Raw genomic sequence first — 72089 nt, 5'->3', positions numbered from 1 at the left:
GCACCGATAAAATAATTAAGCCTATACTCACCTCCCGTGCCGATGCCGTTCCCACGGTGTTGGCACTCGTTCTCCACGGGGCTGTGATGCGGTGTTGTGACTTGTGATGATGGTCCCCAATCAGTGCTGGTGTCACTGTCTCTGCCTTTGTACAATCTGAATGGACCACCCCGTCAGGGCAGCAGGGTACTCGGTACCGGGTCCTTCGGTTCACAGGGGGATGTCACGGTGGCTGACCCAATCCGTGGTCCTGGGATGTCTGTATTAAAGGGAAGGGTCTTTAAAGGGATAATGTTTGTGATGCCACCTGTGGTATTTGGTCAGGATGACCGACGCTGTTTTAAGGGGGTCATGTTATGGCAGCTAGATGGTATACCTTCCCACAGGTGAACTGTATCCCCAGGGCTTTCCAGTGTGTAGATGGTGGATGGTGTGAGGCGCAGTGAAGAACACAAGGTTGAAGTCTCTTTACCTTTACTGAAGGCTTCAGCATCCACAGTCCAGGGTACTAGACCGCAGGGCAGGCAGAGTCTGGCCGGTTTGGAGGCAAATCCAGAGTCCCCTTATCCAGGTGGAAATCAGTAGCCTCCCTTTGCACTGCAGTGTTGGAGTCCCTTACTGCTAAGCTTCTCATAAGGTCCTCACAGATGTTATAGATGTTATGTCTCTCTCTCTGTCCCTCAGATAGGATAGGACAAACCCGTATGACTGGTGGCTTGAGGCGGTTTATAGGGACTCTAGCATGCCCCAGCCTCTGGGAGTTGCCACTGTGCCTCCTGGGTATAGGTCGGACAGGTACCTGTTATGAACAGGTGATTCAGAACCACAATGGACCTAGTGGTTAAGAGCACACAAAGTGACCTGATAGTTACTAACATAGGACGAGCTCTGAGATGTGGGAACTCTGCTGACCGCAATCCCTAATCCTATCATACCACACTAGAGGTAGCCGTGGATTGCGCCTAACGCTCCCTATGCAACTCGGCACAGCCTGAGAAACTAGCTAGCCCTGAAGACAGAAAAATAAGCCTACCTTGCCTCAGAGAAATTCCCCAAAGGAAAGGCAGCCCCCCACATATAATGACTGTGAGTTAAGATGAAAATACAAACACAGAGATGAAATAGATTTTAGCAAAGTGAGGCCCGACTTACTGAATAGACCGAGGATAGGAAAGATAGCTTTGCGGTCAACGCAAAAACCTACAAACAACCACACAGAGGGGGCAAAAAGACCCTCCGCACCGACTAACGGTACGGAGGTGCTCCCTCTGCGTCTCAGAGCTTCCAGCAAGCAAGAAAAACCAATATAGCAAGCTGGACAGAAAATATAGGAAACAAAAGTAACACAAGCAAAACTTAGCTTATGCAGGGCAGACAGGCCACAAGAACGATCCAGGAGAAAGCAAGACCAATACTGGAACATTGACTGGAGGCCAGGAACAAAGAACTAGGTGGAGTTAAATAGAGCAGCACCTAACGACTTAACCTCGTCACCTGAGGAAGGAAACTCAGAAATCGCAGCCCCACTCACATCTACCAGAGGAAGCTCATAGACAGAACCAGCCGAAGTACCACTCAGTCATGACCACAGGAGGGAGCTTGACCACAGAATTCACAACAGTACCCCCCCTTGAGGAGGGGTCACCGAACCCTCACCAGAGCCCCCAGGCCGACCAGGATGAGCCAAATGAAAGACACGAACCAGATCGGCAGCATGAACATCAGAGGCAAAGACCCAGGAATTATCTTCCTGACCATAACCCTTCCACTTAACCAGGTACTGGAGTTTCCGTCTCGAAATACGAGAATCCAAAATCTTCTCCACTATATACTCCAACTCCCCCTCAACCAAAACCGGGGCAGGAGGATCAACGGATGGAACCACAGGTACCACGTATCTCCGCAACAATGACCTATGGAATACGTTATGGATGGAAAAAGAAGCTGGAAGGGTCAAACGAAAAGACACAGGATTAAGAACCTCAGAAATCCTATACGGACCAATGAAACGAGGCTTAAACTTAGGAGAGGAAACTTTCATAGGAATATAACGAGATGACAACCAAACCAAATTCCTCAACACGAAGTCGGGGACCCACACAGCGCCTGCGGTTAGCGAAACGTTGAGCCTTCTCCTGAGACAATGTCAAATTGTCCACCACATGAGTCCAAATCCGCTGCAACCTATCCACCACAGTATCCACACCAGGACAGTCAGAAGACTCAACCTGCCCTGAAGAGAAACGAGGATGGAAACCAGAATTGCAGAAAAACGGCGAAACCAAAGTAGCCGAGCTGGCCTGATTATTAAGGGCGAACTCAGCCAAAGGCAAAAAGGACACCCAATCATCCTGATCGGCAGAAACAAAACATCTCAGATATGTTTCCAAGGTCTGATTGGTTCGTTCAGTCTGGCCATTTGTCTGAGGATGGAAAGCCGAGGAAAAAGACAAATCAATGCCCATCCTAGCACAAAAGGCTCGCCAAAACCTCGAAACAAACTGGGAACCTCTGTCAGAAACGATGTTCTCCGGAATGCCATGTAAACGAACCACATGCTGGAAGAACAATGGCACCAAATCAGAGGAGGAAGGCAATTTAGACAAGGGTACCAAATGGACCATCTTAGAGAAGCGATCACAAACAACCCAAATGACCGACATTTTTTGAGAGACGGGGAGATCCGAAATAAAATCCATAGAGATATGTGTCCAGGGCCTCTTCGGGACTGGCAAGGGCAAAAGCAACCCACTGGCACGAGAACAGCAGGGCTTAGCCCGAGCACAAGTCCCACAGGACTGCACAAACGAACGCACATCCCGTGACAGAGACGGCCACCAAAAGGATCTAGCCACCAAATCTCTGGTACCAAAGATTCCAGGATGACCAGCCAACACCGAACAATGAATCTCGGAGATAACTCTACTCGTCCATTTATCAGGGACAAACCGTTTCTCCGCTGGGCAACGGTCAGGTCTATTAGCCTGAAATTTTTGCAGCACGCGCCGCAAATCAGGGGAGATGGCAGACAAAATTACCCCCTCTTTGAGAATACCCGCCGGCTCAGACAAACCTGGAGAGTCGGCCACAAAACTCCTAGACAGGGCATCCGCCTTCACATTTTTAGAGCCCGGAAGGTATGAAACCACAAAGTCAAAACGGGAGAAAAACAGCAACCAACGAGCCTGTCTAGGATTCAACCGTTTGGCAGACTCGAGATAAGTCAAGTTCTTGTGATCAGTCAAGACCACCACGCGATGCCTAGCTCCTTCAAGCCAATGACGCCACTCCTCGAATGCCCACTTCATGGCCAGCAACTCTCGATTGCCAACATCATAATTACGCTCAGCAGGCGAAAACTTCCTGGAAAAGAAGGCGCATGGTTTCATCACCGAGCCATCAGAACTTCTTTGTGACAAAACAGCCCCTGCTCCAATCTCAGAAGCATCAACCTCGACCTGGAACGGGAGCGAAACATCTGGTTGGCACAACACAGGGGCAGAAGAAAAACGACGCTTCATCTCTTGAAAAGCTTCCACAGCAGCAGAAGACCAATTGACCACATCAGCACCCTTCTTGGTTAACTCAGTCAACGGTTTAGCAATACTAGAAAAATTATTGATGAAGCCACGATAAAAATTAGCAAAGCCCAGGAACTTTTGCAGACTCTTCAGAGATGTCGGCTGAGTCCAATCATAAATGGCCTGAACTTTAACAGGGTCCATCTCGATAGTAGAAGGGGAAAAAATGAACCCCAAAAATGAAACCTTCTGAACACCAAAGAGACACTTTGACCCCTTCACAAACAAAGAATTCGCACGCAGAACCTGGAACACCATTCTGACCTGCTTCACGTGAGACTCCCAATCATCCGAGAAGACCAAAATATCATCCAAGTATACAATCAGGAATTTATCCAGGTACTCTCGGAAGATGTCATGCATAAAAGACTGAAACACTGATGGAGCATTAGAAAGCCCGAATGGCATAACCAGGTACTCAAAATGGCCCTCGGGCGTATTAAATGCTGTTTTCCATTCATCGCCCTGTTTAATACGCACAAGATTATACGCACCACGAAGATCTATCTTGGTGAACCAACTAGCTGTTAGGACTGGCGGAACGCACCAAGAAAGGTGATATAGATGCGTTCGCAGTCCGGGGTTCACCGTGCAGGTGAAAAACTGCTGCTAGTAAATACAGACTATATGGCGGTACACTAAAGTATATACACGTGGGTTCAACCTCACCCAGCGTGAAGGGAGCAATCCTGCTGCATCACAGGATCGCGGCACCGCACCTAAAGTGCGAGCGAGTAGTCAGCGTACTTAACCCCAACTGGGATTGAAGTCCGATTAGACCCTCGCTGGCACTACACCACAACTGGGTGTGTAAGGAAACTAAGTATTAATATATAAATGCACAGGAGTGCGAGCAATGCCGCACTGACGGACGCCACCAACCACACTGGCTTGGGTATGGAAAGCGCAAGGCAAGCGCACGGCGCCGTACAGGCGGACACAGCAAGAGGACGCTGTAATGTGTGTTTCGTGCTGTTGGATAAGTCGGGCGCTAGATAGCAAACATACACCTTCCGCGAACAGACATTCAATAGGGAGGGTTATTTAAAGAGCGACTTTCACTCACAACACACACACATATTTACAAGACAATACTAGCGCATGGCCGTGCGGTCATGCGCAGTTTATATAGTTACAGCACAGGAAGTGGCTACAGCACTTTTGCCCTTCCAAGACCTGCCAAGAGGACCAATGGAATGTGCTGCAGAGCCTGAGCACATGACCCTCGATCTCCAACAGGAGATCTTACCCTGGGCATGCTCAGTACGTGCAGACAAGGACTTAGTCCCAGAGAAGTCCGCTCGCTGCTGACCAGCACTGACTTTAATGGCAGAGACTGGAGAAGCAGCAGCAACTCTTCGCACAGAGTCAGACTGAGCGAGACGCTGGGATCGACGTCCCTGCTGAGCAGACTCCACTGCGGCTGGAGGAGAATGGGAGAACGCAGCGGAGACGGATCGAGATTCCCCCTGTGCAGCAGAGGAAACTCGACTCCTAACATTACCCCCCCTCCTAGGGCCCCCCCTCCTTGGGCCTCGCTACGTTCGAAGGCAGCAATGAGCTGCGGAGCCCGAATGTGCTCAACAGGCTCCCAGGACCTGTCCTCGGGGCCATAACCCTTCCAGTCTACCAAATAAAATTTTTTACCACGCACCACCTTGCACCCCAAAATAGCGTTCACCTCATAATCGTCCGTAGACGAACCCGATGTCCCAGCAGATGACTCGGAAAACCGGGACATATACACGGGTTTCAAGAGGGACACATGAAAGGTGTCGGTGATACCCAGGCGTGGCGGAAGGGCCAAACGATAGACCACAGGATTAACCTGCTCGAGGACCTTGAATGGGCCCAAGTAGCGAGGAGCAAATTTAGTGGACTCAACTCGCAGCCTGATGTTACGGGCGGAGTCGCCAGGAGCAAAGGTCGGAGCGGGGCGCCGATGAGCATCGGCGGAGGACCTCATTCTCTCCTTAGAGGCCCGAATGGCATCCTGAGTGCGGTCCCAAATATCCCGTGCCTCCACAGCCCAGTCTGCCACCCTGGAGTCGGCGGAAGACACGGGCATAGGCACAGGTACCCGTGGATGCTGACCATAGTTGAGGAGGAATGGGGTTTGTCCAGTGGAGTCGGCTACGGCGTTGTTCAGTGCAAACTCTGCCCATGATAGCAAGGATGCCCAGTCATCCTGCCTGGCTGAAACAAAATGTCGCAGGTATGTGACCAAGGTCTGGTTGGCCCTCTCTACCAACCCATTCGTCTCGGGATGATAAGCGGAAGAGAGATTCAACTCAATACTGAGAAGACGACAGAGCTCTCTCCAGAACCGAGATGCAAACTGGGGACCCCGGTCACTGACAATTTTGTCTGGCATACCATGCAGGCGGAAGATATGTCTAATGAACAACGCTGCCAAGGCCCGTGCAGAAGGTAACCGCGGTAGCGGCACCAAATGCACCATTTTTGAGAAATGATCGGTGATGACCCAAATGATGGTACAGCCGCGAGACTTGGGCAAACCCACAACAAAGTCCATCCCGACCATCTCCCAGGGCCTATCTGCCACTGGCAAGGGATAGAGCAAACCAGCTGGCCTTTGACGCGGAGATTTATTTTTGGCGCAGGAGACACACGCCAGAACATAATCCATGACATCCCGGACCATATGCGGCCACCAGTACGTCCTCGCCAGTAGCTCAGATGTCCTCTTTGTCCCAAAGTGTCCACCCACCCTGGACGAATGAGGCCAAGAGAGAACCTCCGGTCGCAAATTAATGGGCACAAAAGTCTTGCCCGGAGGCACAGACTCTAGCGAAACCGGCGCCACGGTTCTCAGGCTCTCGGAAGGGACAATAAGCCGAGGCTCCTCTTCCTCCTCCTCAGTCAACATAAGGGAGCGAGAGAGAGCGTCAGCACGGATATTCTTCTCCCCGGCGAGATAATGAAGGGAAAAGTGGAACCGGGAGAAGAACAGGGACCATCTGGCCTGGCGAGAATTTAGCCGCTGGGCTGTCTGCAAATAGACCAAATTTTTGTGGTCCGTGTAAACTTGGAAGGGAAACCGCTCACCTTCCAGAAGGTGTCTCCACTCCGAAAAGGCCAACTTCATTGCTAGCAACTCCCTGTCCCCGATGGAGTAGTTCCTCTCCGATGGCGTGAAGGTCTTGGAGAAGAAGAAGCATGGATGCCTCCGACCTTGAGCATCCTTTTGGTAGAGGACTGCTCCAGCACCAACGGACGAGGCATCCACCTCCAGTAGGAATGGCTTATCCACATCGGGACGATGTAAGATGGGAGCGCTAGCAAAGTGGGACTTAATAGAAGTGAAGGCCTTGGAGACCTCTTCCGACCACAATTTGGGATTCGCTCCCTTCTTGGTGAGGGCTACCAAGGGAGCTACCAGAGTTGAGAAGTGGGGAATGAACTGGCGGTAATAGTTTATGAACCCCATAAAGCGCTGCACCGCTTTAAGAGAATGGGGCTCTTGCCAGTCCATCACAGCCTGTAGTTTGGCAGGATCCATAGCCAATCCCTGGGCGGAGATGATATAGCCCAGGAAAGGTAAGGACTCCTGCTCAAACATACACTTCTCCAACTTTGCATAAAGAGAGTTTGCCCGTAGGAGGTCGAAGACTCTGCCAACATCTCTCCGGTGGGAGTCAATATCTGGAGAAAAGATGAGAATATCATCCAGATAGACTACAACCGAGGTGGAAAGCATATCCCGGAAGATGTCGTTGACAAAGTCTTGGAAAACGGCAGGTGCATTACAGAGCCCGAAGGGCATCACCAGATACTCATAGTGCCCATCTCTGGTGTTAAATGCCGTTTTCCACTCATCCCCCTCACGGATGCGAATCAGGTTATAAGCACCCCGCAGATCTAGTTTAGTAAACACTCTAGCTCCCCGAAGCCTATCGAAAAGCTCAGATATCAACGGCAAAGGGTACTTGTTCTTAACTGTGATAGCATTAAGACCCCTGTAGTCTATGCATGGACGTAGTTCTCCATTCTTCTTCTGCACGAAAAAGAACCCTGCCCCAGCAGGTGACACTGACTTCCTGATGAACCCTCTTGCCAGATTCTCTTGTATGTACTGAGACATTGCCTCCGTTTCCGGGAGAGATAATGGATAGACTCGACCCCGGGGAGGCTCAGCACCAGGCAAGAGATCAATAGGACAGTCATAGGGGCGATGGGGCGGAAGAGTCTCCGCTGCCTTTTTGGAGAATACGTCTGCATAAGACCAATATTGCTTGGGGAGAGAGGAGAGATCTGCGGGTACCTCTGTAGTAGTAACCTGAACGCACTCTCGATGACACCTGTTCCCACAAGATTCACCCCATCCCAGAATTCTGCCTGAGGACCACTCGATGTGAGGAGAGTGATACCGTAACCAAGGTATCCCCAAGAGAACCTCATCAATTCCCTCAGGAATGATGAGCAGAGATATAATCTCCTGATGAGATGGTGACATGGACAGAGTAAAAGGGATAGTTTGATGTGTAATCTGTGTGGGCAGTGTCGACCCATTCACCACTCGTACCGTTACTGGTTGAGATAGCATGACCAGAGGAATTGTGTGACGTTGGGCGAAGGCTGAAGACATAAAATTGCCCTCCGCCCCAGAATCCACGCAGAGTTCCACCGAGTGAGAGGATGAGCCCAATGTTATTGTCCCCTTAAAGGACAATTTGGAGGCAAACGTCGCCGTGTCTAGTGCACCTCCACCAACTACCACTAGACGCTGACGTTTCCTCGACCGCTGGAGACATCTAGAGGCAAGATGTACAGACTGTTGGCAAAGATGACAAATCTGGAGTGCACGAGCGGTCCGGGACTTAGATCCTGCTCGAGACTCTACCACAGGCTCATGGGGCTCAGGAGACTGGTCTGGAGATTCCAAAGGTTTGGCGAAGGTGGGAGCCAGCCGAAACCTCTGCCTACACTGGGCTCACTCTAACCTCCGCTCGTGAAAACGGAGATCAATACGAGTGGATAGAGTAATTAATTCCTCCAGTGTGGCGGGAATCTCCCTAGTGGCCAGGGCGTCCTTAACGTGGTCAGCCAGCCCCCTCCAAAATATAGGAATGAGGGCTTTATCCGACCACTCCAGCTCAGATGCTAAGGTGCGGAAGTGGACGGCAAAATGACTGACCAAGGACGAGCCCTGAGTCAATGCCAACAATTGGAGCGCCGTATCATGGGTGACACGAGGTCCTAAAAAGACCTGTTTCAGAGTGCTCAGAAACAACGGAGCACTCTGCACCACATGATCGCTACGCTCCCATAGCGGCGTAGCCCACTGCAATGCTCTGTCCGACAGAAGAGACACTATAAATCCCACCTTAGCCCGCTCTGTAGGGAAACGAGAGGCCAGAAGCTCGAGATGGATAGAGCACTGACTCACGAAACCCCTGCAAGACTTACTGTCACCAGAGAATTTTTCTGGAAGCGGGAGGCGAGTTAGAATCGGGACAGGAGCGGCAGTGGACAAGGTGGCTGCAGCAACACTAGCAGCCTGAACAGCGACAGCAGTGACATCCACAGCTGAAGTTGAACGCTCAAGAGCCGCCAACCTTCCCTCCAGCTGCTGGATGTACCGCTGTGAACGCTGATCGTCCATCATTTACTAGCCAGACCCTGGTGCTAGTATTCTGTTAGGACTGGCGGAACGCACCAAGAAAGGTGATATAGATGCGTTCGCAGTCCGGGGTCCACCGTGCAGGTGAAAACCTGCTGCTAGTAAATACAGACTATATGGCGGTACACTAAAGTATATACACGTGGGTTCAACCTCACCCAGCGTGAAGGGAGCAATCCTGCTGCGTCACAGGATCGCGGCACCGCACCTAAAGCGCGAGCGAGTAGTCAGCGTACTTAACCCCAACTGGGATTGAAGTCCGATTAGACCCTCGCTGGCACTACACCACAACTGGGTGTGTAAGGAAACTAAGTATTAATATATAAATGCACAGGAGTGCGAGCAATGCCGCACTGACGGACGCCACCAACCACACTGGCTTGGGTATGGAAAGCGCAAGGCAAGCGCACGGCGCCGTACAGGCGGACACAGCAAGAGGACGCTGTAATGTGTGTTTCGTGCTGTTGGATAAGTCGGGCGCTAGATAGCAAACATACACCTTCCGCGAACAGACATTCAATAGGGAGGGTTATTTAAAGAGCGACTTTCACTCACAACACACACACATATTTACAAGACAATACTAGCGCATGGCCGTGCGGTCATGCACAGTTTATATAGTTGCAGCACAAGAAGTGGCTACAGCACTTTTGCCCTTCCAAGACCTGCCAAGAGGACCAATGGAATGTGCTGCAGAGCCCGAGCACATGACCCTCGATCTCCAACGGGAGATCTTACCCTGGGCATGCTCAGTACGTGCAGACAAGGACTTAGTCCCAGAGAAGTCTGCTCGCTGCTGACCAGCACTGACTTTAATGGCAGAGACTGGAGAAGCAGCAGCAACTCTTCGCACAGAGTCAGACTGAGCGAGACGCTGGGATCGACGTCCCTGCTGAGCAGACTCCGCTGCGGCTGGAGGAGAATGGGAGACCGCAGCGGAGACGGATCGAGATTCCCCCTGTGCAGCAGAGGAAACTCGACTCCTAACACTAGCCCCCTTAATCCGAGCAAACAAATCAGACAGCAGCGGCAAGGGGTACTGAAATTTGACCGTGATTTTATTTAGAAGGCGGTAATCAATACAAGGTCTCAGCGAACCATCCTTCTTGGCCACAAAAAAGAACCCAGCTCCCAATGGTGACGACGACGGGCGAATATGACCCTTCTCCAAGGATTCCTTTAAGTAACTCGGCATAGCGGCGTGCTCAAGCACAGACAAATTAAACAGTCGACCCTTAGGAAACTTACTACCAGGAATCAAATCGATAGCACAATCACAATCCCTATGCGGAGGTAGGGCACTGGACTTGGGCTCATCAAATACATCCCGGTAATCTGACAAGAACTCTGGGACCTCAGAAGGGGTGGATGATGAAATAGACAGAAAAGGAACATCACCATGTACCCCCTGACAACCCCAGCTGGACACAGACATTGATTTCCAATCCAATACTGGGTTATGGACTTGTAGCCATGGCAACCCCAACACGACCACATCATGCAGATTATGCAACACCAAAAAGCGAATATCCTCCTGATGCGCAGGAGCCATGCACATGGTCAGCTGGGTACAGTACTGAGGCTTATTCTTGGCCAAAGGCGTAGCATCAATTCCTCTCAATGGAATAGGATACTGCAAGGGCTCCAAGAAAAACCCACAGCGCCTAGCATACTCCAAGTCCATCAAATTCAGGGCAGCGCCTGAATCCACAAATGCCATGACAGAATAGGATGACAAAGAGCAGACCAAAGTAACGGACAAAAGAAATTTCGACTGTACCGTACCAATGGTGGCAGACCTAGCGAACCGCTTAGTGCGCTTAGGACAATCGGAGATAGCATGAGTGGAATCACCACAGTAAAAACACAGCCCATTCTGACGTCTGTGTTCTTGCCGTTCAGCTCTGGTCAAAGTCCTATCGCACTGCATAGGCTCAGGTCCATGCTCAGATAATACCGCCAAATGGTGCACAGTTTTACGCTCACGCAAGCGTCGACCGATCTGAATGGCCAAAGACATAGACTCATTCAGACCAGCAGGCATAGGAAATCCCACCATGACATCCTTAAGGGCTTCAGAGAGACCTTTTCTGAAAATTGCTGTCAGCGCACATTCATTCCATTGAGTGAGCACAGACCACTTCCTAAACTTCTGACAATATATCTCTACCTCATCCTGACCCTGAGACAGAGCCAGCAAATTTTTCTCTGCCTGATCCACTGAATTAGGTTCATCATACAGCAATCCGAGCGCCAGAAAAAACGCATCAATATTACATAATGCAGGATCTCCTGGCGCAAGGGAAAATGCCCAGTGACAGGGAAATCAGGGACCACCTTAATGTATTCTCATAACTCATACATATGTCCAGGCAGGCCTGACTTTGCTAAGTCATGTTGTTGACTATTAGGAACTGCTGAGATAGGTAACACCTAACCTAGAAAGGAGACTTAGGACATTAGCCCCTACGTGTCTCAACTCAAGTCACCTTTTGGTATCAATCACCTGATTGATTAAGAATGATCTCATATGTAATAAACAGTTGATTTGCGCACGAACATGATGTATACGCCTACTCTAAAAGTGTATATAACTGAAGGTCCGTTCCTGTAATAAAACGCAGCTGATACAGATACCACATCTGATCTCTGTCCGTCATTTCTCTGGAGAAACTCACACATTTGGCAGCCAGCCAATATCCCTGAAGGTTTGACTTGCAGACCACCCCAACATTTTGGCGTCCCTAAGGGTGGGCGGCCACAACAGCAGATCACCAATATCTGATGCCCGGCACATCGCAGACCTGAGACCAAGGACACACAGACAATCCGCGGAAAAAGGTAAGAACCATTAGATTCTTACAAAATCTCTCTGTGTCTCCCTTTCTCTCATAATCTGCAGCCGAGCATGACAGGTATGTCCTAGTCAGATCTGTTTACAAGGCCGTCCATATTGTTTGGTAAAGAACCGTAGAATATCCATGTGATACTTTAAAGGCATATTGGATTGGTTAATTTTATGTGCTGCTATCTCTGTTAAATGTCTTGTTATATGTCTAGCACATGACTGAAGAGTGAATGAGTGTGTGAATTCACCCATGAGGAGACGTCCTCTTGGGCGGGTGAAAGAGATACGGTCTAACACGCCGGTTGAATCGGGATAGGGCCTCTGCAGTTCCCTACGGCGACCCTTAAGGGGCACCCTGGGTCAGAGGTCAGTCAGTCCGTCTGTGTTTGTCCTGCCTTGTATGTACGCACAAGCTGCCCCTCTTTAGGAGGAGAACTCTGACCATATCAAATCTGCCTGCGCTAGTTAGTTCTGTTCTCTGGTTAGCATATAACATTTCTGTGTATGCCGCAGTTAGTCTGCGATAGGAGCCCTTTAGGAGGCCTCAGTGGGATTAGTGAGTGACGCTGCGGCGGTCACAAGGGCCAAATCACTAATCATTGTCCCCCTGCACGCCTATTGGCTGAGTATTTAGCATAGGTACGGAGCAGCAGAGAGGAGAGGGGACTTAGAGGTTAGCACACCCCAGCACTGATACGTGAGTGCGGGGTTACTAAGTTGTTACGAGGAAGAGGCTGTGAGAAGTGGGCACCATAAGGGACTACACAGTGAAATATCAATCAGGAATAACCAGAGAACACAGGGACAGGAGTGGCAGATAACAGAGAAACAGTAGAAGACGCTGAGGTGATATCAGGCAGCAAGGAGAAGCAGGTCATAGTACACAGATAAGGACAGGCAGTGAGAATCAGGTAGCTGCAGAAAGGAGATTACCGTCGTCCAAGTGGAATAACTGTGTGTAAAAGAGAGTGATTGATATATGAGATTCCCTGTTTGATCTCTGCAAGACGTGTGTATGAGAAATGAGGATTTAAGCATAAAAATCCTGCCTGCATAAGGGAATCCAATTAGGTATGGTCCTTGGCCGATTGGTGCCAGGACAAAAACTGAGGAACGCTAATAGTGAAACACATAGTCACATGTGTATGAGATAAGCTGAAACCAAATATTTGTTACCTATCTAACTGATATTTGGGGAGGCTGCAAGTGAACAACTGTGCTGAATGCCTTGCAGATTGTTGTATGGGTTCTGCAGGTTTTAGGTAAAAGAACAGATAGGAATAGTGTGTTTTTGTTTTTAGGAAACAGAGAGTATTAGAATCCAGACAGCTAGGTTTTTCTTGTTCTTCTTCTATTTCACGTCAAGCGTATATGTGTTAGAAACAGAGCTCCTATTTAACACGCATACGTATATAGGTTCCGATGTTTCACCCATATGGAATATAGTGCCAAGTATTGTGAACAACCATTGAAGTACATTAACCCCTTAGCGACCGCCGATACGCCTTTTAACGGCGGCCGCTAAGGGTACTTAAACCACAGCGCCGTTAATTAATGGCGCTGTGGAAAAAGTCCATAGCGCCCCCCAAAGGCCGATTTTCTCCGGGGTCTCAGCTGCCGAGGGTAGCCGAGACCCCAGAGAACATGACTCGGGGGGTTTTTAACCCACCCCGCATTTGCGATCGCCGGTAATTAACCGTTTACCGGCGATCGCAAAAAAAAAAAAGCGATCTCTTTTTAATTTCTCTGTCCTCCGATGTGATCGCACATCGGAGGACAGAGAAAAGGGGTCCCAGGTGGCCCCCCAATACTCACCTAGCTCCCCCGATGCTCCTCGTGTCTCCCGGTGGGCGCCGCCATCTTCAAAATGGCGGGCGCATGCGCAGTGCGCCCGCTGGCCGGCACCGGGAGAATCTTTGGGGTCTCGGCTGCCGGGGGTAGGGTTAGGTTAGGGTTAGGGTTAGGGGTAGGGTTAGGTTAGGGTTAGGGGTAGGGTTAGGGGTAGGGTTAGGGTTAGGGTTAGGGGTAGGGTTAGGGTTAGGTTAGGGGTAGGGTTAGGTTAGGGTTAGGGTTAGGGGTAGGGTTAGGTTAGGGTTAGGGGTAGGGTTAGGGGTAGGGTTAGGGGTAGGGTTAGGGTTAGGGGTAGGGTTAGGGTTTGGTTAGGGTTAGGTTAGGGGTAGGGTTAGGGGTAGGGTTAGGGGTAGGGTTAGGTTAGGGTTAGGGGTAGGGGTAGGGTTAGGTTAGGGGTAGGGCTAGGGTTGGGGCTAAATTTAGGGTTAGGGTTGGGGCTAAATTTAGGGTTAGGGTTGGGGCTAAACTTAGGGTTAGGCTTCTTTCACACTTGCGTCGGTACGGGGCCGTCGCAATGCGTCGGCCCGACATACCGACGCATGTTGTGAAAATTGTGCACAACGTGGGCAGCAGCTGTAGTTTTTCAACACATCCGTTGCCCAATCTATGTCCTGGGGAGGAGGGGGCGGAGTTACGGCCACGCATGCGCGGTCAGAAATGGCGGATGCGACGTACAAAAAAACGTTTCATTGAACGTTTTTTTGTGCCGACGCTCCGCCAAAACACAACTGATACAGTGCACGACGGACGCGACGTGTGGCCATCCATCACGATCCGTCGGCAATACAAGTCTATGGGCAAAAAACGCATCCTGCGGGCACATTTGCAGGATCCGTTTCTTGTCCAAAACGACGGATTGCGACGGAATGCCAAACGACGCAAGTGTGAAAGTAACCCTAGGGCTAGGGTTAGGGTTGGGGCTAAAGTTAGGGCTAGGGTTGGGGCTAAAGTTAGGGTTAGAGCTGGGAATAGGGTTAGGGTTTGGATTAGGGTTCGTATTAGGGTTAGGGTTGGCATTAGGGTTACGCTTGGGATTAGGGTTAGGTTTGGGATTAGGGTTAAGGTTAGGGTTGTGATTAGGGGTGTATTGGGATTAGGGTTAGGTTTGAGGTTAGGGTTGAGATTAGGATTAGGGGTGTGTTGGATTTAGGGTTTTGATTAGGGTTATGGTTAGGGTTGACATTAGGGTTGTTTTGGGGTAAGGGTTGTGATTATGGTTAGGGTTAGTGATTAGGATTATGGATGAGGTTGGGATTAGGGTTTGGGGTGTGTTGGGGTTAGGGTTGGAGCTAGAATTGGGGGGTTTCCACTGTTTAGGTACATCACGGGGTCTCCAAACACGACAGCCAATTTTGCGCTCAAAAAGTCAAATGGTGCTCCCTCCCTTCTGAGCTCTGCCGTGCGCCCAAACAGTGGGTTACCCCCACATATGGAGCATCAGCGTACTCGGGATAAATTGGACAACAACTTCTGGGGTCCAATTTCTCTTGTTACCCTTGTGAAAATAAAAACTTGGGGGCTACAAAATCTTTTTTGTGAAAAAAAAAATATTTTTTATTTTCACGACTCTGCATTCTAAACTTCTGTGAAGCACTTGGGCATTCAAAGTTCTCACCACACATCTAGATAAGTTCCTTGGGGGGGTCTAGTTTCCAAAATGGGGTCACTTGTGGGGGGTTACTACAGTTTAGGTACATCAGGGGCTCTGCAATCGCAAAATAATGCCCACAGACCATTCTATCAAAGTCTGCATTCCAAAAAGGCGCTCCTTCCCTTCCGAGCTCTGCCGTGCGCCCAAACAGTGGTTTACCGCCACATATGGCACATCAGCGCACTCGGGATAAATTGTACAACAACTATTGCAGTCCAATTTCTCCTGTTACCCTTGTGAAAATAAAAACTTGGGGGCTACAATATCTTTTTTGTGGAAAAAAAAATATTTTTTATTTTCACGACTCTGCATTCTAAACTTCTGTGAAGCACTTGGGCATTCAAAGTTCTCACCACACATCTAGATAAGTTCCTTGGGGGGTCTAGTTTCCAAAATGGGGTCACTTGTGGAGGGTTTCTACTGGTTAGGTACATCAGGGGCTCTGCAAACGCAACATAATACCCGCAGACCATTCTATCAAAGTCTGCATTCCAAAACGGCGCTCCTTCCTTCCGAGCTCTGCCGTGCGCCCAAACAGTGGTTTACCCCCACATATGGGGTACCAGCATACTCAGGACAAATTGGACAACAACTTTTGGGGTCCAGTTTCTCTTGTTACCCTTGTGAAAATAAAAATTTGGTGGCTAAAAATCTTTTTTGTGGAAAAAAAATTTTTTTTTAATTTTCACGGCTCTGCATTATAAACTTCTGTGAAGCACTTGGGCATTCAAGGTTCTCACCACACATCTAGATAAGTTCCATGGGGGGTCTAGTTTTCAAAATGGGGTCACTTGTGGGGGATTTCTACTGTTTAGGCACATCAGGGGCTCTCCAAACGCGACATGGCGTCCGATCTCAATTCCAGCCAATTCTACATTGAAAAAGTAAAACGGCACTCTTTCTCTTCCAAGCTCTGCGGTGCGCCCAAACAGTGGTTTACCCCCACATATTGGGTATCAACGTACTCAGGAGAAATTGCACAACAACTTTTGTGGTCTAATTTCTCCTGTTACCCTTGTGAAAATAAAAATTTGTGGGCAAAAAGATCATTTTTGTAGAAAAAATGCAATTTTTTTTTTCACGGCTCTACGTTATAAACTTCTGTGAAGCACATGGGGGTTCAAAGTGCTCGCCACACATCTAGATAAGTTCCTTAAGGGGTCTAGTTTCCAAAATGGTGTCACTTGTTGGGGGTTTCCACTGTTTAGGCACATCAGGGGCTCTCCAAACGCGACATGGCGTCCAATCTCAATTCCAGCCAATTCTACATTGAAAAAGTAAAACGGCACTCCTTCTCTTCCAAGCTCTGCGGTGCGCCCTAACAGTTGTTTACCCCCACATATTGGGTATCAGCGTACTCAGGAGAAATTGCACAACAACTTTTGTGGTCTAATTTCTCCTGTTACCCTTGTGAAAATAAGAATTTGTGGGCAAAAAGATCATTTTTGTGTAAACAAAAGCGATTTTTTATTTTCACGGCTCTACGTTATAAACTTCTGTGAAGCACTTGGGGGTTCAAAGTGCTCACCACACATCTAGATAAGTTCCTTAAGGGGTCTAGTTTCCAAAATGGTGTCACTTGTGGGGAGTTTCCACTGTTTAGGTACATCAGTGGCTCTCTAAATGTGACATGGTGTCCGATCTCAATTCCAGCCAATTCTGCATTGAAAAAGTCAAACGGCGCTCCTTCACTTCTAAGTTCTGCGGTGCGCCCTAACAGTGGTTTACCCCCACATATGGGGTATTGGCGTATTCAGGAGAAATTGCATAACAAAATTTATGGTTACATTTCTGTTTTTACACTTGTGAAAATAAAAAAAATGGTTCTGAATTAAGATGTTTGCAAAAAAAAGTTAAATGTTCATTTTTTCCTTCCACATTGTTTCAGTTCCTGTGAAGCACGTAAAGGGTTAATAAACTTCTTGAATGTGGTTTTGAGAACCTTGAGGGGTGTAGTTTTTAGAATGGTGTCACACTTCATTATTTTCTATCATATAGACCCCTCAAAATGACTTCAAATGTGATGTGGTCCCTAAAAAAAAATGGTGTTGTAAAAATGAGAAATTGCTGGTCAACTTTTAACCCTTATAACTCCCTAACAAAAAAAATTTTTGTTTCCAAAATTGTGCTGATGTAAAGTAGACATGTGGGAAATGTTATTTATTAACTATTTTTTATGACATATCTCTCTGATTTAAGGGCATAAAAATACAAAGTTTGAAAATTGCAAAATTTTAAACATTTTCGCCATATTTCCGTTTTTTTCATAAATAATCGCAAGTAATATCGAAGAAATGTTACCACTAACATGAAGTACAATATGTCACGAAAAAACAATCTCAGAATCAGCGGGATCCGTTGAAGCGTTCCAGAGTTATAACCTCATAAAGTGACAGTGGTCAGAATTGCAAAAATTGGCCTGGTCATTAAGTACCAAATTGGCTCTGTCACTAAGGGGTTAATCTGTATTGTACTGAAGGGTTTGCTTTTGTTTTTCTGGGACTTTTTGTATTTGCATGGTTGATAGGAATTAGGATTACTTGTAACATTGTAAAAGGCCGACCCCCAGCGCAAATTTTGTAGATGTCATGCCCAGATTGCAGAGTTGGCTTGATGATGGCTATTTCACCGGAAGGATGGTGGATCGTAAAAACGGTACATCCTGGCTATAGCCAAGAGAATACTGGGTTTGGACCTCTGTCAGAAAGATTCCCTGAGTTGAAGTGTTTCCGACTTAACGTTCACGGGACCATTCTGTGGTCCCCGGGAACCTTGTTGAGTCTCATAGAGGACAATAATCTCTGGTATCCCAGTGACATACCATTCAGGTGCCCCCTGAACAGAGGGAGACCAGAAGATTACATCCAGATTGCAAAACACTTTGCTCTCCTCTGTGGATTTCAAATGTAGAACCTGTCACAGGCACAGATCGATAGCGGGCAATGTCATGTTTATTTAGAATGTATAAGCATGTTGATAAGAAGGAACTACTGCATATGTTGTAAAGAAATGTTCACTGTACACGGATAAGATAAATTGTAAAAGGGAAAGTTGTTTGAAAGAACTCGGAGAGCAATAAAAGGTGTCAGATAAGACAGCCCAGTAAATGTACGAAGAATTGGCACTCTGCCAACTGTCCAAAATTTGCACATAGGTTCTATGCCCCAAGCACGTGGTGCCCTATGAACAAAATTTTCTGCTTTTGCTTAGTTATTAAGTTGTAGAAGTTTCAAATTTTTGGCTTTGTGCCAGGAAAACTTTTTCTTCTCTTTCTTGGAAGTTTGAATCCAACCACTCTTCTGCACTAAGGTAGTGGATTCAAAAGGGGGGAGGAGTACTAGTAAATCACTGTGTTTTTGCTGTTTTGTATAGCCTTTATGGATCAAACCACTGCAGTTTTCTCTTATGTCTCTCGTGTACCTCTCATTAATCCAGATGTTGAGCTTTTTGTAGATGGTGGAAGAAGCATCGGAAAGGATGGACGGTTCTATGCTGGGTATACAGTGGTCACACAGCATGAGGTAATAGAAGCAGAACCACTCCCTTCTTACATGACCAAAAAGAAGTGGAGTTGACGGCACTCATTGAGGCGCTTAGAGGGGCAAAAGGGAAGCGATGCAACATTAATGTGACATCTGAGTATCTTTTTGGAGTGACCCACAAGTTTGGCCCCATATGGCGGGCAAGAGGTTTTCTTACAGCAACAGGCATTCCTGTTAAACACTGGTACCTCATTAAGCAGGTGATGGACGCACTACTGCTCCCGAAAGAGGTTGCCATAGTTGAGGTAAGGTCACACAGGAAACTCCCTACCAACAAGGCACGAGGCACCAACAAGGAGGACCAAGTAGCCACAGGAGCTGCTGGAATATGGCGACACGAGACCCCTGAGGCACCTCTACGGACCATGGTAAGCACTGAGTATAACCAGTTGACCTTCAGTATCTTGCAGGCTCCGACTCGGGGATCCACCGGGAAGGGGTCAAAGGTCTGGTCACAGAGTGGTACTTGGGACCATGCAGGTTTGTGGAAGGTGGGACAGCGGGCGTGTCTGCCAAGATCTGTGTACTCTGTGACGACCCAAGGGGCTCACAACCCGATACACTGGTCTAAGAACATTTGTGCCACGAAGGAGAAAAGGGTCACTCACAATTTCATAATGCTCCCTTTTGGATTCTACTCAGGCATGTACCCCATTGCACAACACAGGTAGTATAGGCAATGCACCATAGACACATGCCCAAGCCTCTCTACCCGTTTCAATGACTGTAGACTGCCATCATACAACTACCACCAGAGAAAGGTATGTGCTCGTGTGTGTTGATCTCTTCCCAGGATGACCAGAAGCCTTCCAGGTGCCAAGAAGCTACAACAACAGGGAGGTAATACGCAATGTTGTGTACCTAAGGTCACATAGGGAAAAATGTCCCCTTCCAGGCAACCATATAGCCGTGTCCAGTACCTCAGAGGGAGACTGTTGCTTATGCATGAATAAGTTTTTGATTCTGTTCTAGGAGGTTGAGTAGTAATCAAAAGACACACCAGGAGACCTCTGGAGCCAGAATCACACGGTCCTCTCGCTACAGCTACATCCGTACCGCTTGAGGGAGACCCTGCTTGGAAACATGCAAGCCAGTGTACTGTCGGGAAGTGGAACAATGATAATCTTGCTCCTGATGATGTTGACAGCCTCACAGCAAGAAGAAGAATGGACACCGACTATGCCTATGCTGACTAGGGATGCCTCGGGGATGCCAACAATTTGGTTTGATACCTCTGAGAAAATGGCTACTTTTAGAATTGACTTTTGTGAAATAGTAAAATGTCAATGGAATCTTAAATTTGGGAAAAAGAGAAGTAATCCCAGTTATAAGTTTATAACAGCGGTTGACGGGGCTGCGGTGTATATCTGTGTAACTAGACCAGGGAATGAGAACTGTGCTTCATGGTCTGATGCAGCTTGGAATACAGGAAATCCATGGGAATATAAGCTAGAGGAAGCTAAGACTCGCCTTAGTGCATCAGGGGAGCCTCTCCTTGACAGGCTGTATATTACACTATGGGGAGCCAGGTGGGATTGCAAGGAAGAGGACCCTCGCAACTTTCCATGTAACCCTCTTCTCATAACCATTAGGGAACCCTCTCGGGTGGACGAAGGTCTTTATGTACTGGGACTACATTCCCCGGGAAAAAGGGCTCAGTTAGGACAATTTTGGCTAAGGGCTATCCGTCAGCAGAATAAGACTGAAGGGAAGGAGCCTCAAGCAACAACAGTAGAAAGGCCAAAATTCAACATGTTTGGGGAAGTGAGCTACGAGGAGAAGGTGGCCATAGAAACAGGCTACACTGAAAGGAATGAATGGCTCATGTGGATGAGATTCACCGCAGGGCAGCATAATAAGTCTAACTGTATTGCATGTGCTACTGCCAGACCTCACTTGGGGACCATTCCTCTCACGTCCTCAGAACCAGACCAAACTGACTTGCAGTGCATTTTAGCCTTATATGATACCGCATATGACCCCTCTGACAATGCTTTGTGTTATGCTCTTTCAGCTTTGCATCCACATGTAAAGATGGATCAGATACCTCCTAGGGTGTTTGCATATCCGGGAAATTACACCTGTTTCCAGAGACAAGGGACGGGAACAGAAAAAAAACAATATTCGTAGGAAACCTAACGTCAGAATTCTGTAACACTGCCACTTCCATAGATCACGATACAGGGAGCTTCAAGGCTAAGTGGTTTAAGGGACAAACTGCAGCAAGGAGTGACATATGGTGGATATGTGGAGATATGCAACTTAGAGCCAGATTGCCACCAGATTGGGCTGGCACCTGTGCCCTAACACAGATCCTCATGCCATTTCAAATAATCTCATCAGAAGAAATACAAAAAGGTAAACTGAATGCTGACACTCTACGCAGAAATAAGAGATCAGCACCTGCTGGATCCTTTGACCCAAGGATCTACATAGACAGCATAGGGGTTCCTAGAGGTGTGCCAGATGAATACAAAGCTAGGAACCAGATCGCAGCAGGGTTTGAGTCAGTTTTCTTCTGGTGGGTTACCCTTAATAAAAATGTGGATTGGATAAATTATATATATTATAATCAACAAAGGTTTATAAATTATACAAGAGATGCTGTAAAGGGAATAGCAGAACAATTAGGCCCTACTTCCTTAATGACATGGCAGAATAGGATGGCTTTAGATATGTTACTAGCAGAGAAAGGAGGTGTATGTAAAATGTTTGGCACTTACTGTTGTACTTTCATCCCAAACAACACAGACCCAGACGGGAGCATCACTAAAGCACTGGAGGGTCTTACATCATTGTCTGAGGAGCTGGCAGAGAACTCGGGTATCGACAACCCCTTCACAGATTGGCTCGAGTCATGGTTCGGAAAATGGAGTCACCTGGTGTCCAGTTTCCTCATATCTCCTGTCGTCATCACTGCAATACTTATGGTTGTCGGATGCTGTTGCATATCCTGCATTAGAGGACTCGTCCAGAGACTGATCGATACTTCCATTACAAAGACTATGTACATGCAGATGAGACCCCTAAGGCTACGTTCACATTAGCGTTGCGCCGCCCTGCGTCGGCGACGCAACGCGCGACGCATGTTAAAACGCGCGCGTTTTGCGACGCGTGCGTCGTTTTTGACAAAAATCGGACGCACAGAAAATGCAACTTGTTGCATTTTCTTGCGTCCGACGCTAGCGTCGGAAACGACGCACGTGGCGAAAAACGCCACCCAAAAAACGCACGCGTCCCCTATGTTAAACATAGGGGCGCGTCGCCGCTGCGTCGCCGCTGCGTCGCCGACGCAACAGCGGCGCAACGCTAATGTGAACGTAGCCTTAATGATGATTATGAACGAATGCTATGATTGAGAATAGGATATGATCTCCCCATCCTATGGGGGATTCGGCAGAAGAATTGACAAGAAAGTCCGACATTGGCGTTAGGCCAGTGACAGCACCTATGGGTTAGGGGTAGAATCATATCTAATCTCAAAAGGGGGGACTGATAGGGAAATCAGGGACCACCTTAATGTATTCTCATAATTCATACATATGTCCAGGCAGGCCTGACTTTGCTAAGTCATGTTGTTGACTATTAGGAACTGCTGAGATAGGTAACACCTAACCTAGAAAGGAGACTTAGGACATTAGCCCCTACGTGTCTCAACTCAAGTCACCTTTTGGTATCAATCACCTGATTGATTAAGAATGATCTCATATGTAATAAACAGTTGATTTGCGCACGAACATGATGTATACGCCTACTCTAAAAGTGTATATAACTGAAGGTCCGTTCCTGTAATAAAACGCAGCTGATACAGATACCACATCTGATCTCTGTCCGTCATTTCTCTGGAGAAACTCACACATTTGGCAGCCATCCAATATCCCTGAAGGTCTGACTTGCAGACCACCCCAACACCAGTCTTGAGGGTCGCCACGTAATAAAGAAATAATGATCTTAACTTGTTGAACTGGGTCACCAGAGGAGCGGGGTTTCAAAGCCAGAAACAGTTTACAATTATTCTTAAAACTCAGAAACTTATCTCTATCTCCAGAAAACAAATCAGGAATAGGAATTCTTGGCTCTAACATAGAATTCTGAACCACAAAGTCTTGAATATTTTGTACTCTTGCAGTGATGATCCACACAAGAAGACAAATCTTTAATGTCCATCACTACACCTGTGTCCTGAACCACCCAAATGTCTAGGGGAAAAGAAAGACAAAACACAGTACAGAGAAAAAAAAATGGTCTCAGAACTTCTCTTTTCCCTCTATTGAGAAGCATTAGTAATTTGGGCCTCCAGTACTGTTATGAACAGGTGATTCAGAACCACAATGGACCTAGTGGTTAAGAGCACACAAAGTGACCTGATAGTTACTAACATAGGACGAGCTCTGAGACGTGGGAACTCTGCTGACCGCAATCCCTAATCCTATCATACCGCACTAGAGGTAGCCGTGGATTGCGCCTAACGCTCCCTATGCAACTCGGCACAGCCTGAGAAACTAGCTAGCCCTGAAGACAGAAAAATAAGCCTACCTTGCCTCAGAGAAATTCCCCAAAGGAAAAGGCAGCCCCCCACATATAATGACTGTGAGTTAAGATGAAAATACAAACACAGAGATGAAATAGATTTTAGCAAAGTGAGGCCCGACTTACTGAATAGACCGAGGATAGGAAAGATAGCTTTGCGGTCAACACAAATACCTACAAACAACCACGCAGAGGGGGCAAAAAGACCCTCCGCACCGCCTAACGGTACGGAGGTGCTCCCTCTGCGTCTCAGAGCTTCCAGCAAGCAAGAAAAACCAATATAGCAAGCTGGACAGAAAATATAGGAAACAAAAGTAACACAAGCAAAACTTAGCTTATGCAGGGCAGACAGGCCACAAGAACGATCCAGGAGAAAGCAAGACCAATACTGGAACATTGACTGGAGGCCAGGAACAAAGAACTAGGTGGAGTTAAATAGAGCAGCACCTAACGACTTAACCTCGTCACCTGAGGAAGGAAACTCAGAAACCGCAGCCCCACTCACATCTACCAGAGGAAGCTCATAGACAGAACCAGCCGAAGTACCACTCATGACCACAGGAGGGAGCTTGACCACAGAATTCACAACAGGTACCATGGAAATAGCAGTCCTGCCGGTCTCTGAAGTAAAGCATAGAGATCCTTACTCCCTCAGTATTCGGGCCACCGGATTTCTGCACCTCAGAAGGTAGAAGCCTGCTCCTGGCTGATCTCCCTCTGATATCCTCTCCTTTGCTCTGCTTTCCTTCACGCTTACTGCAATATGTTCTGCTTTCTATCCGTCTGTTTCCTAGGAGCTGCAGCACTTCAGGCCACAGGACTCCTCTGCTTCCTCTCCCTCTGTCTTCCTGACAGGAACTTAACCCTTTCCCTCCAGATCAGGATGTTCTTATATAGGGGAGTTCACCTTAAACAGGCTTAGAGCTCCCCCTTCTCGTCTGGAGAGTGAACATGTTGCATGCATTGTGTTACCTGACAAAGAGTTCTCCTTCATTGCCTCCAAACGTAACATCACTCCCCCTAGAGGAGAATGATATTATTGCAATGACCAGGACCCTGGGGCGCTACATGAACATGAAAAGGAAGTCTGCGCTGCAGCTTAACCTGGACTTCCTCTTCCTGTTCAGTTTGCCCAAAGGCGAAGACAGTGATGCCAGCGCTGATTGGGCACAGAGCATCACGTGTCATTCCTCCACATCACAGCCCCAGGACAGCGAGTGCTGACACCACTGGAACAGTGCTGCCATGGGAAGGAATATAGGTTTTATTATTTTATCAGGGTCGAACATTTAGTTTAAAAATAGGTTGTCCTAGTAGTGGACAACCCCTTTAAGATGTTTACGCCCAAATTCTGTTATAAAAAAAAGTTGACAATTTGCAATATTTTTGTGCAACTAGAAAGTTGCACATAAGTATTGCAACTTTTGGTGGCTTTGCTAGCCATTCCAAAATGGGTATAAGTATGGGCAGGCCAGGATGTAAAGTAACTATACCGACCCATCAAATTCATGAAACGTTACACCACCATAGTGGCACAACTTATTCCAGAATTGTATTCGAGTCTCTGACTGGAGTACATTGCTGCTGGAGGCATGCAGCATTTAGGAGATGATCCTAATTCATTAGGTGGAGTGCGCCACTTAATGAATTGGGTGCATCGTACTCCTGTGAGCCTGTTCATTAAGACTGGCGTGCCCAATGTTCGTCTTAAAGGGAACCTGTCACCTGGTTTGTCCCATGTGAGATAAGACTACAACCTTTCAGCTATCATATACAGAATTCTAATATTATGTACATATGCCCCCAATCCGGCAGGCAAGACAAGAAAAAGACCCTGTATAATATTCCCCTACAGGGTCGTCGGGTTCGATGAGCATCACTGTTTTGGTACCATGCCTCCCTTCTTCTTATGATGTTGTCCTCCTTTTGTACTTCACGTGGATGACGCATTCTACATAATCCACACAGGGCCCTCGGCACCGCGCTCCTGCGTAGGTGTACTTCTCTGCCTTGTTGAGGGCACAGAAAAGTACTGCAGTCTGCATGTGCCTGGAAAGGTCATAGAGCCCTGGCGCATGCACACTGCAGTACATCACTCTGTCCTAATCAGGGCAGAGAAGTACACCGGCTCAGGAGTGCGATGTCGGGGACACTGTGTGGATGTCATCGGACGTGTCATCCACACAAAATAAGGAGGACGACATCGCAAGAAGAAAGGAGGCATCGGACCAAGACCAGCGACAACCCTCGCACCCCACCGCCCCGTAGGTAAGTATAATAAAAGGTCTTTTTCTTGCTTTACAGGCTGGATTGGGGGCATATACACAGCATATTAGAATGCTGTATATCGGAGCTGAAAGGTGGTGGTCTTATCTCATATGGGACAAACCTGGATACAGGTTCCCTTTAATCAATCGGCCTCATGTTCCCAATTGTTCACTTCCAATTAGTAAATTGATTAGTTATTAATAGGAAATATTAAAGCAATAACATCACCAGGGATGGGATTAAAATTCAAGCAGAAACGTACATTTGTGCCCACGTAAGCACTTAGCGTTGCAGAGAGAAATTGACAATGCAAATGAGTACAAATGTAAAAGCTTCAGTTCTGCGCCGTAAAACAGTAAAACAGTGCTACTTGATCTGATTAAAAGGACCCGTGCCTTGTTCTTATGGATTTTGCATATGAACATTGCCTGCCCCCTTTTTTAATTGTAGATATAAAAATCCATAGCATGGTTAGAGAACAATTAAATCACCTCTCTCACAGTTTGCTGAGGAAGCAGAACCTGGTACATGGGACTAACACTGGTTTCAGCTTGTATGCTCTGCTGAATAGAATGAGATTGACACGTGCTGGCAAACACTTTACCTTCAGATAAATGTAATACAGTAAAAGGGCTCTTGTGTTCCAATAAACAGCAGCTACCGGGTCCTGCGCTGTGACATCTGACTTCCCACACTCCACTAACATAATTACTTCCAGGAATGGAGAAAGCCGCTGTTTGGATATCTCACCTAGGAGCCTGTTCTCTGTACATATTACATTGGGCTACAATCGAGCGCATGAATACATTTGCCCATTTGCCTCTAGCCCTTCCTCCATGGGCTTTATAAAGTTCTGTGCGTCTTAACACTATCTTTTAAAGTATAAATATTCCGTAAATTTGAGCTGCTGTCTGGACCGCTGTGTTTCAGAGCAGTAATGTGTATAAAGAAGATTAATCAGACGCATATAAATGTATTGACCTTCGCCATAAGTGCTTCACTGAATACTAAGACATGTTGGACACTCGGGGTGAAGATAAATGTCCTGCGAGTACTTATGGCTAAGAAAGATTTGTGCAGATTATCTGAAATCCTGAATTTTTTAGAAGTAAAATATAGATTTCTGTCCACATGAAGCTCAGCTGTTACAGAAATATGAGAAATATCCACAGGACCTCGAGGACAGTATTATTAATATTTCTAGTGTAATATGAGCACATACTAAGTAAATGTCGCAATGCTTTGCCAATGAGAGTCTTCATTTCTGTTCTGCAATATTAAAATGTGAATTATTGATGGATGATACACACTTGTTCAGCATTTAAGCATATGAGTTACCACTTACCATTGATCGTTTTTTGCATTGCCACATTACGGCAAAGCCAGTGCTAACTGTGGAGTTTGTGTGCTGTCAGCACTGGTTAGCCCATTCACTGAAATTGTACCCTGGAGTATTGTCAGCTTGGTAAACACTTTGCAGTGCTAGGGTATCATTTATCAAGCATAAAGAAGCATTGCTTTTTGAGACTGACATGCAAGGCCTTAAAATGGTTTTCCATCTTTGTAATTTAGGATACGGCTCTAGGGAACACTGATACAGACAATGATGAAGCAAACAATGGAGATGGCACCAGAGAGACTCCATTCATTGGGAAATCATCAGTCAGGGGTATGTTTTTTTAATGTTTTCAGTGAGTTTTATAACATATAAAAATTGCATTGTTGAGTTTTGTCAGTGGGTAAATGTTCTATTATGTGTTGCTGCAGATCAGTACATATATTCTCATATGTTGCACTAATTGAGTGAGTAGGAGTGCATGTATTGGTGTCATGAGGCTAAAGAGTAGGGTTAACGATATCGTTGCAACGTCACGCTTTTTGTGACGTAGCAACGATCTTGCTAACGATCTCCTTTATGTGTGACAGCGACCAACGATCGTTGGTCGTGGGGAATGATCAGGACCTTTTTTTGGTCGCTGATCACCCGCTGTCATCGCTGGATCGGTGTGTGTGACACCGATCCAGCGATGTGTTCACTTGTAACCAGGGTAAATATCGGGTTACTAAGCGCAGGGCCGCTCTTAGTAACCCGATATTTACCCTGATTACCATTGTAAAAGTAAAAAAAAAAAACAGTACATACTTACATTCCGATGTCTGTCGCGTCCCCCGCCGTCAGCTTCCCTGCACTGACTGTCAGTGGAGCCGGCCGTAAAGCAGAGCACAGTGGTGACGTAACCGCTGTGCTCTACTTTATGGCCGGCGTTGCTGACACAGTCAGTGCGGGAAGCTGACGGTGGGGGACGTGACAGACATCGGAATGTAAGTATGTACTGTTTTTTTTTTTAACTTTTACAATGGTAACCAGGATAAATATCGGGTTACTAAGAGCGGCCCTGCACTTAGTAACCCGATGTTTACCCTGGTTACCCGGGGACTTCGGCATCGTTGAAGACAGTTTCAACTATGCCGAAGTCTTCCCCCTGATTGTTGGTCGCTGTAGAGAGAGATGTCTGTGTGACAGCTCCCCAGCGACCACACAACGACTTACCAACGATCACGGCCAGGTCGTATCACTGGTCGTGATCGTTGGTAAGTCGTTTAGTGTAACGGTACCTTTAAACTAAGCACTAAGTGAGTGATTGTAGTGATGTATTAAAGGTGACACAATGACTGTCCCAAGGAAAATATAAAGCTTCTGAGGAGTTGCCAGCAGGGTGTGTATAAATATATAATATTAATATTAATAAATATATAAATTGTCGCCAGTGCAAGTCCATTGTTGTTCTAAATACCCCATTCAAGTGGAACAATCAGACTAGTAACTTCTTCATGACTAAGCTTTTTTGTACGGTCTGCTATTTATACCATCTTTCCTTCCACCATCCGAGTGTGTAAATCATTCTGCCAATAAGAGGCGCTACATCCTATATACTTACAGGGGCTCACCAATGCCGAACCACCACACAAGTTTCTCATGCAAGGTTTATAGCTTAGTAAGTTTATGTCTTTGTATTAATACACCCTAGTTTCATAATCAATTACCATATAAGCTACCTGCCCTAATATATTCAGTCATCTGACTGTTACATAATGCTGCCTGTATGCATTAGGTGAACAAATACATCCTATATACTTAAAGGGGCTCACCGACACCGAACCACCGCACAAGTTTCTCATGCAAGGTGCATAACTTAGCAAGTTTATACCTTTGTCTTAATAAACCCTAGTTTCATGATCAATTACCATATCTGCTAGCTGTCCTAATTTATTCAGTCATCTGACTGTAACATAATAGTGCATTATGCATTACGTGAACAAATAAAATGTCTAAAATTTGTTAAATGGTAAAGAAAATCCAAAATCATTCTGAATATGCAATTACAAGTTAGCCAAATGGCAGCTTTCTAGCATTGATACCTAATTAATCATTGCCTTTGGCAGATTGAAACTGTATCATGTGCCAGGAAAATGATCTAATTTAATGTTTCCTATATTTATGCAGAAGTAATGCATTGATCAGCAGTATACTGTAGAACTCTATATAGAAAGCCATTTAAATGAGCCACTTGTAAATAGAAAGACAAATCAAGGTCACCTCTAAGTCCAATAACAAAAGAATATACATATTCATGCTGTTACATGATGGAACTGCTAACAATAGATCCACCCATCCTGAGCCAAGAGCCAGATATGTTATTCAAGGTTAGTCAGAAATATGATATTCCCAAAAATACAAAATAGTTTCAAACAGTACTTTTTATAAAGAACTTTCTCCATAAAATTGTTAGTAAGGGCTCTTTCACACCTTTTTGGTACACAACATATACATTTTTTTTTACAGATAGATCACAGACCCTTTACAATCAATGTACCTTTCATGCTATTTGTCTGCAAAAAAAATGGAGACATGTTCTACTTTGATCTGTGTGACCTACAACAACAAGCTTATTGATTATATGTAGAAAAAAGGCGATTACAGCAGCTAAATAGGAAATGGATAAATAGGAAACGGTTCTTTACAGTTAGAATAGTTAGACTCTGGAATGCACTACTGCAAATGGTAGTGATGCCAGATACTATAACAAAATGTATAAAAAGCTGAACCCTATTCTCACAACAAATAACATAATGGGTTATAACTAGTATAGTGCTACAAACTGTGTAACTGGTGGAGATAGCATGAACTTCATGGATGGACCAGTTTCTTTTATTCAACCTATGTTATTATATAACTAACGTGCATCGATCACCAATTTTTAGTTTTAACCATGATTATGACATAGTTCCTTGTGAGCTTTATGTTATATGTCTTTTTATTTTTTATGTTTTTAAGTGGTATTTTAAGTGATTAAGTCTAAACTATAGAATTTAAACTAATAAGGTTCTCTTAAGGGAGAAAATGCTGTGGATGTTAGCTGCATATGACAGCTGTCATCCTGTGGCATTGGGGCAGATTATCTCCTTTAGATGGTAGCAAGAGGGAGAGGATTCCTTATTTAAGGGAACCTGTCACCTGGTTTTCCCATATAACCTACGGTCGCCACCTTTCAACCCTGTGTTACAGCATTCTGGAATGATGTATATGTCTCCAAGCCACCTTGTAGAACAAAAAAAAGACCTTTTATGATACTCACCTACGGGGCGGTCTGGTCCGATGGGTGTCGCTCTTCTAGGTCTGACACTTCCTCTCTACTTGTGATACCATCCTCCTACTCTGCTTTGTGTGGATGACACATCCAACATAGGGATGAACAAACATGCCCAGTGATACTCAGTTATCACTCCAGCATCACAGTGCTTGGATGTCCTCGTTACTCTGCGAATATTGGGCAGAGCTCTATTTAAAACTCGAATCCACGCCCCGCATTTTTGGTGCCAGTTACACAGCCTATAAGCATGCAGGGATTGCCTGCATGTCAATTTAATGCCGTAGCCATCTTGGCTATAGCATTACTGTGATTGGCTGGTCATGTCACATCATCATGGGTTAAAAAGAACAGGCACCGCCTGGCTTAGCACACTGACACCATTGTACAGCTCTGTGAAACTTCATATTGGAGGTAGAGTGCTTGTCTAGGCCTGTGTGTTCACAGTATAACGAATCAAAGGTCTGTAGTATATATACTGGTGCTGAAGCCGAGCCATCATACTAACAGCCCTTCTAACAGCTAATGGTTTGGTTTTCTCTTTGTGCCACATAAAATCTGCATTTAGCCTAGGGAGGGAGAGAGAGTCGCAGGAGAAGGGAGAGTCACAGAATACAGTCTGTAGACAGGGATTAGGGCTGTGTAGTCCGTTGGAAAATATATAGCTGCAGCTTTTTTTTGGATGGGCTCAAAAAATGGAATATATTTTGAGCCATCAAGTATTACGTGCTTTAAGGCCATTTTTTGTGTTATATAACAGTCCTAAAATTGTTGAAACATTTTCCTGGGTTAAACTTTCTCACTCATACACAATTCCATAGTGTGGAGCGCATCTCTGTAATCTCTAAAACTGAAAAAAGCATGTAAAAATTTTGTAGCTCTACATTTCTCAGCCATACAGTATTACATGGGTTGGGTATATTTCTGTGATCTTTAAAAAAAGAGAAAACATTTAAAATTTTTGAAGGGTTATATTTTTCAGCCATACAGTATTATATATGGTCCGGGTACATTTCTGTGATCTTTAAAACTGAGAACAATTTTGTTGAGATACTTTTTTTATTATTATACATTTTTATAGCACCATTTATTCCATGGCATTTTACATGTGAAAAGGGGGCAAACATAGACAAATACATTAAACATGAGCAAAAAACAAGGCACTAACAGGTACAGAAGGAGGGAGGACCCTGCACGCGAGGGCTCACAGTCTGCAGGGGATGGGTGAGGATACACTAGGAGAGGGTAGAGCTGGTGGTGTGGTGGTTCGGTAGGTTGAGGATCACTACAGGCTGTAGGCTTGTCGGAAGAGGTGAGTCTTCAGGTTCTTTTTGAAGGTTTCTATGGTAAGCGAGAGTCTGATGTGTTGTGGCAGAGCATTCCAGAGTATGGGGGAAGCATGGGAAAGTCTTGGATGCGGTTGTGGGAAGAAGAGATGAGAGGGGAGTAGAGAAGGAGATCTTGAGAGGATCGGAGGTTGCGTGTAAGTAAGTACCGGGAGACCATGTCGCAGATGTATGGAGGAGACAGGTTGTGGATGGCTTTGTATGTCATAGTAAGGGTTTTGAACTGGAGTCTCTGGGCGATAGGAAGCCAGTGAAGGGCTTGGCATAGGGGAGAGGCTGGGGAATAGCAGGGAGACAGATAGATTAGTCGGCCAGCAGCGTGTTGGATGGACTGGAGTGGTACCAGAGTGCTAGAGTGGAGGCCAGAGAGTAGGAGGTTGCAGTAGTCAAGGCGGGAGATGATAAGGGCATGCACTAGTGTTTTTGTGGTGTCATGGTCAATGAATGCGTGGATCCGGGAAATATTTTTGAGTTTGAGATGGCAGGAGGAGGCAAGGGCTTGGATATGTGGTTTGAAAGAGAGGGCAGAGTCGAGAATCAACCCGAGGCACCGGGTGTGTGGGACTAGGGAAAATGAGCAGCCATTGACATTGATGGATAGGTCTGGTGGAGGGGTAGAGTGAGATGGGGAAAATGATGAATTCTGTTTTGACCATGTTCAGTTTTAGAAAGTGAGCAGAAAAGAAGGCCGAGATAGCAGACAGACAGTGTGGGATTTTGGTAAGTAAGGAGGTGAGGTCAGGTCCGGATAGGTAGATCTGCGTGTCATAGGCGTAGAGATGATACTGCATACCGTGGGATTCTATGAGCTGTCCCAGGTTGAAGGTGTAGATGGAGAAGAGTAGGGGTCCTAGAACAGAGCCTTGAGGAACACCGACAGACAAGGGGTGAGGTGAGGAGGTGGTGTGGGAGAGGGAGGCACGGAATGTTCGGTCTGTTAGATATGATGAGATCCAGGATAGGGCTAAGTCTGTGATACCAAGAGATGAGAGGATCTGTAGCAGAAGGAAGTCAAAGGCAGAAGACAGGTCCAGGAGAAGGAGGACAGAGTAGTGTCGCTTGCTCTTGGCAGTTAGTAGGTCATTGGTGACTTTAGTTAGGGCAGTGTTTTGATCCGGTGACCTTGGAGCTGCATGAGAACTTTCACTGGAGAAAGTGGCCACTATACTGACCGCAAACCTGAACTTAACACCGCAACTAGAAGTAGCCGTGGAGTGTACCTAACACACCTAGACACCTCATCACAGCCGGAGAACTAAATACCCCTAAAGATGGAAATCGGAATACTGTCTTGCCTCAGAGAAAATCCCCAAAGGATAGACAGTCCCCCACAAATATTGGCGGTGAGTCGGAGAGGAAAAAACATACACAGGCAGAAAAAACAGGATTTAGCACAGGAGGCCACTCTAGCTGGATAGGACAGGATAGGACAGAGTTCTGTGCGGTCAGTATAAAACCCTTCAAAAATCCACAGCAGAATATACAAAAAACTTCCTACATCTAACTAAAGATGTAGGAGCGTATATCTGCAACTCCAGTGAAACCAACCAGACTGAGAAAACACAGACACAGTCTAATCTGGACAAAAGACAAACAAACGAACAGTACTGAAAATAAGCCCACTGCATGTGTGCCACAGGAAAAGAAACAGACACTTATCTTTGCTGAACTGGCAGATAAGCAGGAGAGGCCAGGCAGAGATCCAATATTTCCAAAGAAACATTGACAACTGGCAAGGGCTAAAGGATCCTGCACACCTAAATATCCCAGTCAGAATTGTAATTATCCGATACACCTGGCCAGGACTGCGAGTCAGAGACAACTGCATTCCCACCAACAACCACTGGAGGGAACCCAAGAGCAGAATTCACAACAGGGCAGCTTCAGTTGAGTGATGGGGTTGGAAGCCAGATTGTAACCGGTCAAAGAGTGAAAAGGAGGAGAGGTGGGAGGACAGTTCTTGATGGACATGTTGTTCCAGTAGTTTTGAGGCATAATGGAGAAGAGATATCGGGCGATAGCTAGACATAGAAGATGGGTCGAGGGAGGGCTTTTTGAAGATGGATGTGATCTTGGCATGTTTGAAGGATGAGGGGAAGACACCTGTTGTGAGTGAGAGGTTGAAGAGGTGTGTTAGGGTTGGGATGAAGACCATGGCAAGGTTAGGGATAAGGTGGGACAGGAGCGGGTCAAGCGTGCAAGTGGTGAGGTGTGATCTTGACAGGAGGGTGGACAGCTGATCTTCTGTCATGGTGGAGAAGCTGGTTTTGGAGGAACAGGGTGGAGCAGCTAAGAGGGGCATTGGGCGCTGTGGGCCAAAGCTTTCTCTGATTGTATCGCTCTTCTATTTAAAGAAAGAGGCAAAGTCTTTAGCAGAAATGAGAGGGGAGAGAGGAGTTGCAGGGGGATGGAGAAGAGAATTGAAAGTGTTAAAAAGCTGTCTAGGGTTGTAAGACAGGGAGGATATGAGAGATGAGAAGTAAGTTTGTTTTCCGGCAGTGAGCATGGACTTGAAGCTGGCGAGGGGCTGCTTGTATGCAGTGAAGCGGTTGGCAGAGCAGGATCGCTTCCATCTCCGCTCAGCGACCCTGGAAGCCCTTTCAATTCTTTGGTCAGGCTGTTCAGCCAGGGCTGCCTGTTGATTGTACGAGTTTTGCTATGGATGAGCGGGGTGACCGAATCCAGTGGTGCTGTTATTGTGGTGTTATAAAAAGAGGCAGCAGAATCTGTGTCATGAAGGGGGGGCTATGTCTGTAAGAGAGAGAAGTGACTCAGAGAGTGATTATAAATCAAGGTGTTTGAGATTTCTGCAAGGGTGAGTGAGTTTGTGGAGTGGGGGTTGCACACAAGGAGAGGAGAGGGAAGAGAATGTCAGTAGTTTGTGGTCAGACAGGGGGAGGGGTGAGTTAATGAGATTAGTAACAGAGCAGAGGCGGGAGAAGATGAGGTCCAGCATGTAGCCATCTTTGTGAGTGGCCTCGGAGGACCATTGAGTGAGGCAGTGAGCGATAAAAGTTTAGAGGCAGCTGAGGTGAAAGTATCAATGGGGATGTTGAAGTCACCCATGATGATAGCGGGGATGTCAGCAGAGAGGAAATGAAGGAGCCAGGTGGTGAGGTGGTCGAGAAAGGTGGAGATGGCTAGTTCTGGGGGGTGGTAGATGACAGCCAGGTGGAGGTTGGAGGGGGAATAGATGCGTGCGGAGTGCACCTCAAACGAGGGAAGAGTAGAGGTTGAATCCACCATAGGAAAGCGCAGCTGGAGAGGCTGAGTCAGAGGGGGTGAGCCAGGTTTCAGTGAAGCCAAGGAAGTATAGTTTGTTGGTGATGAAGAGGTCATGGATAAATGGCAGTTTGTTGCAGACAGAGCATGCGTTCCATAGTGCTCCAGGTAAGTGGACCGGGGCAGTGGGGGCTGGATGAATGGGTATGAGGTCATCATGGTTTCGAAAACGTGTAGAGGATTGTGGCAGGGGGTTAGAAATGAGTGTGGGGATCTGTTAAGGGAGCCGGGATTTGGGGATACATCACCAGAGATGCGGAGTAGCAGACAGTGCGTTAGAAGGTGGGAGCAGAATAGGACATGATGTGGCTGTGTGTGTCTGGAGAAGAAATGATTATATATGGAGGAACAGTACTAAGGAGAAGGTGAGATGGCTGGGGAGTATTGAGGGAGAAATGAGTAGTTCTTTACAAGGTGGAAGGATTGCAGGAGATTGTAAAAAGGAAAGTAGTATGGGGTGAAAGAGAAAAGAAACCAAAAAATTGTAGTGGTTTGGTATTCTGTTACCTTCCAGTCAATTCCATTCCAATTCAGTCTAATTCAAATTAATTAGAAATATGTAATTTGAAAGATGTAATTTGAAAGGTGCATGGATCAGACAACGTCTGGATCAGACTCCTGGATCTGAATATATCTGCTACTAAGAGGACTCAGCTGTGAGTGGATGTGGGGGTGTGTGGCCAGAACACATGTTCAGAGTTAAATAAAAAGTAATAAATGCCCCCCATAAATGCCCGCCATTAGCGGTTAGACTGACCGCTCAGAGGTATGCATGGAAGACACAAGAGAAGTGAAATACATTATGAATCCAATGTGAAGGGTGAGCAGTGCATACCAGAGAAAGCTAAATGCAGTTCACATAGACATTCAGGAGCTAGGCATACCTGGAGACATTCAGTGCATACCAGAGAAAGCTAAATGCAGTTCACATAGACACTCAGGAGCTAGGTACAGCTGTAGACATTCAATGCATACCAGAGAAAGCTAAATGCAGTTCACATAGACATTCAGGAGCTAGGCAAAGCTGGAGACATTCAGTACATACTAGAGAAAGCTAAGTGCAGTTCACATAGACATTCAGGAGCTAGGAAAAGCTGGAGACATTCAGTGCATATCAGAGAAAGCTAAATGCAGTTCACATAGACATTCAGGAACTAGGCAAAGCTGGAGACATTCAGTACATACTAGAGAAAGCTAAGTACAGTTCACATAGACATTCAGGAGCTGGGCAAAGCTGGAGACATTCAGTGCATACCTGTGGGAAGAGGAAAACAGCTTGATTAGATGGTACAGATGGTGATGATGATGATGATGATGACGATAAAATTAAAGGAGTGTTGAGTGGCCAAATGCATTCTAGATTTCAGTCTAATTCAAAGTAAATAGAAATATGTAATTTGAAAGATGGAATTTGAAAAATGCATGGATCAGACTAGAGTCTGGATCAGACTCCTGCATCTGAATATATGTATACATTTCTATATTTATGAATACATTTCTCAGCCATATATGAATACATTTCTCAGCCATATAGTTTTATGTGGTCTGTGGTACATTTCTGTGATTTATAGCACTCCAAAAATGTTTTAAAATGTTTTACTGTATTCAATTAGTCATTCATACATAATGTGCTTAGTGGGTGACAAAGACAGCAGAAGCATGCGAGACACCCGAGGGAGTGACCGGAGGAATATTGGAGCCAGAGGAACCTGGTGCAACAGCTGAGGTGGCAGGAGCCTGTGGTTCTGATCCGGCCGACATTCCAGACCCAGGAAGGCCCAAACCTAGGCCACATCCTCTACCACTGAGGTTCTTGCAGACTGCAAATGGGAGAGCCAGAATTCAGGAACTGGTGAGAGGACTATGGCGCCTAAGCTGATCAGAAGAGACAAGAAGGCAATCCAGGACCTGTTCTGGAAATATGTTATTGGGCCCACTAGCTTAATGTACCAAGAGTTGGCATCTTGGGGTGGTAGCTACTTATGACCATCAGCAGAGAAAGGGGTATATTGAAGAGTTTGTCACGCACAATCACATCTCGATCAACCATTGGGCAGTAGAGTCAGAACACTCGCCTCGAAGACTGCAAGAGCTGACAGCTGAAACTAGGGTCACGTTTCTCAAAATGGATGGGCAACATCACTGGTATGCAGTGAGAGTGATCCCAGAAGGAAGTGAAAATGATCATCCTTCATGAGAAATTAACAGGCCTGGGAGAAGCTCCTTAAGGTGTCTCGAGACAGGGCTGCTCCCACCCTTGAAAGATCATACTGTCCTTGGGGTTCACCATCTCCTATACGTGAGCAACCGATGGTGCAGGAGACACAGGGGCTCCGGCACAACCTGAAGCCAGGTCAGTTACAGCTCAGGAACTTTGTGCAAAGCCTTTATGAGTGTAGGAGTACAGCAATTACACTTAAAAAATATTTCTATAAGGCCCTACAGATGTTGCCTTATAATTTTTTACTGCCTTTTCACTTTCTGCAAATCCTTTATGAGTGTATAAGTACATAAAGTACACTTTCAAAATATTTACGTACAACATTTTTTTATGGATTCACTGACTCATCTATATAGTTTATCATGGTTATTTTTGCATTACGGTGGTATGTAAAACTTACAAAAAGCATAAAAAATATTTATGGATTAGATTACTCATCCATAGAGTATTATATCCTTTCTGTCACATTTTGGTGGTATATATGTTAAGGCTGACGGAACGCACCGAGTAAATATAGGTGCATTCGCAGCCTGGGGTTCACCGTGCAAGAGTGGAACCTGCTGCTAGTAAATGGCAGCACTATATGGTGGTATAATGCCTGAATAGACACAGGTTCCGTCACCCGGTCTGTATAGGAGCAAACTCTGTTGCTTCACAGAGTCACCGAGATTAGGATAACGCTGTGCCCCAGAGGTGCCGGAATTCTAGTGGCTATATGCCAGCCCTAAATTCACACACACGAACTCCTCTGCGGAGGTACCGGAATTCTAGTGGCTATACAGCCGACCCTGAACACATGCAGACACTGACCACAAGGTAGCTAAGCTCATAAACATAGGTTGATACTAGCGCATGGCCGTGCGGCCATGTAAACCTTCTATAGAGAAAGCTCTCCAGGACCTTCCTAGTGGTGCACAGCAGCGCACAGTATCTGCCTGAGCCAGACGCTGGGACCAACGTCTCTGCTGAGCAGGCTCCACTGTGTGTGTGTGCCCCCCCAAAGAAGCACATCAGTGAAACGCGTGTTGGGGTTGTTTCTCACGTCCGTTCCTAAGGTTGGTTTACAATGGTCATTTTGATTCTTATTACGGCTATCTTCTCTCATTTGCATGCACTTTAAAGGAGTCTGGGTCGGATTACAATACAACTCTATCAGGCTGGTTTTGATAATTATTATGTTAATGAAGTGTCATTTGGGTGCCTTTATTTACTGAGCACTTGACAGTTTATATGAATAGGAGGCCCCTATGATTTCTCTATGTTTGGCAGTGTTATAAGTGCCTTTTAATATATCTATCACCCTGTTTATTTTGCAAATATTTTGCTGCAGCTGGTAGCCTTTCTTTACATGTTTATTATCAGTAACTTTACTGCTTATTTTTCTACTGCTGGCTATTTTTGCACATATTTATATGCATGTAGTTTAAGTATGCCTTTTTGATCAATTTAAAACCGCCTTTTGACGCGACACTAGGTGTAACTTGAAACCCTTTTTTTCTTCTTTTACATGTATTTTATGTATTTATTTATTGATATGATGATATAAACTGTTTTTAATATAATCATCAATAAAATTTCTATTTTAAATAAAAAAGTTGTAGCTCTTGGAAAAGTATGATGTAAAAACAATTTTTAATAAAAAAGTAATTTTTGCGTATAGAAGCAGTGATACATAAAGAAACAAAAAATATAAATCTGGTATAGTTGTAATCGCATTGATCCAAAGAATAAAGCTGTCTTTTCACATACAGTCATGGCCAAAAGTTTTGGCAACCTTCAAATTGTTCAAGAAAATGAAGTTTTTGTCTCCAAATTTGGGGTGCGTCTTATAATCCGAATTGAGCTTAATGGGGTGGTGGTGGAGCGGGGTCACAGGAGGCAAGGTTGCTGCTTCAGGTCAGCGGTGATGGGAACGGTGCAATGCATTAGTGCCTGATGTCGGCAGTGGTTAGCGAAATCTTCTTTCCCGTAGATTTCCCTGTGGTGGGCTTTGGGAAATTGGCCTTCGGAGGCGGTGCATGTGCAGATTGAGAACTTGGGAGACAAGATCTCGGGAGATAAGGCCGATAATGCTAATGACAGTTAAATCGAACTTTGTGAGAGTTTGATCTGTGTGTCGTGTTAATTGGAGCACAGGTATTGACAATATGGAGAACTTAATTTTTTCATCTTCTCCATTGTCTCTGTCCGTGGATGTTGGACTACACTCAGGCGACAACCAAGTGCAACCCAATGTTTCACACTTACCCATAGACTTGTATGGGTGCATGTGATCTGATCACCGGATGCACCCGCAGCATGCTGAATCGATATGATGCGGAATCGACATGAGAAAAAAATTGCAGATCTGCACTGCTCCAAAGTGTAACATTGGGTCAAGTGATGTCCAATAACACAGATAGCATTCGGCCGTGTTATACGCTAATATGAGTGAGATTAAATATGGACACAGCACTCATGAAATTGCTAAGGTATTGGAAAGTGATCACAGAACCATAAAACGTTTTGTGACAAATAGTCCATAGGGTTGCAAAAAATATGTTGAGAAAAAAACATGCACATTAACTGCCAAATAATTGAGAAGATTTAAACATAAAGCAACCAGAAATCCATTATCTTCCAGTGCTGTCATATTCCAGAACTGCAAACTCTCAGGAGTGCCCAGAAGTACAAGGTGTTCAGTGAACAAGACACGAAGTTGAAACGTCTTTTCAACTCATCACTTTTTGGGCCCTGCCAGGTGCAAAATCATTATTTTTTGACCACATGAAGGGTAAAATCATGTTCAGAAGAAATAAAATTGCAAACTGTGAAATAACATAATTTTTCATTTTCACATCCAAATGTTATCCAGTTTTAGCTATGTATCTGGGGGCCAAAAATACCCATAAATTAATTCCTTGAGAAGTCTAAAGGTACCTTCACACATAACGATATTGTTAACGATATCGTTGCTATTTGTGACGTAGCAACGATATCGTTAATGAAATCGTTATGTGTGACAGCGACCAACGATCAGGCCCCTGCTGGGAGATCGTTGGTCGCTGAATAAAGTCCAGAACTTTATTTCGTCGCTGGACTCCCTGGAGACATCGCTGGATCGGCGTGTGTGACACCGATCCAGCGATGTCTTCACTGGTAACCAGGGTAAACATCGGGTAACTAAGCGCAGGGCCGCGCTTAGTAACCCGATGTTTACCCTGGTTACCATGCTAAAAGTAAAAAAAAACAAACAGTACATACTTACCTACAGCTGTCTGTCCTCCAGCGCTGCGCTCTGCACTCCTCCTGTACTGGCTGTGAGCCGGAAAGCAGAGTGGTGACGTCACCGCTCTGCTTTCCGGCTCCCAGACAGTACAGGAGGAGAGCAGAGAAGCAGAGCGCAGCGCTGGAGGACAGACGGCTGTAGGTAAGTATGTACTGTTTGTTTTTTTTTACTTTTAGCATGGTAACCAGGGTAAACATCGGGTTACTAAGCGCGGCCCTGCGCTTAGTTACCCGATGTTTACCCTGGTTACCGGCATCGTTGGTCGCTGGAGAGCGGTCTGTGTGACAGCTCTCCAGCGACCAAACAGCGACGCTGCAGCGATTCGGATCGTTGTCGGTATCGCTGCAGCGTCGCTAAATGTGAAGGGGCCTTAACTTCCAGAATGTGTCATTTATGGATGTTTCTGCTGTTTTAGTACCTCAAAAGCTCAATGTGACATTGTGTCAGCCACCTATTCTAACCAAAATTACACAACAAAACCAGCGCTTCTGCCCCTCCATGCACTTTTTCACCAAATGTTGGATATTGTCACGTTTCAGAGAAATTGTGCAATACATTTTGGGGTCTAGTTTCTCCTATCATATCCTTTGAAAATGAAAAAAATGCAGCTAAAGTAATATCTCATTTGAAAAAAAACTGTATTTTTTCATTTTTGCCATTATACTTTTTGCCTCAATCCCTGTGTTGTAGCACCTGAAAGGCTAACAAATTTCCTGACAGCAGTTTAGAATAATGCGATGGGTGTAGTTTTCAAAATGTTATCACTTCTTGGACTTTTTCAATATGTCAGCCCCTCAAAGTGACTTCAAAACTGAGTAGGTTTGTAAAAAAAATAAGATCTGTACATTTCCTGAATAGAGAATAAGGCATGGATTTTTGATAATGGTGGTTCAAAAATGTTTGGGTAGTAGCAATAGGTTTGTTTCATGGAATGTCAAAAAGCAATGGCTTTTTATCAAGCGTTACAAAAAGCATCTCTTTTTGAAAACTGAAATTTTGATGTTCTGGATTGATTTCCCATTAGCAGAACAGTATAGATTAGATATAGAATACAATGGACAGGCAGGAAATTTGTGCCTGTCTATTGGTATTCAGATTGCTGCCTCCAATAGGGGTTCAAATCCTCTTTCCTCTCTGAAGAGGCCACTTGCATGGTTTCCGATAGTAACATTGGCATGGACGGGCAAGGACATGTCTGGCTCTATTGTACCTGCACTGGTAACCCTGGCAGACACAAGTAATACGGCATAGATATGAAACACATGGAAAGGCACGATATATGTAGTTGTCTATTGGCACTGACAGTTGTAGCAAAAGCACTGTATACAACATGATGGACAGGCAAAAGTTGCCCAACTGTGTTCTGTTATTTGCCCTGGTGGCAACAGAAAAGTATAGAACATAATAGAGCGGTAGGCAAATCCTATCTAATCACTGGCTTTAGTAGCAGGAAAACTAATATCCTTACTAATCCTTACCTTACTGATTCATTTTGACAAATAAAAGGTTTTCCCACACTTGCAAGGCAAAATCAAATTCACATAAGCCACCTACTGAAGTGAATGCCCTATATATCTGTACACTGGTGGCAGGTAAAGACAATACATCCATGATGAACTTGGCCAGTTCTAGCCACTGGTCCAACCTGCTGACAATAAAATCTGAATGTTCAGGCAGTGTGTATCTGGATGCTGATGTGTGCCAGGATGCCATCATGGCTTATAAAACATCTGGTCCATCATGTTGTACTCTAAAGCCGTAGGCTTTTGCGGCAGTCACCGTCTTCTGCCTCTGTGACCCGCTGCTCCACCACTCCCCCTCCCCATCATCTTTCTGGGACAATGACTCGTGTATAAGCCAAGGGGGGGCATTTTCAGCACTAAAAAGTGCTCAAAAACTCAGCTTATACACAAATATATACGGTAGATAAAATTAAGGACAGCTACAGAGCAAAGTACTGGAAGAAAATTACAGTCACAGAGAAAAATATGATTCTTAACTATGATTCTATAATGATTGATCCAAACATTTTGGTATCAGAAATATTGTAGTTTACTATATGGGGAACTTATATGAGATTGATCATTCATATAGTATAGTCATCTAGTGGGATTAAAATAAAAAGTGAAAAAGATTAAAAAAAATATACATATAAAAAATGGCAAAATATTTTATCCATTTTCACCTTACCTTTTCTTTATTATCTAAAAAAGACAAATATAATAAGCACACATAATTGATATTGCCATTTTCATAACATCTACCGGTATAAAAATGTCACATTATTTAACTCATATAATTTCAGAATTTTTCTAGCTCCCAAACAATTGAATAAAAACAATCAAAAAGTTACAATTCCACCACCATGATACCGATAAAAATGTAAACTCATCCTGCAAAAGACAAGCTATAATACAACTTTGTCAACTGAAAAATAAAAACTTATAGCTATCAGTATATGGCAGCATAACAACAATAATTTATATTATGAATTTTATTGTACAAAATTAGGAAAATGTAAAAAAAAATAGCAATTTGATATCGCCATAGAGTAAAGTTCACCTGTTATTTTTACTGCATAGTGAATACTGTAACAAAAAGCAAACAAAAAACACTCAAAACTGAAGAATTGCTGTTAAATACCCAGCCCAACAAGAATATTTTCATTTTTTAGCATAACATATGTTCTTTCAAGTGAAGTGGTACCTTTAAAAACTACAACTTGCATACAAAAAATAAAGTTTTCATGTGGCTATGTTGACTGAAATAATAAGCAGCTATGAAACTTATAATAATAAAGTGATAAAAAAAATAAAAAATCACTGTGTGTGTGTGCCCTTATTTAGCAACTACTTGCATTCAGTACTAAAATAATACGTAATCCTCATAATGCTCAGTGATCCCATGGGTATATTTTAATATCCATGATCATTCAGGATTTAGGTTTAATTGGTGATATTTCTGATGGTCCAATATTTTTTTAGGGTTTTAAGAAATTCTGTCTCTGTGTCAGTTGTTCAGTCTGTTGATCTTCTCAGATCAACTGTACTGACCTTGGAAAAAGCCTGTAGCAGAAATGTAGTGGGTAAAATTTCTTATTTCTCAAAAAACACAATTTTGAACTTCCTTTGACTACTGCATTTTCCGGAATAACAAGTTACTTGCTGTGTCTAAAAGTCAAATAGACCAATTATGATAATCCTGTATGGATGTGAATATTACTTTGCAAATGTCTTGGTTTTCAAGCATCTCAGATTTCCTTTTTTAACAATAGGATGCTAACTCTGAAATCAATCAAGTGGAAATGAGATCTGCTTTCCACAGACAAACAGTGCTGCTAGCCTTACACAAAAATACATGTAGTCCTGTTGAATCAGAAATAACAGAACACAACATAGAACTGCCTCGCTACACCTCTGATTGCCATTCACACAGTGTTTCAGTCTGTTGCACAATGAAAAGCTTCTACATACTTAAGAACGGAAATGCAGATGGAGGATTTGAATAATGGTGAATTTTATTTTGCTTTCATTAGATAATGTTAATATTTAAAATGAAATGCAAAGAGTTTATTTGCCTGAGGCTTTAGGTCTTAATTACACAATGCAAAAATGTAGAATAGCTCTTCAGCATTTTTACAAGAGCGGAATAGGAAGTGGAGGTGTGCGTTGCCTGTCAATAGGTCTGCGGCTTCTTTAGAACACAGCATCCTTGAATCTATCTGAAGATTCGAGCTTGAGAAATAATAAAAATGTCATTTTATAGATTAACATCTTTCTACTTCTTAGGTTAAGTTCACATGAGCATATAAAAAGCATCTGATTTTCATCCCCCAAAAAAGGATAATGTTTAATCTGTATTGTCATCTGTGTGGCATCCATTTTTGTACATCAGCAGTTAAGAAAGTTTACTAGACAAAGTATGACTTCATATGTTAAGAATTGCACTGTATCTAAAAATTGGATGCTTTATGGATGACCCATATGTTATCCAATTTTTTTTAGTGCACCCTGTAGGAAACCCAGGTAGTGAAGGGTTAAAACCTAGCACTGGCCATCTTGATTACACGCACTTTGCTAGGTACAATTGTGCTCAAAGGTTTACATACCCCGGCAGAATTTTTTATTTCGTGGCCTTTTTTTAGAGAATATGAATGATAACACCGAAACTTTTTCTCCACTCATACTTAGTGGTTGGGTGAAGCCATTTATTGTCAAACTATTGTGATTTCTCTTTTTAAATCATAATGACAATCCAAAACATCCAAATGACCTTGATCAAAAGTTCACATACCCTGGTGATTTTGGCCTGATAACATTCACAGAAGTTGACACAAATGGATTTGAATGGCTACTTAAGGTAACATCCTCATTTGTGACCTGTTTGCTTGTAATCAGTGTGTGTGCATAAAAACTGAGTGAGTTTCTGGGATCCAGACAGACTCTTGCATCTTTCATCCAGCCACTGATGTTTCTGGATTATGAGTCATGGGGAAAGCAAAAGAATTGTCAAGTGATCTACAGGAAAAAGGTAGTTGAACTGTATAAAACAGGAAAGGGATGCAAAAAGATATCCAATGAATTGCTAATGCCTGTCAGCAGCATTCAAACTGTGATTAGCAAATGGAAAATCATGGGCTCTGTAAAAAACAAACACTGTCATGTAGACCAACAAAAATTTTGTCCACAACTGCCAGGAAAATTCTTCGGGATGCAAAGAAAAACCCACAAATAACATCAGATGAAATGCTGGACTCTCGGAAAACTAGGCTGCTTCAAAATGCACAATAAGGAGGCATTTGAAGAAAAATTGGGAGAGAGGTCAATAAGACCTATGATGAAAGGAACATCATTCCTACTATAAAGCACTGAGGTGGATCGCTGATGTTTTGGGGATGTGTGAGCTAAAAAAAAGATGAATGCAGCACGTTATCAGCAAATACTGGAGGCAAGTTTGCAATCATCAGCCCAGAAGCTGCGCATGGGATGTACTTGGATGTTCCAACATGACAACGATCCAAAACACAAGGCCAAGTTAACCTGTCATTGGCTACAGCAGAACAAAGTGAAGGTTCTGGAGTGGCCATCTCAGTCTCCTGACCTCAATATCATTGAGCCACTCTGTGGAGATCTCAAGCTTGCAGTTCATGCTAGACTGTGCAGGAATTTACAGGAACTGGAGGATTTTTGCCAAGAAGAGTGATCAGTTTTCCCATCTGAGAAAATAAAGAACCTCTTCCACAACTACCACAAAAGACCACAATCTGGTCCTGCAGTGTTCTCATATGCCACTAGGACCTGTTGGTGCCAGCCGGGGGGATCTGATGGGCGATGGGCAGCACATGTCTAATGATTTACAGGTGAAGTATCACTATTGATACCTTTATGTACCTACAGGAACACTGCCTCGGTACCCCCTGACGAAGCTATACGTGAAATGCGCGTTGGGGTGCTGGGCAATATGGTTCTACTCACAATGGCATTTGATCTGTATTTCTGGAACAGGGGAAAGCTCTTTTTTTCTACCTGATATGATGGAGCACTCCTATCTTGGCTGCCATATACCCCGATGATTCCTGAATGGGCTGAAACGCGTCGGGGACATTTTTTTTCATTCTGAAATGGCATAATAATTTCAACCCATGATATGGATGACTTCTCAGTGGCTCATTGCTCACAGCTCCACATGAGGGTTTGTAAAATCCTTGCCAGAGTTCTGATCAAGAACTGGAATTGGGTGAAACCTTCTAGTTTATTTATATGTATCTATAATATCCCATTGGATCTTTCACTACATGTCAGTGGTACCGGCATAGGTAATACAGTATAGACTGCCCTGATTGAGCCTGCTGGTTGTCCTTGCAGGTCCTTGAGGGCTCTGATTTTATATGTGTTGTTGTGTCTTTGAACCTTTTAATGTATTATTAAATGTTATGTTTTAATTCCTAATTTGCTACTGTTTTAAAATGGTCAGCAATGTGCCAATCTGCCATTGCAAAAAAAAAAAACCCTGCAAGCATTCAAGAGTTTGGAAAACTGCAAAGGAAGAGTGGGAGAAAATACCAGCTGGGAAGTGCAAGAAGCTTATAGATGGCTAAAAGAAACGTTTGGAGGCTGTCATCAATGCCAAATGGTGTGCAGCCAAGTATTAATTAGGTGTTCCTTTATTGCGGTGCATGCTGTTTATTATGTTTCTTCTTTGAAATTGTAACTTGTAAGTTGAAAAACAATGTTTTATTGCTGTATTACTTTGGACCTCTAATTAAAAAATCCTAAGGATATAACTTTGGTACATTTCCATTTATTTCTGAAGATACTGTACAGTCTATAAAAAATAAAGGGGTGACAATAAGGGTAAGCAGCACTGTGGACATGACAGCATACGATTGCAGCTGCTGGTTTCTGTGAGAAAACATTTATAGCTATGATCCCATGCTGTAATGTCTGTATAATCTTTTGCTTTCTCCTAAACCCAGGACCTGTGGTTTATCCGGCCTTGTTTCTGCATGGTCGGACACATCTATTGCACAGTAGCACGTTTATAAGATTATCTTTGGACATTTGGATATTTTTTAATGCATCCAACTGTGGAACTCTTTTTTTCGTAGGATCTACTTTGCTTGTTGGACAACCCCCTTAAGTACTTTTGAACAGAAACAGTTTTTTCTACAATTCATTATTGCAGCTTCTTTAATGAAGAAAATATCCCCAAAATGTAATTAGCTGAAAATCTGTATTTTTCTTATAATTTCTTTTGTCATAATGCCTGCCTCCTACTTTTGAATTTGCTGTAGCAGTGTCTAGCTCAATGTCACGATCGCCGATACTTACCTGTCCGGCCGGCGCGCTCCCAACGTCCCTTCTTCTTCTGGTCGGCTCGGCTTCTCTACTTCTCGGCGCATCTGCGGTCCGCGCATGCGCCGTTGTGTCTCTTCCGCCGCTCTGCCTGCTGGGAGGTTGTGACCTGGTGGCTCCGCCTCCAATATGGCGGCACCCACCGGGTATTTCTGTTCGGCGCTTCCTCAGGTAAGCGCCTGTGTATCTTCGCTGTAGCGTTCCTGCTAGCGCCAGCGTTGTATTTGGGCCCATCTTTAGGATATCTCTCTGTGTTCCGTTTCTCCAGTTTCTCCCTGTTCCTCCGGTTATCCTCTGTTCCCTGTTCCTGTTGGTGCCTGGTTCTGCCTTGTCCTAATATTAGTGTTTTTTCCTTTTCAGCTCTCCGCCTCGTCTCCCTCTGCGTTCCTGCTCCGCTGCTTCACCCAGTCGTCCCTTTGGCTCCGGCAGTTGCGGTTCCATCCTCCTTGGGCCTGCTCCTAACACTCCCTGTATAGGGGGTGCATCCATCAGGTTTGTTCGCCCTGGGGGGCTCTGGGACCGTGACCCAGAGGGTCCACTTTTGGGTTCACTACGTCTCGTCATCTCACCCCCGTGTAGCGTAATAGTATACACAGGCCATGGATCCCGCTGGAGCCTCGGCTGCTCAGAAAGAATTGCTCTTTCTTCGTGAGAATCAGTCCCGTATGATGGCCTTCATGAAGTCTATGGACTCCCGTTTGTCCTCACTTCAGTCTTCCGATCCCGGGAATGCGTCTTTGTTGCTTAATTTGCAGCAAGAACTGGCGCAGCAGCGCGACACCCAAACGCAAATTTTGTCTTATATGGCCGCGATAGATTCTCGCCTCCTCTCTCTGCAGACTTCTGCATCTACTCCCGCTCCGGTCCCTGCTTCTCATGCACCACCTCGTCTGGCCAAACCCCCACGTTATAATGGAGACCCCAAATTATGTCGGGGTTTCTTAAATCAGTGCCGGCTCCACTTTGAGCTCTTGCCCTTACAATATCCCACCGATCGGGCTAAGATAGCTTTCATAATTTCTCATCTTGAGGGGGATGCGTTGGCGTGGGTAAATCCTCTCTGGGAGCGTGACGACCATCTGATGTCACACTTAGCCGATTTCTTTGAAACCTTCCGTCGAGTTTTCGACGAACCTAGTCGTCTGGCCTCTACTACCGAGTCTCTATTCAGTTTACAACAGGGGACTCTATCTGTGGGTCAGTATGCTATTCAGTTCCGCACATTATCGTCTGATCTTGGGTGGAATAATGAGGCCTTGGTGGGGGCATTTTGGCGGGGATTGTCCGGACGCATTAAGGATGAGTTGGCGGGTCGAGATACTCCTACCAATTTGGAGGACTTGATATCCCTGGCTACCCGTATAGACCTCCGATTTCCAGAGCGTGCGCGTGAGAGAAGGATTCCTCGTCCTTCCCTGCCATTACGAAGACCACCTAGTCCCAGACCCAGGGCATCTACTATTGTACCAGCGCCTGAGCCGATGCAAGTGGACCGGCTCAAGATGTCTGAGCAACGGCGCCAGGAGAGGCGCACCCAAGGCTTGTGTTTCTAATGTGGTAGTGCTTCCCATCTCCTCCGTGCTTGCCCTGATCGTCTGGAAAACTCCTCCGCCTAGGTCAGGTAAGAGAGTCCTCCCTAGGTGCATGTGATACCTCTCAACCCCTTACACTTTCCGTTTTACTTCATGTCTCTGGTAAACGCTATTCTTTGCTTGCCTACATTGACTCGGGTGCAGCCGGGAATTTTATTAGACAAGAGGAGGTTGTTAGATTTTCTGTTCCCGCTAAGACCCTAGAAAGTCCTCTTTTTCTTGCTTTGATGGACGGCAAACCCTTGCAGGAGACTGTAACCCAAGTCACTCAGGTAGTAGAGCTGCAAGTAGGGGTTTTACATAAGGAGAAAATTGCGTTTTATGTTTTAGCCAATATTTCTCATCCAGTCCTTTTAGGTTTACCCTGGTTGCGGACCCACGAGCCCGCTTTTGATTGGCATAATGGCAATATTCTTTGTTGGGGGGATTCCTGTCAGACTCGGTGTCTGTCGTCAGTACGTCCTGTGGGTGACTCTTCCTCTTCCCTTGTTCTTTCTGGTCTGCCTTCTGTCTACTCTTCTTTTTCTGATGTTTTCAATAAGAAGGAAGCGGAGAGTCTTCCCCCACATCGGTCCTATGACTGTCCCATAGACCTGGTTCCTGGTACCATGCCTCCGCGAGGAAGAATCTACCCTCTCTCCCCTGCAGAGACTCAAGCCATGTCAGAGTACGTTCAGGAGAACCTTGCCAAAGGTTTCATTCGAAAATCCTCTTCGCCAGCGGGAGCCGGTTTCTTTTTCGTCAAGAAAAAAGACGGCTCTCTTCGTCCATGTATAGATTACAGAGGTTTGAACAACATCACGGTGAAGAACAAATATCCATTGCCATTAATCTCTGAGCTCTTTGACCGTTTAAGAGGAGCATGAGTGTTCACTAAGCTGGATCTCCGTGGTGCATACAATCTGGTACGAATTCGTGCAGGAGATGAATGGAAGACCGCGTTTAACACTCGAGAAGGCCACTATGAGTACTTGGTTATGCCTTTTGGACTCTGTAACGCTCCTGCTGTATTCCAGGAATTCGTAAATGACATCTTCAAAGATTGTCTGTATGTTAGTGTCGTGGTTTATCTAGACGACATTCTCATCTTCTCTCCGAATCTCTCCACTCATCGACGTGACGTCCGTCTGGTTTTACAACGTCTCCGTGAGAATCATCTTTTTGCCAAGATTGAAAAATGTGTTTTCGAACAGTCAAGTCTACCTTTCCTGGGATATATCGTTTCTGATGCCGGTCTGAAAATGGATCCAGCCAAAGTGTTTGCGGTTCTGGATTGGCCACGACCAGTAGGAGTTAAAGCCATTCAACGTTTCCTCGGCTTCGCCAATTACTATAGGCAATTCATCCCACATTTTTCTTCATTAACCAAGCCCATCTCGGCTCTTACTCGCAAAGGAATTGATTCCAACAACTGGTCAACAGAGTCGCAAAATGCATTTCTAACTTTGAAACAAAGATTTGCTGAAGCTCCGGTGCTTCATCGTCCTGATGTCAACAGACCCTTTGTTCTTGAAGTGGATGCATCTTCCTTGGGAGTCGGAGCAGTCCTCTTACAAAAGTCAGCCTATGGACATATCGTCACGTGTGGTTTCTTCTCCAAGTCATTTTCGTCTTCGGAACGAAACTACTCCATCGGAGACAAGGAACTGTTAGCCATTAAGTTGGCCTTAGAGGAGTGGCGTTATCTCCTCGAGGGGGCTGTTCACCCCTTCACTATATTTACGGACCATAAGAATCTAGCCTATGTGCAGTCAGCCCAAAGACTTAATCCTCGACAAGCTAGATGGTCCCTGTTTTTTGGACATTTTGATTTTGAACTCCATTTTCGTCCTGGTGACAAGAATGTCAGAGCTGATGCTCTCTCACGGTCCTTTCAGCCGTTGGATGAAGTGGAGACTCCTGCACATATTATTGACCCTGCTAGGATCATTTCCGTTACTCCTTTAGAAGTAATCTCTTTACCTCCTGGGAAGACCTTCGTGGCAAGCGAGGACAAAAAGAGAGTTCTACTCTGGGGTCATTCTTCCAAAGTTGCTGGACATGCTGGAGTTAAGAAGACCCTTTCTCTTATTGCTCGCCACTATTGGTGGCCGTCCCTTCGTCAAGATGTCCGAGATTTCATCGCTTCGTGTCCTTCTTGTGCTAAAAACAAGGTTCCCCGGCAACTACCTTCCGGACTCTTACATCCGCTACCAGTACCTTCTACTCCTTGGAGTCATATCGCCATGTGTTATGACCTGGTGGTCAGGACAATAATGGACCTGGTGGTTAAGAGCACACGGAATGACCTGATAGTTACTGATAATAAAGGACGAGCTCTGGGACGTGGGAACTCTGCTGACCGCAATCCCTAATCCTATCAAACACACTAGAAATAGCCGTGGATTGCGCCTAACGCTCCCTATGCAACTCGGCACAGCCTAAGGAACTAGCTAGCCCTGAAGATAGAAAAATAAAGCCTACCTTGCCTCAGAGAAATTCCCCAAAGGAAGGTCCGACTTACTGAACAGACCGAGGATAGGAAAGGTTACTTTACGGTCAGCACAAAAAACCTACAAATAGACCACGCAGAGGGCGTAAAAAAGACCCTCCGCACTGACTCACGGTGCGGAGGCGCTCCCTCTGCGTCCCAGAGCTTCCAGCAAGCAAGACAACAATAAAATAGCAAGCTGGACAGAAAAATAGCAAACCAAAGAAATACAAGCTGGAACTTAGCTTCTGCTGGGAAGACAGGTCACAAGAACGATCCAGGAGTGAACTAGACCAATACTGGAACATTGACAGGTGGCATGGAGTGTTATGAACAGGTAATTCAGAACCACAATGGACATTGAAGTTCAGAGCACACAAAGTGACCTGACAAATACCAAAAACAAAGGACGAGCTCTGAGACGTGGGAACTTTGCTGACCGCAATCCCTAATCCTAGCACACCACACTAGAGGTAGCCGTGGATTGCGCCTAACGCTCCCTATGCAACTCGGCACAGCCTGAGAAACTAACTAGCCCTGAAGATAGAAAAATAAGCCTACCTTGCCTCAGAGAAATTCCCCAAAGGAAAAGGCAGCCCCCCACATATAATGACTGTGAGTAAGATGAAAATACAAACACAGAGATGAAATAGATTTTGCAAAGTGAGGCCTGACTTACTGAACAGACCGAGGATAGGAAAGATAGCTTTGCGGTCAACACAAAAACCTACAAACAACCACGCAGAGGGGCAAAAAGACCCTCCGCACCGACTAACGGTACGGAGGTGCTCCCTCTGCGTCTCAGAGCTTCCAGCAAGCAAGAAAAACCAATATAGCAAGCTGGACAGAAAAAATAGCAAACAAAAATAACACAAGCAAAACTTAGCTTATGCAGGATAGACAGGCCACAGGAACGATCCAGGAGGAAGCAAGACCAATACTAGAACATTGACTGGAGGCCAGGATCAAAGCACCAGGTGGAGTTAAATAGAGCAGCACCTAACGACGTAACCTCATCACCTGAGGAAGGAAACTCAGAAGCCGCAGTACCACTCTCATCCACCAAAGGAAGCTCATAGACAGAACCAGCCGAAGTACCACTCTCGACCACAGGAGGGAGCTTGGCCACAGAATTCACAACAGTACCCCCCCTTGAGGAGGGGTCACCGAACCCTCACCAGAGCCCCCAGGCCGACCAGGATGAGCCACATGAAAGGCACGAACCAGATCGGCAGCATGGACATCAGAGGCAAAGACCCAGGAATTATCTTCCTGACCATAACCTTTCCACTTAACCAGATACTGGAGTTTCCGTCTCGAAACACGAGAATCCAAAATCTTCTCCACTATATACTCCAATTCCCCTTCAACCAAAACCGGAGCAGGAGGATCAATAGATGGAACCACAGGTGCCACGTATCTCCGCAACAATGACCTATGGAACACGTTATGGATGGAAAAAGAAGCTGGAAGAGTCAAACGAAAAGACACAGGATTAAGAACCTCAGAAATCCTATATGGACCAATGAAACGAGGCTTACATTTCGGAGAGGAAACCTTCATAGGAATATAACGAGATGACAACCAAACCAAATCCCCAACACGAAGTCGGGGACCCACACAGCGCCTGCGGTTAGCGAAACATTGAGCCTTCTCCTGGGACAAAGTCAGATTGTCCACTACATGAGTCCAGATCTGCTGCAACCTATCCACCACAGTATCCACACCAGGACAGTCCGAAGACTCAACCTGCCCTGAAGAGAAACGAGGGTGGAACCCAGAATTGCAGAAAAACGGCGAAACCAAAGTAGCCGAGCTGGCCCGATTATTAAGGGCGAACTCAGCCAACGGCAAAAAGGACACCCAATCATCCTGATCAGCAGAAACAAAACATCTCAGATATGTTTCCAAGGTCTGATTGGTTTGTTCAGTCTGGCCATTTGTCTGAGGATGGAAAGCCGAGGAAAAAGACAAATCAATGCCCATCCTAGCACAAAAGGCTCGCCAAAACCTCGAAACAAACTGGGAACCTCTGTCAGAAACAATGTTCTCTGGAATGCCATGTAAACGAACCACATGCTGGAAAAACAACGGCACCAAATCAGAGGAGGGAGGCAATTTAGACAAGGGCACCAAATGGACCATCTTAGAGAAGCGATCACAAACCACCCAAATGACCGACATTCTTTGAGAGACGGGGAGATCCGAAATAAAATCCATAGAGATATGTGTCCAAGGCCTCTTCGGGACCGGCAAGGGCAAAAGCAACCCACTGGCACGAGAACAGCAGGGCTTAGCCCGAGCACAAGTCCCACAGGACTGCACAAAAGAACGCACATCCCGCGACAGAGACGGTCACCAAAAGGATCTAGCCACCAAATCTCTGATACCAAAGTTTCCAGGATGACCAGCCAACACCGAACAATGAACCTCAGAGATAACTTTATTCGTCCACCTATCAGGGACAAACAGTTTCTCCGCTGGGCAACGGTCAGGTCTATTAGCCTGAAATTTTTGCAGCACCCGCCGCAAATCAGGGGATATGGCAGACAAAATTACCCCCTCTTTGAGAATACCCGCTGGCTCAGATAAACCCGGAGAGTCGGGCACAAAACTCCTAGACAGAGCATCCGCCTTCACATTTTTAGAGCCCGGAAGGTACGAAATCACAAAGTCGAAGCGGGCAAAAAATAACGACCAACGGGCCTGTCTAGGATTCAAGCGCTTGGCAGACTCGAGATAAGTCAAGTTCTTATGATCAGTCAATACCACCACGCGATGCTTAGCTCCTTCAAGCCAATGACGCCACTCCTCGAATGCCCACTTCATGGCTAGCAACTCTCGATTGCCAACATCATAATTTCGCTCAGCAGGCGAAAATTTCCTGGAAAAGAAGGCGCATGGTTTCATCACCGAGCAATCAGAACCTCTCTGCGACAAAACAGCCCCTGCTCCAATTTCGGAAGCATCAACCTCGACCTGGAATGGAAGCGAAACATCTGGTTGGCACAACACAGGGGCAGAAGAAAAACGACGCTTCAACTCCTGAAAAGCTTCCACAGCAGCAGAAGACCAATTGACCACATCAGCACCCTTCTTGGTTAAATCAGTCAACGGTTTAGCAATGCTAGAAAAATTAGCGATGAAGCGACGATAAAAATTAGCAAAGCCCAGGAACTTCTGCAGACTCTTCAGAGATGTTGGCTGAATCCAATCATAAATGGCCTGAACTTTAACAGGGTCCATCTCGATAGTAGAAGGAGAAAAAATGAACCCCAAAAATGAAATCTTCTGAACACCAAAGAGACACTTAGACCCCTTCACAAACAAAGAATTAGCACGCAGGACCTGGAACACCATTCTGACCTGCTTCACATGAGACTCCCAATCATCCGAGAAGACCAAAATATCATCCAAGTATACAATCAGGAATTTATCCAGGTACTCTCGGAAGATGTCATGCATAAAGGACTGAAACACTGATGGAGCATTAGAAAGTCCGAATGGCATAACCAGGTACTCAAAATGGCCTTCGGGCGTATTAAATGCTGTTTTCCATTCATCGCCCCGTTTAATACGCACAAGATTATACGCACCACGAAGATCTATCTTGGTGAACCAACTAGCCCCCTTAATCCGAGCAAACAAATCAGACAGCAGCGGCAAGGGGTACTGAAATTTGACCGTAATTTTATTTAGAAGGCGGTAATCAATACAAGGTCTCAGCGAACCATCCTTCTTGGCCACAAAAAAGAACCCCGCTCCCAATGGCGACGATGACGGGCGAATATGACCCTTCTCCAAAGACTCCTTCACGTAACTCTGCATAGCGGCGTGCTCAGATGCAGATAAATTAAACAGTCGACCCTTAGGAAACTTACTACCAGGAATCAAATCGATAGCACAATCACAATCCCTATGCGGAGGTAGGGCATTGGACTTGGGCTCATCGAATACATCCCGGTAATCAGACAAGAACTCTGGGACCTCAGAAGGGGTGGATAATGAGATAGACAGAAATGGAACATCACCATGTACCCCCTGACAACCCCAGCTGGACACAGACATTGATTTCCAATCTAATACTGGGTTATGGACTTGTAGCCATGGCAACCCCAACACGACCACATCATGCAGATTATGCAACACCAGAAAGCGAATATCCTCCTGGTGCGCAGGAGCCATGCACATGGTCAGCTGGGTCCAATACTGAGGCTTATTCTTGGCCAAAGGCGTAGCATCAATTCCTCTCAATGGAATAGGACACTGCAAGGGCTCCAAGACAAATCCACAGCGCCTAGCAAACTCCAAGTCCATCAAATTCAGGGCAGCGCCTGAATCCACAAATGCCATGACAGAATAGGAAGACAAGAGCAGATCAAAGTAACGGACAAAAGAAATTTCGACTGTACCGTACCAATGGTGGCAGACCTAGAAAACCGCTTAGTGTGCTTAGGACAATCGGAGATAGCATGAGTGGAATCACCACAGTAGAAACACAGCCCATTCTGACGTCTGTGTTCCTGCCTTTCAGCTCTGGTCAAAGTCCTATCGCACTGCATAGGCTCAGGTTCATGCTCGGATAATACCGCCAAATGGTGCACAGATTTACGCTCACGCAAGCGTCGACCGATCTGAATGGCCAAAGACATAGACTCATTCAGACCAGCAGGCATAGGAAATCCCACCATGACATCCTTAAGGGCTTCAGAGAGACCCTTTCTGAAAATAGCTGCCAGCGCACATTCATTCCATTGAGTGAGCACGGACCACTTTCTAAACTTCTGACAATAAATCTCTATCTCATCCTGACCCTGACACAGAGCCAGCAAATTTTTCTCTGCCTGATCCACTGAATTTGGTTCGTCGTACAGCAATCTGAGCGCCAGAAAAAACGCATCAATATTACATAATGCAGGATCTCCTGGCGCAAGGGAAAATGCCCAGTCTTGAGGGTCGCCACGTAATAAAGAAATAATGATCTTAACTTGTTGAACTGGGTCACCAGAGGAACGGGGTTTCAAAGCCAGAAATAGTTTACAATTATTTTTAAAATTCAAAAACTTAGCTCTATCTCCAGAAAATAACTCAGGAATAGGAATTTTAGGTTCTAACATAGGATTCTGAACCACTAAATCTTGAATATTCTGTACATTTATAGCGAGATTATCCATCAAAGAGAACAGACCTTGAATGTCTATGTCCACACCTGTGTTCTGAACCACCCTGATGTAAAGGGGAAAAGAAAGACAGAACAAGGGTGCAAAGAAAAAAAAATGGTCTCAGAACTTCTCTTTTCCCTCTATTGAGAAGCATTAGTACTTTGGGCCTCCAGTACTGTTATGAACAGGTAATTCAGAACCACAATGGACATTGAAGTTCAGAGCACACAAAGTGACCTGACAAATACCAAAAACAAAGGACGAGCTCTGAGACGTGGGAACTCTGCTGACCGCAATCCCTATTCCTAACACACCACACTAGAGGTAGCCGTGGATTGCGCCTAACGCTCCCTATGCAACTCGGCACAGCCTGAGAAACTAACTAGCCCTGAAGATAGAAAAATAAGTCTACCTTGCCTCAGAGAAATTCCCCAAAGGAAAAGGCAGCCCCCCACATATAATGACTGTGAGTAAGATGAAAATACAAACACAGAGATGAAATAGATTTAGCAAAGTGAGGCCCGACTTACTGAATAGACCGAGGATAGGAAAGATAGCTTTGCGGTCAACACAAAAACCTACAAACAACCACGCAGAAGGGCAAAAAGACCCTCCGCACCGACTAACGGTACGGAGGTGCTCCCTCTGCGTCTCAGAGCTTCCAGCAAGCAAGAAAAACCAATATAGCAAGCTGGACAGAAAAAATAGCAAACAAAAATAACACAAGCAAAACTTAGCTTATGCAGGATAGACAGGCCACAGGAACGATCCAGGAGGAAGCAAGACCAATACTAGAACATTGACTGGAGGCCAGGATCAAAGCACCAGGTGGAGTTAAATAGACCAGCACCTAACGACGTAACCTCATCACCTGAGGAAGGAAACTCAGAAGCCGCAGTACCACTCTCATCCACCAAAGGAAGCTCATAGACAGAACCAGCCGAAGTACCACTCTCGACCACAGGAGGGAGCTTGGCCACAGAATTCACAACAATGGAGCAAAGATCTAAGTGGAGCTAAATAGAGCAGCAGCTAACGAATTAACCTCGTCACCTGTGGAAGGAAACTCAGAAACACCCACCAGAGGAAGTCCATGGACAGAACCAGCCGAAGTACCATTCATGACCACAGGAGGGAGCCCGACAACAGAATTCACAACAGTACCCCCCCCTTGAGGAGGGGTCACCGAACCCTCACCAGAGCCCCCAGGCCGACCAGGATGAGCCAAATGAAAGGCACGAACCAGATCGGCAGCATGAACATCAGAGGCAAAAACCCAGGAATTATCTTCCTGACCATAACCCTTCCACTTGACCAGGTACTGGAGTTTCCGTCTCGAAACCCGAGAATCCAAAATCTTCTCCACCACATACTCCAACTCCCCCTCAACCAACACCGGGGCAGGAGGATCAACGGATGGAACCACAGGCGTCACGTATCTCCGCAATAACGACCTATGGAACACATTATGGATGGCAAAAGAAGCAGGAAGGGCCAAACGAAATGACACAGGATTGATAACCTCAGAAATCTTATACGGACCAATAAAACGAGGCTTAAACTTAGGAGAGGAAACCTTCATAGGAACATAACGAGACGACAACCAAACCAAATCCCCAACACGAAGTCGGGGACCCACACAGCGCCGGCGGTTAGCGAAACGTTGAGCCTTCTCCTGGGACAATGTCAAATTGTCAACCACATAAGTCCAAATCTGCTGCAACCTATCCACCACAGTATCTACACCAGGACAGTCCGAAGACGCAACCTGCCCTGAAGAGAAACGAGGATGGAAACCAGAATTGCAGAAAAACGGCGAAACCAAAGTAGCCGAGCTGGCCCGATTATTAAGGGCGAACTCAGCCAACGGCAAAAAGGACACCCAATCATCCTGATCAGCAGAAACAAAGCATCTCAGATATGTTTCCAAAGTTTGATTAGTTCGTTCGGTTTGGCCATTTGTCTGAGGATGGAAAGCCGAGGAAAAAGACAAATCAATGCCCATTCTAGCACAAAAGGATCGCCAAAACCTCGAAACAAACTGGGAACTTTTGTCAGAAACGATGTTCTCCGGGATACCATGTAAACGAACCACATGCTGGAAAAATAATGGCACCAAATCAGAGGAGGAAGGCAATTTAGACAAAGGTACCAAATGGACCATCTTAGAAAAGTGATCACAAACCACCCAAATGACCGACATCTTTTGAGAGACGGGGAGATCCGAAATAAAATCCATAGAAATATGGGTCCAGGGCCTCTTCGGGACCGGCAAGGGCAAAAGCAACCCACTGACAGGAGAACAGCAGGGCTTAGCCCGAGCACAAGTCCCACAGGACTGCACAAAAGAACGCACATCCCATGACAAAGACGGCCACCAGAAGGATCTAGCCACCAAATCTCTGGTACCAAAGATTCCAGGATGCCCAGCCAACACTGAACAATGAATCTCAGAGATAACTCTACTAGTCCATCTATCAGGGACAAACAGTTTCTCCGCTGGGCAACGGTCAGGTCTATCAGCCTGAAATTTTTGCAGCACCCGCCGCAAATCAGGGGAGATGGCAGACAAAATTACCCCCTCTTTGAGAATACCCGCCGGCTCAGGAACACCCGGAGAGTCAGGTACAAAACTCCTTGACAGGGCATCAGCCTTCACATTCTTAGAGCCCGGAAGGTACGAAACCACAAAATCAAAACGGGAGAAAAATAACGACCATCGAGCCTGTCTCGGATTCAACCGTTTGGCAGACTCAAGATAAGTCAAATTCTTGTGATCTGTCAAGACCACCACGCGATGCTTGGCTCCTTCCAGCCAATGATGCCACTCCTCGAATGCCCACTTCATGGCCAACAACTCACGATTACCAACATTATAGTTACGCTCAGCAGGCGAAAACTTTCTAGAAAAGAAAGCACATGGCTTCATCACCGAGCCATCAGAACTTCTTTGCGACAAAAGAGCCCCTGCTCCAATCTCAGAAGCATCAACCTCAACCTGAAACGGGAGCGAAACATCTGGCTGGCACAACACAGGGGCAGAAGAAAAACGACGCTTCAACTCCTGAAAAGCCTCTACAGCTGCAGAAGACCAATTGACCACATCAGCACCCTTCTTGGTCAAATCAGTCAACGGTTTAGCAACAGTAGAAAAATTAGCGATGAAGCGCCGATAAAAATTAGCAAAGCCCAGGAACTTTTGCAGGCTCTTCACAGATGTCAGCTGAGTCCAATCGTAAATGGCCTGGATTTTAACAGGGTCCATCTCGATAGTAGAAGGGGAAAAAATGAACCCCAAAAATGAAACCTTCTGAACTCCAAAGAGACACTTTGACCCCTTCACAAACAAGGAATTCGCACGAAGGACCTGGAACACCATTCTGACCTGCTTCACATGAGACTCCCAATCATCCGAAAAGACCAAAATATCATCCAAATACACAATCAGGAATTTATCCAGGTACTCTCGGAAGATTTCATGCATAAAGGACTGAAATACTGATGGAGCATTGGAAAGCCCGAATGGCATAACCAGGAACTCAAAATGGCCCTCGGGCGTATTAAATGCTGTTTTCCATTCATCGCCTTGTTTAATACGCACAAGATTATACGCCCCACGAAGATCTATCTTGGTGAACCAACTAGCCCCTTTAATACGAGCAAACAAATCAGACAGCAATGGCAAAGGGTACTGAAATTTGACTGTAATTTTATTAAGAAGGCGGTAATCAATACAAGGTCTCAAAGAACCATCCTTCTTGGCCACAAAAAAGAACCCTGCTCCTAACGGTGATGATGACGGGCGAATATGGCCTTTCTCCAAGGACTCCTTAATATAACTCCGCATAGCGGCGTGCTCTGGCACAGATAAATTGAACAATCGGCCCTTAGGAAACTTACTACCAGGAATCAAATTAATTGCACAATCGCAATCCCTATGAGGAGGTAGGGCACTGGCTTTGGGCTCATCAAATACATCCCGATAATCCGACAAAAACTCTGGAACTTCAGAAGGAGTGGAAGATGAAATAGACAAAAATGGAACATCACCATGTACCCCCTGGCAACCCCAGCTGGACACAGACATAGATTTCCAGTCCAATACTGGATTATGAACCTGTAGCCATGGCAACCCCAAAACGACCACATCATGCAGATTATGCAACACCAGAAAGCGGATATCCTCCTGATGTGCAGGAGCCATGCACATGGTCAATTGGGTCCAGTACTGAGGCTTATTCTTGGCCAAAGGCATAGCATCAATTCCTCTCAATGGAATAGGATACTGCAAGGGCTCCAAGAAAAAACCACAGCGCCTAGCATACTCCAAGTCCATCAAATTCAGGGCAGCGCCTGAATCCACAAATGCCATAACAGAATAGGATGACAAAGAGCAAATCAGAGTAACAGACAATAGAAATTTAGACTGTACTGTACCAATGGTGGCAGACCTAGCGAACCGCTTAGTGCGCTTAGGACAATCGGAGATAGCATGAGTGGAATCACCACAGTAAAAACATAGCCCATTCCGACGTCTGTGTTCTTGCCGTTCAGCTCTGGTCAAAGTCCTATCACATTGCAAAGGCTCAGGCCCATGCTCAGATAGTACCGCCAAATGGTGCACAGCTTTACGCTCACGCAAGCGTCGATCGATCTGAATGGCCAAGGACATAGACTCATTCAGACCAGCAGGCATGGGAAACCCCACCATCACATCCTTAAGGGCTTCAGAGAGACCCTTTCTGAAGATTGCTGCCAGGGCACATTCATTCCACTGAGTGAGCACAGACCACTTTCTAAACTTCTGACAATACAGTGGGGCAAAAAAGTATTTAGTCAGTCAGCAATAGTGCAAGTTCCACCACTTAAAAAGATGAGAGGCGTCTGTAATTTACATCATAGGTAGACCTCAACTATGGGAGGCAAACTGAGAAAAAAAAATCCAGAAAATCACATTGTCTGTTTTTTTATCATTTTATTTACATATTATGGTGGAAAATAAGTATTTGGTCAGAAACAAAATTTCATCTCAATACTTTGTAATATATCCTTTGTTGGCAATGACAGAGGTCAAACGTTTTCTGTAAGTCTTCACAAGGTTGCCACACACTGTTGTTGGTATGTTGGCCCATTCCTCCATGCAGATCTCCTCTAGAGCAGTGATGTTTTTGGCTTTTTGCTTGGCAACACGGACTTTCAACTCCCTCCAAAGGTTTTCTATAGGGTTGAGATCTGGAGACTGGCTAGGCCACTCCAGGACCTTCAAATGCTTCTTACGAAGCCACTCCTTCGTTGCCCTGGCGGTGTGCTTTGGATCATTGTCATGTTGAAAGACCCAGCCACGTTTCATCTTCAATGCCCTTGCTGATGGAAGGAGGTTTGCACTCAAAATCTCACGATACATGGCCCCATTCATTCTTTCATGTACCCGGATCAGTCGTCCTGGCCCCTTTGCAGAGAAACAGCCCCAAAGCATGATGTTTCCACCACCATGCTTTACAGTAGGTATGGTGTTTGATGGATGCAACTCAGTATTCTTTTTCCTCCAAACACAACAAGTTATGTTTCTACCAAACAGTTCCAGTTTGGTTTCATCAGACCATAGGACATTCTCCCAAAACTCCTCTGGATCATCCAAATGCTCTATAGCAAACTTCAGACGGGCCCAGACATGTACTGGCTTAAGCAGTGGGACACGTCTGGCACTGCAGGATCTGAGTCCATGGTGGCGTAGTGTGTTACTTATGGTAGGCCTTGTTACATTGGTCCCAGCTCTCTGCAGTTCATTCACTAGGTCCCCCCGCGTGGTTCTGGGATTTTTGCTCACTGTTCTTGTGATCATTCTGACCCCACGGGGTGGGATTTTGCGTGGAGCCCCAGATTGAGGGAGATTATCAGTGGTCTTGTATGTCTTCCATTTTCTAATTATTGCTCCCACTGTTGATTTCTTCACTCCAAGCTGGTTGGCTATTGCAGATTCAGTCTTCCCAGCCTGGTGCAGGGCAACAATTTTGTTTCTGGTGTCCTTTGACAGCTCTTTGGTCTTCACCATAGTGGAGTTTGGAGTCAGACTGTTTGAGGGTGTGCACAGGTGTCTTTTTATACTGATAACAAGTTTAAACAGGTGCCATTACTACAGGTAATGAGTGGAGGAAAGAGGAGACGCTTAAAGAAGAAGTTACAGGTCTGTGAGAGCCAGAAATCTTGAGTGTTTGTTTCTGACCAAATACTTATTTTCCACCATAATATGCAAATAAAATGATAAAAAAACCAGACAATGTGATTTTCTGGATTTATTTTTCTCAGTTTGTCTCCCATAGTTGAGGTCTACCTATGATGTAAATTACAGACGCCTCTCATCTTTTTAAGTGGCGGAACTTGCACTATTGCTGACTGACTAAATACTTTTTTGCCCCACTGTATATCTCCGCTTCATCCTGACCCTGACACAGAGCCAGCAAGATTTTCTCTGCCTGATCCACTGAATTAGGTTTGTCATAAAGCAATCCAAGCGCCAGGAAAAACGCATCAACATCACGCAATGCCGGATCTCCTGGCGCAAGGGAAAATGCCCAGTCTTGAGGGTCACCACGTAACAAAGAAATAATGATCTTTACTTGTTGAACAGGGTCACCTGAGGAGCAAGGTTTCAAGGCAAGAAACAATTTACAATTATTTTTGAAATTCAAGAACTTAGATCTATCACCAAAAAACAAATCAGGAATTGGAATCCTAGGCTCTGACATCGGATTCTGAACCACAAAATTTTGAATGTTTTGTACCCTTGTAGTGAGATTATCCATCCAAGAGGACAGACCTTGAATATCCATGTTTACACCAGTGTCCTGAACCACCCAGAGGTAAAGGGGAAAAGAGAGACAAAACACACTGCAAAGAAAAAAAAATGGTCTCAGAACTTCTCTTATCCCTCTATTGAGATGCATTAGTACTTTGGGCCACATGTACTGTTATGACCTGGTGGTCAGGACAATAATGGACCTGGTGGTTAAGAGCACACGGAATGACCTGATAGTTACTGATAATAAAGGACGAGCTCTGGGACGTGGGAACTCTGCTGACCGCAATCCCTAATCCTATCAAACACACTAGAAATAGCCGTGGATTGCGCCTAACGCTCCCTATGCAACTCGGCACAGCCTAAGGAACTAGCTAGCCCTGAAGATAGAAAAATAAAGCCTACCTTGCCTCAGAGAAATTCCCCAAAGCAAAAGGCAGCCCCCCACATATAATGACTGTGAGTAAAGATGAAAATACAAACACAGAGATGAAATAGATTTAGCAAAGTGAGGCCCGACTTACTGAACAGACCGAGGATAGGAAAGGTTACTTTGCGGTCAGCACAAAAAACCTACAAAAAGACCACACAGAGGGCGCAAAAAAGACCCTCCGCACCGACTCACGGTGCGGAGGCGCTCTCTCTGCGTCCCAGAGCTTCCAGCAAGCAAGACAACAATAAAATAGCAAGCTGGACAGAAAAATAGCAAACCAAAGAAATACAAGCTGGAACTTAGCTTCTGCTGGGAAGACAGGTCACAAGAACGATCCAGGAGTGAACTAGACCAATACTGGAACATTGACAGGTGGCATGGAGCAAAGATCTAAGTGGAGTTAAATAGAGCAGCAGCTAACAAATTAACCTCGTCACCTGTGGAAGGAAACTCAGAAACACCCACCAGAGGAAGTCCATGGACAGAACCAGCCGAAGTACCATTCATGACCACAGGAGGGAGCCCGACAACAGAATTCACAACAGCCATGGACTTTATCACGGATCTCCCTCGCTCCTTTAATTGCTCCGTTATCCTGGTGGTTGTCGATCGATTTTCCAAAATGTCTCACTTCATACCCTTATCTGGTTTGCCATCTGCCCCCGAACTGGCGAAGATCTTCATCCACCATATCTTCCGACTTCACGGCTTCCCTCTTCAAATTGTTTCGGATTGAGGAGTCCAGTTCACGGCTCGATTCGGGAGAGCTCTGTGTGGCTTAATGAAAGTAACTCTAGATTTCTCCTCCCCTTATCATCCTCAGTCTAATGGCCAAGTGGAGCGCGTCAATCAAATTCTCACGTCCTATCTACGACATTTCTCCAATGCTCATCATAACGATTGGGTTTCCTTGCTTCCATGGGCAGAATTTGCCTATAATAATCATCCTAATGAATCTTCTTCTAAATCTCCTTTCTTTGTGGTCTTTGGGCAACACCCTGGCATTCCTTTTCCCATTTCCAGCACTTCAGGCGTACCGGCGGCTGATTCTCTGTCCCTGGAGTTCTCCAAGATTTGGCTAGAGACTAAGGAGTCACTTCTAAAGGCTACTGATCGTATGAAAAGGTTTGCAGATAAAAGACGACTAGATGCTCCTCCATATCTACCGGGGGATAAGGTTTGGCTCTCCTCTCGGTACATTAGGCTAAAAATCCCTTCTCATAAATTAGGTCCTCGCTACATTGGTCCTTTGAAATTTCTAGCCGAATCAATGAGGTGGCATATAAGTTAAAATTACCGGCTTCCTTGCGTGTGCCTAATGCCTTTCATGTCTCGCTTCTTAAACCTGCTGTATTTAATCGTTTTCATTCTTCGTCATCTTTTGTCCCATCCTTTTCCTCTTCCGACGATCAGTTCGAGGTGAGGGATATTTTAGCTCAAAAGACAGTTAAGGGCCGAACGCTATTTCTAATTCACTGGAAGGGATTTGGTCCTGAAGAGAGATCATGGGAACCTCGAGAGAACATCAATGCACCCCATATTTTGAAGAGGTTTCTTTCCAGCTCTAAAAGAAGGGGGAGTAAGAAAGGGGGTACTGTCACGATCGCCGATACTTACCTGTCCGGCCGGCGCGCTCCCAACGTCCCTTCTTCTTCTGGTCGGCTCGGCTTCTCTGCTTCTCGGCACATCTGCGGTCCGCGCATGCGCCGTAGGGTCTCTTCCGCCGCTCTGCCTGCTGGGAGGTTGTGACCCGGTGGCTCCGCCTCCAATATGGCGGCGCCCACCGGGTATTTCTGTTCGGCGCTTCCTCAGGTAAGCGCCTGTGTATCTTCGCTGTAGCGTTCCTGCTAGCGCCAGCGTTGTATTTGGGCCCATCTTTAGGATATCTCTCTGTGTTCCGTTTCTCCGGTTTCTCCCTGTTCCTCCGGTTATCCTCTGTTCCCTGTTCCTGTTGGTGCCTGGTTCTGCCTTGTCCTAATACTAGTGTTTTTTCCTTTTCAGCTCTCTGCCTCGTCTCCCTCTGCGTTCCTGCTCCGCTGCTTCACCCAGTCGTCCCTTTGGCTCCGGCAGTTGCGGTTCCATCCTCCTTGGGCCTGCTCCTAACACTCCCTGTATAGGGGGTGCATTCATCAGGTTTGCTCGCCCTGGGGGGCTCTGGGACCGTGACCCAGAGGGTCCACTTTTGGGTTCACTACGTCTCGTCATCTCACCCCCGTGTAGCGTAATACTCAACCTAATTAAACCGATCAAGAGCTTTTTATTGTTCAAATATCCCTGCAACAACTATTTTGTGAGAGTGCTAGCGAAGTATCAATGCAAATAATCTCTATATATTTTCTATGGTAATTCTAAAATTACCATTTGCAAGTGTCTGCAGATTTCTTCTGCTTCTGTTGACCTTTTCTAATTACCTACTTATATAAAACTTCTCAAAAATAAATGTATCTAAATTGAGTTGAGTGTCTGCATTATATCTGACCTATTTTTATTAGTAGCCATGGACTCCATTAGTAAAAGACTGATTGTAGAAATATTACTGCCTGTTATGCAATTAACTGTCACCCTCTTGAACTGGTTGAAGCTTTACTGAATATGTACTACGAAAACAGTGTGCATATTTCTTGCTTATTTCAACGAGAAATTTATTTTGGCATTTATGAAGCTACCTGTCTGTAGAATTTCTGACTTTGACTAATGCGAAAAACTTGTTTTCATATGGGTTATTATAGTAGTTGATGATTTATTCTGGTTGCATATAGGAGTTTGGGTGAAATTTGTTTTTCACTGTAATCAGAGGAAATTCACAACTACTTTAAAGGAATGCTTTAATCTGAATTCACAGAGTAGAATAATAAGTTGAATTTGATCGACAGGTGATTTTTTAACTTTGTTGTGTTAAACGGAACTTATCATAAGATTCATGCTGGCCATAGCACAGGCAGCAAGAATCAGAGCCTGGCTTCATGATTTCAGGCAAATATGTCTGTCTCTGAGCACTAACTGCTTGCTCACTCACATTCTCCAACATTGTACCGATTGTTCTAAGCAAGCGGCTGCAGGGAGAATACGATTGCATTTTCTCCTTGCATCCGCGCTTCCAATTGTACTGTTGTACATATTTAAAATGATATTTAGCTGCAGAATATTGCAATGGTCAGGTAAATGCTATTTTTTAAAAGATCCCTTTAATTACTCTGCCAGCAAATGTTATGGAACTGCAACACAGGACTAGGGTAGAAGGGGGGAAACTGACCCTGCACTATGACTAGGCTGATACCATACGATGGAGTTGGCGACCCATTCCCAGCTAATAGACCCACCGACGATCCTAGGTTAATCTCAAGTGAAGACCTATAGATAGGGGGGAGGGGATCCGTGAAAGATATAAGGACTGGATGCAAAATGGGTCACCTCCTAATAGAAGGTACAGAGAAGGTTGCAGAAACCAACTGAAAACAAAAACTAGACCAGCAGAACCAGAGGTCCCAGAAGTGCACAAATTATGCACACGGAAGACAAAGCAAAGCACCAAGCTAGAACTCAAGCAGATTAACACTGTTGTCCAGCAAGGACTGGGAGGCAGGTGCTGGTTAATAAAGAGTGATACAAACACCTGACCCAGGACCAACCCAGCACCAGAGGAAAAAGAGTGGCAGCCAGAACACCAGAAGAGAATGGCGAATAGTCACAAACTAAACAGATTCTAACAGTACCTCCCTTTTAACGAGGATCCCCCGGATCCTCAAGGCAGGGCCTTATTCAGCAATCCCCTGTGAAAAACCTTAATCAACCTTGATGCTGAGACGTTCACAGCTTTCACCCAGGAATTGTCCTCAGGACCGAAACCCTTCCAGAACACAAGATACTGTAACCCTCCTCTGTGCCACCTGGAATCAAGAATGCGTGAACTCTCAAACTTGCAGTCCTCATCAACTGGAAGAGTAGACGGCATAGCCACCTTACCTGGCATGTCAACTTTCTTCAGCAAAGATACATGAAAAATTGAATACATTTTCCAGACGGAGGAATGTCTAATCTCGCCGCTGCCGAGTTGACCATCTGAACCACTTTGAAGGGTCCTACAAACTTAGGCCCCAACTTTTTAGAAGGGATCTTCAAATGCAGATTCCTAGAGGACACCCAAACCATGTCCCCAACAACAAACCTCGCCTTCCTTCTCTTGTCAAAATATTTCTTAGACCTCCTATTAGCCTGTTTCGGATTATGGCGCATACTGGTCCAAACCCTTTCCAAATCTCCAGAAAAACTCTCCTCATCAGACACCGCCACCCCAATCCTAGAAAAAGGACCGAAAGATGGATGCTTCCCAGTACAACAAAAGAAAGGAGAACACCCAGCCAAAGGAGACGTATGATTATTGAGAGCAAACTCAGCTAATGGTAGATATTCCGACCACATCTCCTGATTGTCCGCTACAAAACATCTCAAAAACTGCTCAACATCCTGGTTCTTCCCCTTGGTCTGTCCATTGGACTCCGGATGATAACCCGACAAAAATAACAAATGAGCCTGTCACAAAAGGCAAACCAAAAGCGAGCCACAAACTGTGGTCCCCTATCGGTGACAATGCCAGTGGGAACACCATGGAGTCTGACAATCTCTTTCACAAATGCTCTGGCAAGTATCTTAGTGCAGGGTAATTTATTGAACGGAACCAGATGACTCATCTTACTTAAACGGTCTACAACCACCCAGATGACAGAAAACACCTCAGAGACCGGAAGGTGATAAAATCCATTGCAAGATGCGTCCATGAAGAACTAGGAATCTCTAATGAGCAAAGCAACCTTGCCGCCGGAGCATGAGAAGCCTTCGACCTAGCGCATACAGAAAACAGACACACCCACTTCACAATTTCTCTCAGCCAGCCCGGCCACCAGAAACTCCGCCTGATCGACTTTCTTGTTTTGGCAATCCCTAGATGACCCACCAAACAAGACTCATGACATTCCATAAACAAAGCCAAAGCTCTCCTCAGGGCTTTAGGCACAAATAATTTCACATACGGAGTGTTAGGTGGTGCCACATCCTGGGCTTTAAGAACGCTATTTTCCAACTCAGAACCTAATGCTTCCATCACCACCCCTCTCTGCAGAATAGATTCCTCCCTTTGAGTATTAACCACTGGGGAGAAACTTTGAGACAAAGCATCAGCTTTAGCATTCTTTGTCCCAGGGATATATGTCACAGAGAAATGGAACCGGGCAAAAAACAATGCCCACCTGGCTTGACGGGCATTCAAACATTTAGTAGCATCCAGGTAGATCAGATTCTCATGATCAGTAAAGACTTGTATAGGATGTCTAGCGCCCTTCAAAATTTGTCCCCAATGCTCAAACGCAAGCTTAATAGCCAGTTATTCTCGGTTCCCAACATGGTAGTTGAGCTCCGCCTCTGAAAATTTGTTAGAAAAGAACGCACAAGGATGCACCCAATCCTCTCCTTCCTGTGACAGAACAGCTCCCACTCCTACTGGTGAGGTATCCACCACTACCAGTCTCATCTGTCTGGATCAAAACAGGAGCAGAGCTAAACCTCTCCTTGAGATTCTCACAAGCCTTAACAGCCTCAGGGAACCATTGGACAGCATTGGAACCCTTCTTAGTAAGATCAGTAAGGGGTTTTGTGATAACAGAAAAATTCTTTATGAATTTTCTACAATGATTAGCAAACCCCAAGAATCTCTGAATCAACTTCAAGCATTCAGGACTATGCCACTCCAATACCGCCTGAACGTTCACCAGGTCCATCTCAAAACCATCACTGGAAATAAAGTACCCCCAAAAATTAATTTTCTGTACCGCAAATTCGCATTTCTCCAGTTTGGCAAAGAGTGTGTTTTCTCTCAAAATCTGCAGTACCTTGCGGACTCTCTGCCAATGTGACTCCAGATCAGGCGAGTAGATAAAAATATCATCCAAATAAACAATAACACTCCTACTGATCAACGGCCTCAGAATGTCATTAATGAAATTTTGAAAGAACGCCGGAGCATTTGTAAGACCGAAAGGCATTACTAGACACTCAAAAATGACCTTCTGGGGTATTAATGGATGTCTTCCATTCATCGCCTTCTTTTACCCGCAGCAAATTATATGCCCCACAGAGATCGATCTTAGAGAAACACTTGGCTCCAACTAATTGGTTAGACAAATCCGGAATTAGCGGCAAGGGGTAAGGATTGCGCACAGTGATCTTATTAATCTCCCTGAAATCCAGACACGACCTAAGACACCCATCTTTTTTTGACAAAAAAGAATCCCTGCAGCAAGACTAGTTTGCATGTATTCCTTTAAGGCCTCCCTCTCGGGAATCGTCAGATTAAATAAACGACTATTAGGGAGAGTAGCATCTGGGACAAACCCAATAGCGCAATCGTAATCTCTATGAGGTGGTAGAGCTTGTGACTCCACTTCTGAAAATACTTTCCAAAATTCTTGAATGGTTTAAGGTAACTCACTTTTCACAACCGCAGCAATGTGTACATCACATCATTTCCCATAACACTCCTGACCCCAGGATCTTATCGCACTTGATGACCAGTCCAATACAGGATTGTGAATTTTTAACCAAGGTAACCCCAGGACAACTGGAAAAGGCAATTTATCAAGTACAAACAAATCTAAAGATTACTGGTGTTCCGTGTTCACAGTAAGTGGAAACTCGGTAACCTTTCCAGAAACGCACCCATGCTCTAGAGGAGTGTTATCAATTGTCACTACAGGAAAAGGGCATGTTAAAGGTACAGAATCAATCTTATACTTGTCTAGAAATTGTTGATCAATCAAATTAAGTGCAGAACCACAGTCCACCATCACTTGAAAATCAATCGAATGACCATGACAGGTAGAACTACCAGAAAAAGAAACTCCTGCGGACCGTAAAAATGCAATTCGAACGGGAGGGTTACTCTGATTGACCTTTTTTTCTCTTTTCCTTGCTTATGCATCCTTCACATTGATTAATAAAATGGTCAGCCTTAACACAATAAAGGCATAGCCCCTCAGAGAACCTTATTTCCCTTTCCTGGGAATGAAAGGACATTGCCTCAAGTTCCATCGGTTCCCACAGTCAACGGGACTCTCCTGAGAGACTGGATCTAGTAAAATTGAATACTTCTCCTTATTCTGTCTATCTCTCAATCTTCTATCCACCCGGATAGCTAACTCCATAGCAGCCTCAAGCGTAGCAGGTGCAGGATATGCAATGAGTAAATCTTTAACCCTGTCATTCAAACCTGCTAAAAACTGACTCTTGAATGCTGGATCATTCCAGCTGACGTCTGCAGAGTCAGACCATCGTCTGAACAGGGTACAATATCTCTCAGCATCGCTGGAACCATGTTTCAGCCGTCTGAGTTCTGCCTCAGCGGTAGTGACCCAATCAGGATCATCATATACTACCCCATAGCAGAAAAAAATGCTTCTAGTGACATCAAACAAGAGTCATCTGGATATAATGAAAATGCCAAAACTTGCGGCTCACCTAGCAATAATGACATAATAATCCCCACACAATGTAATGTGTAATTCAGCCCTGAAGACCTGGGTCTAAGCCGAAAATAAAGTAAACATGCATTTTTAAGCAAAAGAAAAAAAATTCCCGTTGTTTGCCAGGGCAATTACTCACGTGCTGTTGTAAGCTGGCAACTTCCAAAGTTATTCCTTGCAGACGTTGAACAAGATCTTGAACGCTGTTCTTATTGCAGAAATCCGGGAGGGATTTTTTTTATACTTCTTTCTGGCTGGACAAACTGTTACGGAACTGCATTATGACTAGGCTGATACCCTACAATGGAGTAGGCGACCCATTCCTAGCTAATAGACCCACCGACGATCCTAGGTTAAGCAAAGACCTATAGATAGGGGGAAGGGGATGCCTGAAAGATTTAAGGACTGGGTACAAAACGGGTCACCTCCTAATAGAAGGCACAGAGAAGGTTTCAGAAACCAACTGAGAACAAAAACTAGACTAGCAGAACCAGAGGTCCCAGATCTGCACAAATTATACACATGGAAGACAAAGCAAAGCACCAAGCTAGAACTCAAGCAGATTAACACTGTTGTCCAGCAAGGACTGG

The 72089-nt window shown here is 45.3% G+C and overlaps 1 long non-coding RNA gene across 1 annotated transcript; it reads left to right on the top strand.

The window, feature by feature from the left end:
* The first annotated feature begins 27487 nt into the window (after positions 1-27487).
* LOC138657695 (uncharacterized) lies at positions 27488-66220 on the top strand. Its single transcript, XR_011317140.1, has 3 exons — positions 27488-27584; positions 47896-48027; positions 65990-66220. It is a non-coding gene; the product is annotated as an uncharacterized lncRNA (long non-coding RNA).
* Positions 66221-72089: the final 5869 nt, after the last annotated feature.

Source organism: Ranitomeya imitator, chromosome 1 (genome assembly GCF_032444005.1).
Source record: "Ranitomeya imitator isolate aRanImi1 chromosome 1, aRanImi1.pri, whole genome shotgun sequence".
Classification (NCBI taxonomy): domain Eukaryota; kingdom Metazoa; phylum Chordata; class Amphibia; order Anura; family Dendrobatidae; genus Ranitomeya; species Ranitomeya imitator.
The sequence above is the reverse complement of the archived record's forward strand: the minus strand, read 5'-3'. Positions and strand labels throughout refer to the sequence as shown.